The sequence below is a fragment of the Ursus americanus genome, chromosome 12 (genome assembly GCF_024610735.1).
Source record: "Ursus americanus isolate L20-20 chromosome 12, mUrsAme1.1.p, whole genome shotgun sequence".
NCBI classification, from domain to species: domain Eukaryota; kingdom Metazoa; phylum Chordata; class Mammalia; order Carnivora; family Ursidae; genus Ursus; species Ursus americanus.
Window position 1 is genome coordinate 2010024 of NC_142138.1, and position 71179 is coordinate 2081202.

At 45.2% G+C, this 71179-nt stretch overlaps 2 protein-coding genes, 1 long non-coding RNA gene and 1 pseudogene across 3 annotated transcripts; 2 read left to right on the forward strand and 2 right to left on the reverse strand.

Moving 5' to 3' along the window:
• Positions 1–9637: 9637 nt before the first annotated feature.
• LOC123793652 (uncharacterized) lies at positions 9638–14356 on the forward strand. Its single transcript, XR_006780044.2, has 4 exons — positions 9638–9725; positions 11623–11720; positions 12396–12523; positions 13801–14356. It is a non-coding gene; the product is annotated as an uncharacterized LOC123793652 (long non-coding RNA).
• An 18066-nt stretch (positions 14357–32422) lies between these two features.
• Positions 32423–38530, reverse strand: LOC123793625 (L-amino-acid oxidase-like). Its single transcript, XM_045799450.2, has 7 exons — positions 38380–38530; positions 36537–36751; positions 35978–36090; positions 34729–34930; positions 34140–34208; positions 33787–33923; positions 32423–33236 (listed from the first exon to the last, which is right to left on the reverse strand). The coding sequence occupies exons 1-7, from the start codon at positions 38528–38530 to the stop codon at positions 32423–32425; spliced, it is 1701 nt and encodes a 566-aa protein (XP_045655406.2).
• Positions 38531–55916: 17386 nt separating this feature from the next.
• LOC123793651 (olfactory receptor 2A12-like) lies at positions 55917–59085 on the forward strand (annotated as a pseudogene).
• A 3900-nt stretch (positions 59086–62985) lies between these two features.
• Positions 62986–63933, reverse strand: LOC123793650 (putative olfactory receptor 2B3). The gene has a single exon (XM_045799471.2). The coding sequence runs from the start codon at positions 63931–63933 to the stop codon at positions 62986–62988; it is 948 nt and encodes a 315-aa protein (XP_045655427.2).
• Between the last annotated feature and the right edge of the window lie 7246 nt (positions 63934–71179).

The following is a 71179-nucleotide window of genomic DNA, read 5'->3' on the forward strand; positions in this document are numbered from 1 at the left end:
GGATTTAGGGTACTGGGCACAAAGCATGCAGATCTGTTTCCTACATTAATGTCTAGAACAGAGCTTTCACTTAGGACACACACAAAAAACCCCACACACATGCAATCTTAGCCTCTCTCCTTGGCCATCCTAGAACTTGACCAGTGAGTCCAAAGTTAATGGCCATAGTGGCATGGATAATAATTCCGCATGGGCTCAACGACACTGGCTCCCTGTCACTAAGGATGACTTAATGCTTGACCGTCTAGCATCAGAGAATGATGCAGAGCCCGTGATATGGTACTGTTCCTCGGAGAGACCTGCCTGCTACTTACTGGCAGGTTGACCACATTGGATGCCTTACATCTTGGAGGAGGCAGCATTTTCTTCTTGCTAGAATTGATAATTTGATAGATTTTCATTCTCTGACCGCAGCACCGTTATCTGAAGTCTTACAGAGTGCCTGTCCATTGTCATGGCGTATCTCGCATATTGCCTCAAGCCAAGGGACCCATTTTATGGTAAAGAACATTAGAAAGTGAACTGATCGCTACATGAGTGACTGGTTAATATAACCCTAGAAGCAGCCTGCCTGATGTAACGGGAACAACTAAGTGTGAGCTCAGCTAAAGCACCAGCTTGGGGACAGTACCTTACAAGTGTGTGTGTGTGCTTTTCATTTGTTCTATTCTTTTATGCTTGGAAAGCCTATCATATTCTAGAAGTTAGATAACCGTCTACCTACATTCTTTTGACAAATGGTTATTATATTATTTTCATTGGATTTGAATCCATGATTTTGACATATGGTATGAAATGTGAGTCTTAAAACCACATTTTTTTATTTTTATTTTTTAAAGATTTTATTTCAGAAAGAGAGAGAGAGCGCAAGCATGAGTCGGGTAGGGGTAGGTCAGAGGGAGAAACAGATTGTCTACTGAGCAGAGAGCCCCATGCGGGGCTTGATCCCAGGCCCATGGCTTAACTGACTGAGCCACCCAGGCGCCCCAGATTATTTTATCTTTTGTGGACTTACACGTTTTAATGCCTGATGGGGCATCCCCCACACACCCATACGCAAGTGGAAGGGTTTGGAAGATTACCCCTTAAATGCATGGTCCTGAAACTCTCTACGTCCTAGTCCCTACTCTGGAGTTCGCAACAAGCAAAGTGAGCACAGAGTGGACCCTGGGGTATGTGTTTAAGGCCACAGGTTTTCTGAGTCCTCTGGGGAGTGGCAATAACGTATAGGAGTTCTTTGCGGAAATGGGGAAGAAAAAGTGATGAATGGCAGAGGAGAAGGCATCCCCTTATTCACACTCTGGTGTGGACACTGAAGATTTCTTGACTCCAGCTTACTAATGCTGGCAACTTCTTCAAAGAGAGAGAACACACCGGCCCCCTTGTCATATGCTGTCGTTGGAGGGACTGATCCTGCTGGCAGTCTTGGAAGGTGGGTGATGCCTGTAAGTTTAGCTGAAAGATGAACGCCAGCCTCAACTTACACCTGAAAGGCCAGAAAGCAAAGGAGCAGTCATTATTTACCACTGACTGTCCAGAACAAAACCTTGCATGATTTTCACCTTCTGCTGGCTTGCCACTGCGTAGGAGTCCCCAACTCACACACAGACTGCAGTCCATTTAAGAGGAGCGTATCTTAGAGAAGAGGGGCAAAGCTGGACCGTTACAACAGGTGGGTGCTCTCCAGGCTAAGCGGCAATGAAAAAGAGAACCATGACAAAAGACCAACAAGACCTCCCAAGTGATGCAAGTAAACCTCAAAAAAGACTCCAAAACTGCAGGACATGTTTCTGAATTTAGAGACTTGGTAGATTGGTTTAAAAGTATGGTTGGAGCTGAGAAGTGAAATACCATTGTGATTGTTAAAAAAAATCTTATAATCCACAGTAAAAATACAAAAGAAATAGAAATCTTGAGTGGGGGGAAAAAGTAGCTGACTCATGATAGATCTAGGAGGCTGAGCATGTTAATAATAGGAATTATAGAGGGTAAAAAAGGAAAATAGATGGAGAAGTAATAATTAAACATGAGTAGAAAAATGCAGCTTTGTCTAGTTGAATGTAGGCTAAATTTACCATTGAAAAACCCACACTCATTCCAGTTCCTTGGCGTACATGTGACAAACACACATGAGTATATATAATTAAAAGAAAAAAAAAAAAAGAGAGGTGAGCATTCAGATCGAAAGAGCTCAAATAATCCCAGGTATGATTTTTTTTTTTTAAAAAGCAAAAAGTCACACTTCTATGGAACTTTCTAAACTTCAAGGGTAAAGAGAAAAACCTTATAAGCTTCTCTTATAAACAGAATAGGTTACCTATGGAGGGAAAGAGAGAATCTGACTAACGTTGGCTATTTCATTGATAACAACAAAGGATAAAAGATAATGAGCAATATCGACAGAAGGGAAACAGGTTGTGTGATTCAATAATCCTAAATCCAGAAAGGACACAGTTCATCCTATGGCACAAAAGAAAAACATACGAAGATACAGAGAAACTACCACACATGGACTCCACCTGAGAAAAATATTTTATCAAATTGAAAATGGAATTAGTGGGGCGCTGGGTGGCTCAGGGCGTGATCCCGGCGTTCTGGGATCGAGCCCCACATCAGGCTCCTCCGCTGGGAGCCTGCTTCTTCCTCTCCCACTCCCCCTGCTTGTGTTCCCTCTCTCGCTGGCTGTCTCTATCTCTGTCGAATAAATAAATAAATAAATAAATAAATAAATAAATAAATAAATCTTAAAAAAAAAGAAAATGGAATTAGAATAGAGATTCTCAAGATTAGAGAAGCTGGATTGTGCAGAAGATGGGGGTGAGCAACAAATCTGACAACACATTAATGAAAATTAATGGGAATCTATAAAATTATTTGCAAAGTTTTCTTGGAACAGAAAAGACATGTGATTAGGCAAATCCTAATCATAGACTGTATTCTTAGAAATCCTCTTGCTACTTTGTGATTCTGTTCACAATTAGATAAGAATGGGTATAAAGTGTATGTGACCAGATAGGAGGAGGAATGTGGGATAGCAAGACCTGCAAGGAGGACAGATGTCTTTGGAGGGCACCTGGCTGGCTCGGGTGGAAGAGCATGAGACTCTTGATCTTGGGGTCGTAAGTTCAAACCCCACACAGGGTGTAGAGATTACTAAAATAAATAAATAAACGTTAAAAAAAAAGCAGCAAATGTCTTTGTATAAAAGTCATATCTAGAACAACCAGATGGAAGATAAAGCAATAGAGGACTTCACCAACTGGGTGAAACAGGAACAGATAACAACACCCAACCCAACAAGAGTATACGGATTCTTCTCAAGCGCACGTGGGCGTGTTTTCCAGGACAGATCGTATGGTTGGGCCACAAATCGAGTCTCAGTGGATTTTAAAAAGTAGATATCATAAAAAGTATCTTCTCTGACCATGACAGGATGAAATGAGAAAACTGGGAAATTCACAGCTTTGTGGAAATTAAACAACACACACTAAAGGAACCCATGGATCAAAAGAAATCACAGGGAAAATGAGACAATAGAGACAAACAAAAACACAACATAACAAAGCTTACGGGATGCAGCAAAGGCAGGGCGAGGGTGTACTGTATAGCATATAGATGCTTACATTTAAAAACAAGATAGACCTCGGGGCTCCTGGGGGCTCAGTCGTTTAAGCACCTGCCTTCAGCTCGGGTCATGATCCCAGGGTCCTGAGATTGAGCCTGCTTCTCCCTCTCCCTCTGTGCCTTCCGCCTTGCTTGTACTCTTTCTCTGTCTCTCAAATAAATAAACAAAAATCATGGGGCACCTGGGTGGCACAGCGGTTGGGCGTCTGCCTTCGGCTCAGGGCGTGATCCTGGCGTTCTGGGATCGAGCCCCACATCAGGCTCTTCCGCTATGAGCCTGCTTCTTCCTCTCCCACTCCCCCTGCTTGTGTTCCCTCTCTCGCTGGCTGTCTCTATCTCTGTCGAATAAATAAATAATCTTTAAAAAAAATAAACAAAAATCTTAAAAAAAAAAGGCAAGAAAGATCTTAATTTTACAATTTAAGGAACTAGAAAAAAGAATAAACTAAACCCATATAGCTAGCCCAAGGAATAATAAAGATTAGAGTGGAGATAAACAAAATAGGGGACAGAAAAATGACAGAGGAAAAGAAATGAAACCAAAGTTGGTTCTTTGAAAAGATCGACAAAACTGACAGAACTTTTGCTGGGTGGACTAAGAAGAAAAGGGAGAAACTCAAAGGACTAAAATGAGAAGTGAAAGTGGGGACTTTGCCACTGATTCTACAGAAACAAAAAAGATTGTAAAAAGGAGAGAGAAAAAAATGCAGTGTAACACTGATACCTGGAAATGTTTGTATGAGCAATTTAATCCTGACAAGTTAACTGATCTGAGATTATCCGTGTCAATATTTAGTATAAAATGTTTATGTATGTAACCAAGCTTGGGAATTCTACCAAAAGAGGCGTGCCTCCAGGCATTAGAAATATACCTAAAATTGAGGTGCCTGCAAATGTGACTGGTTTTCTTTTTCGGTTTTGTTTTGGTTTTTTGCTACAACTGGAACTAAAAAAAATTTTCTCTTAACTTTCAGTTTTGATTCAGTTTTGGACTTAAATTTCAGGGAAGTTGGAACAGGGTTGCGGCAATAACACGAAGAATCGATTGTTAACACTTTGACCTTTCTTTATACACATGCATAATTTTTCTGAATTTTCAAGAGGAAGTTGTAGACACAATGCCCCTTTACTCCTAAATATTTCCATGTGTCTATCCCCCGGGCAAGAGCATTCTCTTAACAACCTCATTATAATGATCAAACCAGGAAATTAACACTGACACAATACTATTGCCTCATTTATAGGCCTTATTCAGATTTTGCCAATCATTCCGATGGAGTCCTTTTAGAGCAGAAGAAAATCTTTGATCAGACATTGGTTCCGGTTTTCTCTTTAGTTTCCCTTAACAGGAAGAGGTCCTCAGCCTTTTTTCATGACATTGAACTTTTTGAAGGTACAAGTGTAATAACACCTGTTATATCTGCTGTAACAAATTATCACAGACTTGGTGCCTCAGAACAACACGGATTTATCATCGCCAGGGGTGAGAAGTCCATAGTGGGCCTCATGGAACTAAGATCAGGGTGTTAGCAGGACTGTATTCTGTCCGGAGACCCTAGAAGATAATCATTTCCTTGCCTTTTCTAGCTTCTAGAAGTGGCCTGCATTCATTCAAGGCTTCATTCCTCCATTTTCAGAGCCAGCAGTGTTGACTGAGACCTTCTTATGATGTCAGAACCATCTAGCTGGTCCTCGCTTCCTGCCTGCTTCTACTTACAAGGATTCTTGTGAATTCGTTCAGTCCCCCTGGATAATCCAGGATAATCTCTGTATCTCAAAGTCAGCTGTTTAGCAACCTTAATTCCCTTTGCCATGTATTCTAACATAGTCACGTGTCTTGGGGCTTAGGGTTGGACGTCATCTGCCTCCCACAACAGGCCAGCTATTTTCAAGGATGCCCCTTCCTGTTTCGAGAATGTCCCTTGGTTTGTCTGATGGTTCCCCATGATTGGATTAAGCTTTGGCACTTTTGGAAGAAATACCCTGGGTATATTTTAGTCAGTCAGTCTGGTATCTGGAAACCTCGATGAGCACTTGTATTGGTTTTAGTCTCTTGATTATTGTGAATTTTCTGTGTTTGCTCGTATCACTTGCAGGTAGTTACAGTGCATTTTTTCTCTTCACGCTTCGACACTTATTTTTCTCATTGTATTGACCGGGACCTCCAGTACTGTGTTAAGCAGTAACTGGGATAGCAGGCATCCTTTCCTTATTCTTGGTCTTACTGGATGCATCTAATATCCTGTGCTAAGTACAATATTCGCTCTAGGTTTTTATTTATAGATTTCATCAAATTAAGACTAACTTTCTCAGAGATCTTTTCATTAAAAGGTATTGAACTTTGTAGGGTTTATCCCCTCCCCTCTGAAATACATGTGTCTTACCAAGGCATTCAGAGTTCTTGTCAGTTTTTCTCATTAGGTGCTATGAACATGGTATCACCAAAGAGATACTCCGTGGGATGGTCAATCAGTCCAGGACCCTTTGTTTTTTGTTTTTAAAAATTTATTTATTTATTTATTGGAGAGAGAGAGAGAGACAGAGCACGAGCCAGGGGAGAGGCAGAGGGAGAAACAGACTCCCTGCTGAGCAGGGAGCCCGATGACAAAGGGCTCAATCCTGGGACCCCAGGATCATGACCTGAGCTGAAGGCAGAGGCTTAACAAACTGAGCCGCCCAGGTGTCCCTAGTCCAGGACCCTTTCAATGTGATTGTAATGCAGAACAGAAGAATCAATATAGCCCCAGGGAAATGTGAATATGCAAGCATTCTCCATTTTTTTAAAAAAAGAGTTTATTTATTTGACAGAGATAAAGACAGCCAGCGAGAGAGGGAACACAGCAGGGGAGTGGGAGAGGAAGAAGCAGGCTCCTAGCGGAGGAGCCTGATGTGGGGCTTGATCCCTGAATGCTGGGATCACGCCCTGAGCCAAAGGCAGCCGCTTAACGACTGAGCCACCCAGGCGCCCCTTGATTTTTTTTTTTAAAGGTTTTATTTATTTGACAGAGAGAGAGCAAGCCAGAGAGCACAAGCAGGGGGGCAGGCACAGAGGGAGAGGGAGAAGCAGGCTCCCTGCTGAGCAGGGATTCCCAACTCAGGGCTCAACCTCAGTACCCTGCGATCATAGATCTGAGCCGAAGGCAGACGCTTAACTAACTGAGCCATCCAGGCACCCCTAGATTCTTGAAAAAATATGCTATCTCCAAATCTAGCCCAAGGTGGGTGTTCTTCTATACTCCTGAGCCACTATATGCTTACTCATATCTTGGGAATTATTGCAAGAGTTAAATTTAAATGAGACACAAATACTAAAACTTTGTTTAAATCAGAAATCTGGTAGTGTCATTTTAACTTTCTACCTCTATACATGTAAGAGAAGAGAAAAATGCCAATGATCCCCTTCTGAATTAACCAAAAAAAGGTCACAAATATTTATATCTTCCAGAAAATAGAGATGCCAACAATTATTAAGGAAGACACCCAATCAGTAAACGTCTTTTAGAGATTGTGAATTATCCTCATAGGACATACCAGCAATCTGAGAAGATTTATTTTTCAAGATTTTATTTATTTATTTATTTATAAATTTTATTTATTTATTTGAGAGAGCAAGCACAGGAAAGAGAGAGCAACAAGTGGGGAAGGGGCAGAGGGAGAAGCAGACTCCTTGCTGAGCAGGGAGTCTGAAGCGGGGCTCCATCCCAGAACCCCGGGACCATGACCTGAGCTGAAGGCCGACGTTTAACTCACTGGGCCACCCAGGCGCCCCAGCCCCAATGTTTTAAAGGGCTGTCTTGTTAGAGGGACACCTGACTGGCTCAGTCGGAGGGGCATGGGACTCTTGATCTCGGGGTCATGAGTTCAAGCTCCACGTTGGGTATAGAGATGACTTAAATAAATATTAAAAAGACGAAGGGCTATCTTGTTAGAAGTAACATTTACAGGAACAATTGTATGATACAGAAAAGTGTCTGCTTATCTGCAGCTGTGAGGAGGAAAGGAACAGTTTCTCTTCTTCCCTAGCTAAGAGTTCTTTCCCCAGCAGTTAGAAAGACCCACAGTTTGAAGGCTTAAGCACTGAAATTCCATTACTTGGCAATGAAAAAATAAAATCCAAACATCAGAGACACAAAACTTACCTCATGGGATGGAAAAAGCCATATTAATAAATGGAATGTGTGACATGTAATGATTGGCATCTATTAAGTTGATCTACATAAAATTGCTATTTTGTATGTAAAAACGGTCAAAGATCAGCAATTTCATAAGGTCCAACCTAATATACCTCGGGGTACAACTGATGTCCATCTATCCTATTGCATTGTGAGCCCTCGTAAGGCTGGAACTATATCTTTTTTTTTTTTTAAAGATTTTATTTATTTATTCGACAGAGATAGAGACAGCCAGCAAGAGAGGGAACACAAGCAGGGGGAGTGGGAGAGGGAGAAGCAGGCTCCCAGCGGAGGAGCCTGATGTGGGGCTCGATCCCAGAACGCGGGGATCACGCCCTGAGCGAAGGCAGACGCTTAACCGCTGTGCCACCCAGGCGCCCCGGGAACTATATCTTGTTTATCTTTTAAACACCTAGCAAATCTGGCCCATACTAGGTGATCAATACATGTTAGATTTTGGTTCTTTGCTTCTTTCCTTCAACAAATGAATCTGTTGAGGACATCCTTGCTGTGTTGCCATTTATTTCTAAAGTCAAATTGGTTTTCCAGTAAACATGCAAACACAGCCTTTCAGATTCTCTTCTTTGACTCTCTTCCCAGAGTGATCCATTGGCAGAGGTTCAATTGCTACTTTCCAGTCCTGAATCACCATAAAAAATTGCTATCCATTTAAGAAACAGGTGTTTGTTGTATTGCTTTACTAGAACTGAGCTCCTGGGAGTACTGCACTTCTAAATTATTAAACCCCTACTTTATTATTGATGCTCTCTCTTCTGATTCTGACACTCTCCAAATTGTAGGACCTAGTGAAGGCTGCTGTAGACTCTCTCTAGTACTCGGGAGTTGAGGGAGGGCAGGACTCCAGTTCAGAGAGGTGACCAAAGCCGGGAAAGTGCACTGTGCTTGGCTGGATTCGGGAGGGGCTTCTCCTCTGTGTTTTATCATGGGCTGGCTGGGTGACTTTGGGCAAGTGGGCTTATTTCCTCAGCCAATAAAAAATAATGGTCATGTCAATAAAAGCTCCTTGCATGTGAAAATGCTCTAACAAGTGAGAAATTTAGTAATACTAGCAGTAGGACAAAAAGGAATTCGATTTCCATTCAGACCAGACTTCTGCAGTAGATAAAGGAGTTTAAGAGGGAGTCTAAGGGTGCAAAACAATGAAACAGATGCATGCTGTCCCTTTGGCTTTAGCTTTGATGCTAACCATCCCAGCACCCATTTGCTTCTCCATCCTTCAGTTGCCCGTGGGCAAAATGGGGGTGATAAGAGCCTTACAGTACAGCTGGGAAAATCTCCACTAGAGATTTGCGCCCTAATGCTATAAGGCATCTTAGTGTAAGCAAGGAATTAACGCCTTTACTGGGCATCTAGAAGGATCTTAGCTACGCGTCATCCTTGAGCGAATTGTGAAAAGAGTCACAAATCATTTTCTGAAAGGCTTAAAACTTTCGCGGAACTCTAGCTGAGAAAGGAGCATGTGAAGGGTCTTAGTGCTCCGGAAATGGAATAGAAACACGAGGTGATTATAATGAAGTTACTGGAATGCCAGTGATTGGGGCTGGGCAGGATGTTAAGTCCAGTTGCTGCGACAGGTTGACTGCTTGGGCCCTGGGGAGACAGTGCTCCCATGGTCCGGCTCTGGTGCCCGCGGGCCTTGACGGCGGGACCCACATCAAGTCCGGGGGGATGGGGGCCGGTCCACCTCTCGGCATCCCGTCTTCCCCTCGGCGGCTCCGACCTCCGCCAACGCGGCCAGTCTTCCATCCGGGACGGCGGTAAGGACTACAACTCCCAGTTCGCCGCGCGGCTCCTGGGGGCGGGAGCTCGCTGGCCAATCCCCGAGGAGGAGTGAGTCAGGCCGGCAGGTGGCCCGGAGTGCGGCGGGCGCTTCGTGGAGCGGGTGCGGGGGTGCCAAGAAAATTTTCGGTAAGGAGTTGGGGGCATGGTATACGTGACTATATTCTCTAAAGCTATAAACCCTGTATAAATGTAAGATGATGTTATGATTGCTATTTTGAAGATGTTATTCCTTGATTTTCTTTTGCTACCCTGAGGTGACAACTGGGGTCTTTGAGTCATTGTACAAATCACTGATATTTAACCATACGAGTGTTTCTCTTTTCTAGGAAGAATGGAAGTATATGCGTCTTGCTTAAAGGTAGCTTTGTAGGGATATGGTGCCTGAGAATTATGGGAACATGGTCTCTTTTGGTGAGAATTCATTTGCCTAATTAGGAGCTGTAAGAGTTCTTCTTCTTCGTCTTCTTCTTCGTCTTCTTCTTCGTCGTCGTCTTCTTCTTCTTCTTCTTCTTTTTTTAGATTTTACTTATTTATTTGAGAGAGAGAGTGAGCGAGAGAGAGAGAGAGCACAAGCCAGGGGGAGAGGCAGAGGGAGAAGCAGAGGGAGAAGTCGGGAGCCCCTTGCGGAGCTGGATTCCAGGACCCTGCGATCACGACAGGAGTCAAAGGCAGACACTTAAAGGACTGAGCCACCCAGGCGCCCAGGAACTGTAGGAGTTCTTACAAGTAGAACTCCAGGAGACTGGGCTAATCGGTGTTTTGGAGCAGTAGAAAGTGACACAAGAGAGGACATTCTGACCCTGTGTCTGACAGGGGAGTTTTAGTATCTCACAGTACTTGTCATTTGCCTTTCCTCTGCAGGCCTCACTAGAAAGGCAGAAAGAAAACCATCATCTAATAGGCAAATTATTTTTCACTCATCTGTTATCAAGAGCCATCATTTTTCTCGAGCTGCCCTGACTTTATTAAAGTCATTTGTGCCCGGGAGCAGATGATTTCTATCGTGCTTGCTTTTCATAACAAGAATAGGTTAATGCTAGAATATTGTTTAAATTGGACTGGGGTCTTTTAAAAATTGGCTGCGGCACTTATTTAAATTGGGAAATGGTTTCCTTTTATAAGAGAATTATAAACAGTACCCTGATTGATGAATTGGCTGACGGTCCTTCCTGCCTGAGATATCCACCAGCTGAAGCGTGTAACACTAAATGGGAAGAATCAAATGTGCTTCTGAATAAAACCTTTTGGTGCTGGGAAGGCCAGTGCAGAGATCTCAGTCGGAGGTCTGGGAGTTTCTTTAAGTGACTTCTTTGGAGGGCTTGCTTTGGGTAGCCTCTTGCCTCTCTTCACTGGGAGAATTGCAGGGTAGAAATTAATTTCATCTGAAAGGTTGTTTCAAAGCTCTTTTCCTCACAGTACCTTTTCTTTTAGTTTAATGAGTTTGATTCAGTTTGGCTTTTTAAAAAATATTTTATTATTTATTTATTTGTGGGAGAGAGCAAGCCAGCAAGAGAAAGAGGGAGAGCATGGGGGAGGGGCAAGGTGGGGTGCAGGGAAGGGCAGAGGGAGAAGGAGAAGCAGGCTCCCTGCTGAGCTTGACCCTGGGACCCCGGGATCATGACCTGAGCCGAAGGCAGATGCTTAACCCACTGAGCCCCCAGGCTCAACTTGTTCAGCGTGAACATTCTTGAGAGGTATTAATAAATATACTTTGATTGCTTGTATCTGGGTGGGCAAGCATTTGGGATTGCTCCAAAAACATAGTTTTATTTTTATTTACTTATTTGAAAGATTTTCTTTTTAAGTAATCTTTACACTCAACGTGGGGCTTGAACTCACAACCCCGAGATCAAGAGTCGCATGCTTTACTGACTGAGCCAGCCAGGTGCCCCCCAAAACGTGGTTTAAATGAGTTCCAGTTTGGCTTATTTGTTTTTGCTTTTATATTCAATCCTGTTGCCCTAGGGCTTCCTTAGGTTGGGTCAAGAACAACTTGTTGTTTGTTTGTTTGTTTTTCTCACAGATCTGAAGGATACCTCTCCAAATGATATCCATCCATCTTTCCATTCACCCAACAAACATGTATCGAATACCCCCTGTTTAATAGATTACTGTGAACAGGTAACTGTGCTAATGGAATTGCAGCTAGAGTTTTGTTTTTTTTTTAATAAGATTTTTAAAATTTATTCGAGAGAGGGAGAGACAGAGCACAAGCAGGGGCAGAGAGGCAGAGGGAGAGGGAGAAGCAGACTCCCCACTAAGCCAGGAGCCGGACGTGGGGTTCGACACCAAGACCTGGAGATCACGACCCAAGCCAAAGGCATACACTCAACCATCTGAGCCACCCAGGCGCCCTTAGAATTCTTTATAGATGTTACAGAAACATACTTCTCAAATTGGGTGCGATTGAAACTTCAAAGATATGCAGCTGTGTGCCATGGTGCACCTTCCTGGGCAGAAAATATTTAGTTAAGAAAAACAGATTTAGTAAGGTAGATTTCAAACTTTGCACAAAATCCTGAGATTAAAATAAAGATTTTTATGAGAGTTTACTGTTTATAGAAAGGTTCCTTCATCTTTTCTCCAGAGTTCATCTCTTTGTAGGAGTACACGGACATGGACATTTTACAGCTATTTCAGTGGAGAACTTTGAGAAGCACTGAGTAGTGAGGTGGGGCTGGGGAGGTGGCAGAGGGGAGGGACAAAGAGAAAGAAAATGAGAGAGCGAGAGAGAGGGTTGATTTTCCAGATAATCTTGTTTTAACTTCTTACCCCCTTTCAATGTCACATTAACAGGCCTTCAGAACCTCAAACCTAATGCTACTCTTCAGTTGGAATGAGAGGAAACCTCATGGCTCTTGGATTCCCAGGATTCCTCGGAAGAGGAGATGTCAAACAAGACACACCAGTGAGGGCCAGTCAGGGTAATTCCAGGCAAGGAGTGAAGCCTCAAGACTTGAACTCCGTTTATACACATTCAAATGGAAACTAACAGGAATTATGTAATTTCTAGTTCTGTGATCCAGGGATCTTAGGCTGCTTCTATAGTTAAAGTGTGATGAATTTAGTTTTAGGGTTTTTGTTTTGTGTCTTTTTTTTTTCTTTTTTTAAGATTTTATGCACCTATTTGACAGAGTGAGAGAGCACAAGCAGGGGGAGCAGCAGAGGGAGAGGGAGAAGCAGTTTCCCTGCTGAGTAGGGAGCCCGATGTGGGGCTTGGTCCCAGGACCCTGAGATCATGAGTTGAGCCAAAGGCAGGTGCCCAACCAGCTGAGCCCCTCAGGTGCCCTTCGTTTTTTGTATCTTTTGATTGTTGTGCTGTCCTTATCCCATAACAATGGTCTGTAAGATAAGCAAATGATTTTCTATTTGAATGATATGCAAAATGCTTTTTTTTCCCCCTTAGAACTTTATAGGGAAACTTGGCCACATGCAAAGAAGATTGGGCCCCAGCCCTGGCTCCAAGTCCTTGGCCTCACTTCTGATAATCCATAGTATGAAGTATCTTCTCTGTGTTGGGGATGTATCTAGCCTCCTGTCCCCCACTCAGCTCCAGAAGTTGACTTTCTCTGGCTTCTGAAGTTTCTGTAAGAGGCATTTAGGGAAGCTGGTTGAGTGAGACTCGATGTGTGTGTTGCAGTAATAAAAAATGTTTATGTAGACAGTGTGATTTCAGATTTTTTTTTTTTTTTTTTGGCTGCTTAGAGGGGTAAGCAAGTTTGATAACCTCTGGTGTATTCAGTTGACTAAAGTTTGGAGGGATCTGTGTTATTCCATCTGTTTTTTTTAAGTTCTTGGCAGTCTGCGTATCTAAAAATTTCCCTTCCTTATGGTCTTGATTTAGAAAGCAAATATGTCTGAGAAAATGTGTTTAATAATAATTTCAGTTTTTACTTAGTTTTTACATAGCACTGCCTCACATCCTGCTGTTGGTGCTGGGGATATAATGGTGAGAAAAGCAACGTGACGCCTGCTTTCATAGAGCTTAGAGTTTTCTGGAGGAAGATAGACATTAATTGAAGATTTGCGTCAGAAAAAAAGTCCTAATGTCTACGGGAGAATATTTCATCCAAGACTAAGTAGTGCTCATTTGAATTGCTTCACGTGATCTTTTGTCTCAGCTCATCCCTGATCCTTGGGTCTAGCCCCAGAGCTCTGGGAAAGTTATATACAATGAGTCATAACTCTTGTCTTTCCGCAGATGTGGGAATCCCATTTTCAAAAGCTACATTATTCTCCAGGCTGGAACAACGAGGGGGAGAATGCTGAGTCTCGAGAGAAGTGACCTCCTTGAGGAAAATGCACCCAGGTGAGCATTTGGAGAACAAGCAGTGGAGAGAACGGACTAACATTTCCGATTTGTAAGATGTGGTAAGTTGGGCAGTTTTGCCAGTGGCCTTCTGTATGGATATTCAAATTAACTAAAACCTTGCAAAAGGCCTTGGGGTTTCTAATTATGATTTTCATCATGTAGCATGACTTAGGGGAATGGTGTAAATGTTTGCTTCTTGGATATTTTAGAGCAAAATTTTGATGAACTAGGAATAGAGCTCTGAAGCAGAGTGCTACTTAAAAGCATAGGCTCTGGGGCCAGACTCCTGGATTTGAACCTTAGCACTACTGATAAACTCTGTGATCCCAGGCAAGTTGCTTAACTTCTCCGTGCTTTAGTTCATTTATAGAATGAAGACAACAGTGGCATCTATATGCCATAGGGTTATTGTAAGAATTAAATGTTACCCATTTTACTGATTTTTTTTTTTTGCATGCACATTTTTTCCCATGTTTTAGACCTTTGAAAATGGAATATTTCTTTTTTTTTTAATTTTTATTTTTTTAAGATTTTATTTATTTGGGGGGGGGAGAGAGAGAGAGAGAATGAGTGGTGGGGAGGGGAAGAGGGAGAGAAAGAGGGAGAAGCAGACTCCCCACTGAGCAGGGAGCCTGATGCGGGCTCAATCCCAGGGCCCTGAGATCATGACCCGAGCCCAAGGCAGATACTTAAATGACTGAGCCACCTAGGCACCCCAAAAATGGAATATTTCTTGAAGTTGATGACAGACAACTTACAGTCTTTGTTGGCTAGGTGGCAGTAGGGATAAAATCATTATCTGTGTGTTTGCAAATATTAAAAACTTGAACATCAAAACTCACAGAAGGGAGTCAGGGGGTTGGAAGATGATCTTGCAGATAATAGTGGGTGGCCATTTTAACTCCCAGGAAGAAAATGGTCGAGAGGAGGGGTAGGAAGATGATAAATGGAATGTACTCCGCAGCGTTCCTGCAGGGGGAGCCACAGCAACCCAGCACCAAATGGCTTTTAGTTCCTAAAAGACGTGCTGTATCCTAATCCTCATAATTGAAGAGAAGGCAATACATTGTAAATTGTCTGTAAATGTGTGAATGGACAACTCCGAGTCAAAACGTAATTCGTAAGAGTCAGACTCTGAATATAAAGAAGTTTTAGGACTACTTTTACGTATTTATTTTACTTATTCACTTCACCCACTTATTTCCTTTTAATGTAGGCACAGCAGGAATATATACTAAAAATCTAAGAAAGCTCTTTCAATACTTAGTCAATAAAAATTCAATGTGATGAGAAACCATTGTGTTATAGTTTAAATGGCAGGGTTTTTTCTCTCTTAGCGGTGCAGAAAATAATGTTGCATCTTAAAATTCATGATGTCTTAGAGTTGATGAAATGCAGCAATATAAATAGAGCACTTAGAAGCGTTGGTACATAGTAAATACTACATAAATGAGCTATCATCATTACTGCATGATGATTTATTTTTATTTAAATTCAAGTTAGTTACCATATAGTGTATTATTGCTTTCAGGGTAGAATTTACTGATTCATCCGTTGCATATAACACCCAGTGCTCATCACATCAAGTGCCCTCCTTAATGCCCATCCCCCACTTATCCCATCCCCCCACCCACCTCCCCTCTTACTGCATTTTAGTTCTGTTTCTGGAGGACAGGGAAGAGAGCTCCTATTTTGGGGGGGGGCAGTCAGCTAAGTACAGATATGCCTGCTATAATGCCACATACTGACAAATCTCACACTGTGTAAGATCAGGCACCGAAAATGACAATTTATGTGGGAAAAATTACGTATGGACCAGTGCGACATCTGCGTAATAACAACACCCTTGCCCTGTGTGAGTCTCAGGAGAGCCAGTTTGTGTTACAAGAACATGCTTTGGAGTAGGACAGACTGAACCTTTACGTTTCCTCCTGGTAACCTTGCCAAGCAGGTGCTATTCATATTTTAGAGGTAAGAAAGTGAGTTGAGGATCAGAAACTTGCTTTGGGTCATATGGTTGTAAATGATGATGATGGAAGGAATCAAATCTAGGTCCTCCTGGCTCCAGAGCCCATACTTCTTGCACGTGTATCCCAAAGCCCACTTCAGCCAGATTCCCTTCCTTGCACCGTTTTTCCCATCCCAGAATAGTGATACCCTTTGCTGGATGAACTCTTAGCCACGTCTGGTTCTGGGTAGGTTTTGGAATGTGGGAAGTAAGTGGAAGCAAAAGACAGTTGATTTTTCCTTTAAGTATTTTCTTAAGTTGCTTGCTAAGATTGGCTCTCAAATTTCTGTCTGTAGTTAGCAACTGGATTTCCTGAGATTGTAAGGTCAGCGTCTGTCTCTGGGTGAAAAAGTGCCATGAGACCCACTATAATTCAGAGTGTTAGTGTTTTGAAAGAGCTTTCAAAACTTGACTGTCATTTTTAGATAAACTGTCGCCAGATGGCAGCAAAATGCCTTGAGCATGAGATCTGAACGATGTAACGTGTCTGATTGTTTTTACCATTCATTTACAGAAACAGCGAGTCTAAACAAAATTATCACATACTATATGTAAATGTTATTTTCAGAGAAAGCTTTTCAAATAAATGAACTCTTGTAGTGATTTATGTACCGAGGGCAGACTCTATGGCAAGCATTTTGCTAAATATTGTATTTACACGTATTGTTTTATTTTATAATTACAATATCATAATCTCTATTTTATTGACGTGCATTCTGACGCTTTGGTTTTATATATTATTTTTGTATCGGGCCATCTCACTGAATCCTCAGTTTCAAGGCTCATCCTGAATTTTTTTCTATTAATTCTAATAGCTTTCCCAGTGGTTGTCCTGCCTGAGATTTTTCTGGCTATTTAGATTATCCGCAAATACTCTGCAAGTGAAAGAGAGTTTTGCCTCTTATTTTCTAATATTTATACCTCTTGTTTCTTGTTCTCGACTTAGTGATTAGCTAGGACTTCCAGAAAAATACTAAATAAAAGCAGTGATAATATATATCCTCCAAGAATGACATTTGCTATCGTTTTTTGGTACATAGCCGGCTTACCGTATTTCTTCTCTTTTTTCTTTTTCTTTTTTTTTTAAGATTTTATTTATTTATTTGACAGAGAGAGAGACAGCCAGCGAGAGAGGGAACACAGGGAGGGGGAGTGGGAAAGGAAGAAGCAGGCTCCCAGCAGAGGAGCCTGATGCGAGCCTCGATCCCAGGACCCTGGGATCATGCCCTGGGCCAAAAGCAGACGCTTAACGACTGAGCCACCCAGGGGCCCCCCCGGCTTACTGTATTTCTAAATGGTTACTTTTTTTTTTTTTTTTAAGATTATTTATTTATTGGAGAGAGAGAGTGGGGGAGAGGAGCAGACAAGGAGGGAGAGGGACAAGCAGATTGCTGTCAGCAGGAGCCTGGTGTGGGGCTGGATCTCATGACCCTAAGGTCGTGACCTGAGTCAAAATCAATAGTCGGAGGCTTAACTGACTGAGCCACGAAGGTGCGCCCCCCGCAATCTTTTTTAAAAAGTAGGCTCCATACCCAGTGTGGAGCACAATGCCGGGCTTGAATTTATGACCCTGAGATGAAGACCTGAGCTGAGATCAAGAGCTAGACACTTAACCAACTGAGCCACCCAGGTCCACCGCCCTGCCCCCCCCACTTTTCTGATGGCTAAGCATTTTTGAAAGAAATGGGTGTTGAGTTTTATGAAATGCTTTTTTGACAACAATTTTCGTGACCATGGTTTTTCTATTTTCCCGAAGTTGAGCCATTCTTGCATGTCAGTGGTGGCATTAGTGGTGGTGATGAAGATACTGATAATTGACATTTAAGAATTTACTGGGGCGCCTGGGTGGCACAGCGGTTGGGCGTCTGCCTTCGGCTCAGGGCGTGATCCCGGCGTTGTGGGATCGAGCCCCACATCAGGCTCCTCTGCTATGAGCCTGCTTCTTCCTCTCCCACTCCCCCTGCTTGTGTTCCCTCTCTCGCTGGCTGTCTCTATCTCTGTCAAATAAATAAATAAAATCTTTAAAAAAAAAAAAAAAAAAAAAAAAAAAAAAAAAAGAATTTACTATAAACCAGTCAGTGTTCTCAGCACAACTCCACACCACAACCTGTGAGACAGCTAGTGCTGTATTACTGTCACGTTGTTTTACAGATGAGGACGATGAAACACTGAAAGGTGTACTCAGTCATTTCTTGGGCATGACATTTTTCTCTTAGAACTCTACTGGTTTTAATTTTTTTTTTTGCTCTTATTTTATTTAGGAATTTTATAGCTATACGCATGAGTAAAATTGGTCTATTTTTGTGTGCTATCATCCAGTTTTAATATCAGGGTTATGTTTTCCTTGAGGCATGAGTCGTGAAGTGTTCTTTCTCTTTCTGTGCTCTGTTTTCTCTCGTTTCCGTTTCTCTAATTGAGCTGGCTTTTTTTTTTTTTTAAGATTTTATTTGTTTATTTATTCGTCAGAGAGAGGTAGAGCACAAGCAGGGGAGTGGCAGGCAGAAGGAGAAGCAGGCTCCCCACTGAGCAAGGAGCCCCAGTGGGACTTTATCCCAGGACCCTGGGATCATGACCTGAGCCCAAGGCAGATGCTTAACCGACTGAGCCCCCCAGGTGCCCCTAGCTGGCATTTTTAATCATAACAACCATTTGCTGAGAACTTCTGTGGGTTAGTGAGCATGTAAAACACTTCACATACGTTAGTTTATTTATTCCTCTCCATGAAGAAATATATATTATGCCTATTTGGTAGATTTTTTTTTAAAAGGTTAAATTACTAAAATTTAATTATCTAGGTTTATACAGCTAATGTTAGGCAGGTAAGGCTTTGAATCTAGGCTGTTATCATCAGGAAAAACCCCACTTTAAATAAAAAGAAAAGTCTAAATCTTGAGGTTTCATGTGTGCAGAACCCTAAGGTAAGAAATCCTTTAAACACCCTGCCCCTCAAAAAACTGTTAGGGTGCCTCAATCCTAATCTTGATCTTCCCTAGATAATGAAAAAGTACAATCACTGAATTTTCTCTTCATTCTGTCCAGTTTTGAGATCAGAAATGAGAAGGAAGACAATGCAGAAGAGAACATTTTTTTTCAGGTCTAGTGGGTAAGATAGATTGAGATAAGCTTGGTGCTTCTTTCCATGTTTTAACTTTGAAAAAGACTTGGCTAAGAAAAGGGGCCACAGCCAGCCGTGGGAAGGACTGTGTCCTGCCTCCGAAGCCAGCGCGGACTCTCGCTCCAGGGTCCTGTGCCCGTGCAGCAGGGGCTGCGCTCTGAGCTTGGAGCCCAGCAGCTGGGACCGAACAGAACGGGTGCCCAGTGAGTGGTGAGTGGTGAGGGCTGCGATCGCCACCTCCCCCACTGTTGCTAACTCTGCTTCGGGCCGATTTAGAAGTGGCCAGGATGCAGGGCAGGAAACTGGTCCTATTTTTGAGTTAGGACAGGACGTTGAGGATTCCATGTCCCTCCGTGCATGCCGCTGCGACTTCTGGGGCATTTTTAGCTTCTATATGGTATTATCAAAGAAAAGACTTTGAAACTGAACACGAAATAACATCCCCAGAACATCAGCAGGGAAACTCCACCCTGGAAGAGGACAGCTTAAGGTCATTTGCAAACCAGGAGGGGTCCTGTGTAGAGTTGTATAGACGTTCTGAGTGTGGACCGAGTGTCACTCAGAGCTCACACGTTCCTAAGGAAGCATCCGCTGATCGACACAGGAGAGAAATACTCTCATTGCCCAGACTGTGAAAAAAGTTTCAGTGACAGCTCAAATTTAATTAGACAGCAAGGGACTCACACTGGAGAGAAGCCCAGGAAAGTGCCCTGAGTGTGGGTGGTCCTTCAGCCAGAGCTCAGCCTCACCAGCCACCGGGGTCGCACAGGGGGAAGAAGCTCTACAAGTGCTGTGAGTTTGGGAAGACCTTCAGCCAGAGTTCTGTAGACCCACAGGGCCTTTACACTGGGGAGAGGCCCCAAGTGCCTAGAAGGTGGTCGGGGCTTCCGTGGAAGGTCGCTGCTCTCAAGGGAGAAGCCCCGTGGTTGCTGCCAGCGTGGGAAGAGCTTAAGCTGCAATGCATTGCTTTCTGGACATCACAGAGCCCACACAGCGGAGAGAGCTTACAGATGTCCCTCTTGTGGGAAGGACTTCAGCAACAGTCCAATCTTATTACTAACCAGAAAACTTACTCTCAGGAAAAACAGTTAATGTGGCCAGTAGGGAGCAAGACTTTGTAACCACTAGTGACTTCATGGACCAGTTACTGGGCAGGAATCCTGATTGCTCTATGGACAGAGTGTCTCTCTCTGATGTGTCTTAACCTGCGGAAAAAGTCGGCCCTGAATTACGAGATTCAACTCTTTCCAAAGATAGAAGATACTGTAAATCTGAGGTTGTTTTAAATCCTGAGTCTGTTAAAGCCTGTGCGCAACATGTATCAGTTCTCAGTGTCGCATAAATCAGAGGTAGCTCTTGCGAAGAAGCAGTAAGTTAGCGTAGAATACCATTGAACGTTTATGATTGTCTTGAGTTCAGCGACTTGATCTGTGAATTTTGCCTGTGATTCCTGTGACTTTATCCTTGTGGCCAAACACATTGCTGTAGAGTGTTGAAACAGGCACGGTCCATCTAAGGCTGTCTCTGATTTGGAAATCAGGGGTAGTGGCAGGCAGAGGGAGAAGCAGACGCCCTGCTGAGCGAGGAGCCCGATGCGGGACTCGATCCCAGAACACTGGGATCGTGATCTGAGCTGAAGGCAGATGCTTAACTGACTGAGCCACCCAGGCGTCCCTAAATTCTTTATATATTTTAAATACAGATCCTTTGATACATGTATTTCAAGTTATTCTCTCTCCTTTGACTTGCGTTTTACTTTTTTGAAAATATCTTTTGATAAATAGAAGTTTTATGTTCAGTGCTGTCGAATTTATCAACAGTTAATGCTTTTGTTTTCTGCTTTTGAAATCTTTCCTTACCCCAGTGAAATGCAGATATTCTCTTATGTTACCTTCTAAAAGCTTTATAGTTTTGTCTGAAGTTGATTTGATTGTGTATTATGTGCAGTAGGAGGCACGTTATTTCCTTCATACGTACTTACTTGTGTCAGTTGCATTTAGTGCAAAGACCATCCTTCCTCCACTTCTCAGTGGTTATAAGTCATGCATCTTTCTAGGTTTTCTATTTTATTCCGTTAGTCTATTTGCCCGTTTCAATGCCAGTCCCATACAGTCTTAATTACTGTAGCTTTAGATGAAGTCATAATATCCCAATATCCCATAATATCCCAAAATGAGCAAGTCAACTCATCTTACTCCTTTTCTTCAAGGATATGTTGTTGGCTCTTCCTGGCCCCTTGCAATTGCACACACATTTTAGCATCAGCTTGTCGAATTACTTACATACACATGCATTCACGTGCCTGCACTCTTGGAATTTGGATTTGGAGTCCATTAACTACGAATTAATTGGGGAGAAATGCTATCTTCACAAAACTAAATATTTCAATCTATGAACATTTACATATCCCTCCATTTCTTTAGGTCTTTTAAAATTTCTTTCAAAAATGTCTTACTCTTTTCTGTGTAAGGGTCTTACACAATTTTTGTCAGATTTAGCTGTAGATATTTGAAATTCAATTCTAAATTATATCTTTAAAAAATTCTATCTTAAAATTTTTGCTGGAATAGAAATATAACTTGTTTTTGTATATTGACCCATATTCAATGACTTTGATAATGCTAATAATTTTTAGACTTTCATTTCCTCTTGGGGTTTGTAGACAATGATATAATGTCAACATAAACAGTGGATTATCTGTGAATGCTAACAGTTTTGTTTCCTACTTACCAATTCTTATACTTTACATCTGTTTTTCTTATCTTATTGCACTAGCTAGGACAACTAGAAGACTGTAAAGAGAAGTGGTAGTTGTGGGCATCTTTGTCTTATCCCTGATTTTAGGGGGATTATATATAATGTTTCACCATGAAGTTTGATGTTTGCTATAGGTTTTTAGGGGATACCCTTTGGCTTGAGGAAGTTTCCTTTAAACCTTATTTGCTAAGAGATTTTTTTTTTTGTATACATGGGAAATGGATTGCTAATATATCAATGCTCTTTACATCTCTGTTCATAAGCAAGTTTGATCCATAGCTTTTCTTTCTTCAAGTTTCTCTTTCTGATTTTGGTAGCAAAGTAGAATGGCCATCTAATTTGAGAGCATTCCCTTAAAAAAAATTTTTTTTGACTACTTCGTATGAAGTTAGGACCATATGTCACTTGAATATTTGGCAGAAGTTAGCTTTAAAAATTTCAGGGCCTTTTTTTGAAAGAAACAAGTTATTATCAACTATTCATTCTATGTATTTAAAGGTTATAGATTAATGTAGGTTTTAAAAATTCTCTTCAATTGGTTTTGGTAAATTATATTCTTTTTTTTTTTTAAGATTTTATTTTTAAGTAATCTCTACACCCAACATGGGGCTCAAACCCACAACCCTGAGATCAAGAGTTGCACGCTCTACCAACTGAGCCAGACAGATGCCTCTTGGTGAAATATATTCTTCCTTCCTTCCTTCCTTCCTTCCTTCCTTCCTTCCTTCCTTCCTTCCTTCCTTCCTCTCCCTCCCTCCCTCCCTCCCTCCCTCCCTCCCTCCCTTCCTTTCTTTCCTTCTTAAAAGATTTCATCTGAGAGAGAGAGAGAGAGCATGAGCAGGGGAGAGGTGGAGGAAGAGGGAGAAGCAGACACTCTGCTGAGCAGGGAGCCTGATGTGGGGCTCAATCCCAGGACCCCGAGATCATGACCTGTGCTGAGGGCAGATGCTTAACCGACTGAGCCACCCAGGTGCCCCAGTAAATTATATTCTTATGAAATTGCCCATTTCATATTTTTTAATTTATTTTATTTTATTAAAAATTATATTTTTAAATAAACTTGTTCTTTTGATCAATTATCCATAAAGTTATTCATAGTATTCTCTTATGATAAGAAAAACTTCTATTGTATCTCTAATTATTACCCTTTTTTAAAGTCCTATTATTATTTTTCCTCTTCACTGTGATACAGTTCACATAGCACTGGAATTATCTGTTTCCTGAAGGTTTGGTAAAATTATGTGAAAACATCAGGGTTTGGTGCTCTTTGAGGGAGGGTTGGCCTTTTTACATCTTTATTTATTTTTATTATTGTGATTGTTCTGTTTAAACTTTCTTGTCTCTCCTAAGGCCAGTTTTGTTAATTTTCATTTTCTGAGAGAATAATCTGTTCAAGTATCAAATTTACTTGCATATCACTGGGAAAAGTAGTCTAGGTATTATTCTTTTAGTTACTCCATACTAGTGATATCCCATTTTCATTTTTTTTGTTATGCATTTGTGCTTCTTCCTATTTTTTCTTGAATAGGTTAGTTAGTAACTTATATGTTTTATTTTAAAAAGCTCTTGCATGTATTAATATTAATGTCTTATTTTGTAATCAATATATTTATTAATTAGATATTTATTAATATCATTATTAAATCCTTCCTTCTGTTTTCCTTATGTTTATTCTATTGTTTGTTTTTCCTAATGTTTTAAGTTGGATATTGTCTTATGGTCACAAAATGGTTGCTGGAGCTCTAGCCATCTCATCTGAGTTGTAGACAAGGAGAAGGGAAAGAGCAAGGGACAAAAAGGGAGCCCTTTCCCTCAGAGGCATCTCCCTTTAAGGAGCTTTTCTAGATGCTTTATCCAGTAACTTGGTTTATATTTCATTAGCCATGCTTATCTCAAAAGAGGCTGGGAAATGTGGGGTTTTAGCTGGGCACGTTGCCATTTCAGCAGAACAGGGATCTGGGGCGCCTGGCTGGCTCAGTCAGTGAAGCGTGTGACTCTTGGTCTCGGGGTTGTAGTTTTGAGCCCTACATTGGATGTAGAGGTTACTTAAAAATAAAATCTTTAAACAGTGTAGGGATCTATTACTAATGAAGAGGCGGATAATAGAGATGGGTAAGTAATCTGTCACAGGGTTTTAAATCTTTGAAGTTCAGTTAACTCTACTAAGTCTTTATCTTGGTATGAACTGTACAATGTTACTTCTTTTACAGAGACACGGTATATTTTTTTCTCACATCACTTTCGTCTCGACTTATAGGTTATTTTTGTCCAGGAATTTGGTTCTACCTTAAAACTTTTAACAGTAAGAGGGGCGCCTGAGTGGCTCAGTCAGTGGAACATCCAGCTGTTGATTTTGGCTCAGGTCGTGATCTCATGGTAGTGAGATTGAGCTCAGCATGGAGCCCGCTTAAGATTCTCTCTCTCCCTTTTCCTCTGGCTTCCCCCCCACCAAAAACAAGAAAAAACTAAAAAAAAACTTTTAGCAGTAAAACTTGGTCATAGTTACTATTGTCTGAACAATGTTGGTGTTTGTTTAGATTCGCCGCATGCTTACAGTATTATTTGCTCACTATTCCTTTTCCCCATGCAGGTGTTCATTTTATTATTCCTGAGGTACACCCTTCAGAAGATACTTCAGAGAGGTTCTGTTCATTGGAAAGCCTGTCCAGTTTTTGTTGTGTAGAAATGTCTTTATTTTTTAAAAAAATTTTTATAAGGTTTTATCTATCTATCTATCTACCTACCTATTTATTTAGAACATGAGTGGGGGGAGGGGCAGAGGGAGAGGGAGAGAGAGAATCTCAAGCAGACTGTGCAGAGTGGGAGCCTGACGTGGGGCTCAGTCTCACCACCCTGAGATCATGACCTGAGCCAAAATCAAGAGTCAGATGCCCAACCGACTGAGCCCTAGAAATGTCTTAATTTCACCCTTATTATTGAAAGATAGTTTTGCTGGGTCTAGAACTCTCGGCTGACTGTTACTTTCTCTAAAGAACTTTGCAGGTAATATTCCAGTGTATTGTGGTGTTGCTATTGAGAATTCAGCTATCAATTTAATTGACTCCTTGGTGGGTGTTCTTTCTTTTCTGGATGCTTTTAACATGTTTGTTGTGTGTGTGTGTGCTTAGCAGTTTGACCATGATGTGTCCAGGAGTGCACGTGTTTCCTTAGTCAGCTTGGGAATGTGCAAGACTTCCTTCATCTCTTGTTTCAGGTGGTTCATCAATTCTGGAAAATTTTCCGTTATTATTTCTTCAAGTATTGCTTTTTCCCATTCTGGTCTTTCCCGCTATACCAAATTAGTTCTTTACTGGATATTCTCCCTCTATCCTCTGTGGCTGTTAAATTCTTTCTCATCGTTTTCATTTTTTTGTCATCTTTTAGCTTTTTCCTCTAGTTTGCTGGTTGTCTTTCCAAATGAGTCTAGCCTCCTATTAAATCTGTTCCTTGTCTTTCTAATTGCATTTATGGTTTTTGCCTCTGAAATTTTCTTTAGCTATTTTTTAAATCAGACCGGCAAATTCTTTATATTCTCTTTCCCTTGACTGTGTTTGTAATTCCTCTGGGCTTTTCAGTTTCCCTATTTTATTTTATTTATTTTTTTAATGTTTTTTTATTATATTATGTTAGTCACCATACAGTACATCCCTGGTTTCTGATGCAAAGTTCGATGATTCATTAGTTGCGTATAACAACCAGTGCACCATGAAATACGTGCCCTCCTTACTGCCCATCACCAGCCTATCCCATTCCCCCACCCCCCTCCCCTCTGAAGCCCTCAGTTTGTTTCCCAGAGTCCATAGGGGTGCCTGGGTAGCGCAGTTGTTAAGTGTCTGCCTTCGGCTCAGGGCGTGATCCCGGCGTTCTGGGATCGAGTCCCACATCGGGCTCCTCCGCTGGGAGCCTGCTTCTTCCTCTCTCACTCTCCTGCTGTGTTCCCTCTCTCTCTGGCTGTCTCTCAGTTTCCCTATTTTAAAAATAGGGGCTGGGTTCCATGTTCTTGAGGACACTTTCTGTCCGTGAACACTCCCTACCTTCCTCCTTGGGGTGGAGTGTGGCATGCCGGTGGTGATGCACTATTAGGTCAGAGCTCTTCTGTTGAATTACCCTTCTCTTCTGGGTAGCTCAGGATGCCAAGTTTGGTCTAGAAGTCCTACTCTGGTGCCACCACCCATTAGGGACCCAGCATTTCCATTGCACTGGCTACTCCTGAAAAGCTTCTGTCCCAGCTACTTGCTAGGTGCAGAACAGCCTCAGGGGCAATGGCTGACCCTCACTTCTCCACTTCCACGCCCATGGGACACCAAGATGAGACCATTTCTGATGAAAACAATTTCCCAATCTTCCCAGGTATATAGGTGAACATGCTTCCTAAAGTCAATTTGCACCTCCTTGTGCTGTCACTAGAGAGCTTGTTTCCTTCTTCTCTAGTCTTGGAGAGGTGGCAGGGCCAGACCCCTTGTACTGAATAGAAACCCTTCAGACAGCCAGAGGCTCAAGGAAGAAACAGCATTCTGATTCTTTTGAGTTAAATGCTTTTAAAGACAAATACTAGGTCTGGCTCTGGTTTGTACTGGCTCACTTTTTAATTATGGGGGATCTGGGAGATCTTTTGATTTAATTTACCTGTTAGATGAAAACTTTAAATTTGTGTGGACATGCAGGGCACCATAGAGAAATATCTGTTTATGCAACTTAGAACAAAATAACTTTTCTTTTTTTTTAAACAGCTTGTTTGAGATATAATCCACATACCATACATTTCACCCATTTAAAATACATAATTCAGTGGTTTTTAGTATAGTCATCTATTCAACCTCACCGTAGTCAGTTTTCATTTTTATTACCTCAAGAAACCCTGTACCTTTTAGCTCTCACTCCCCCCCCCGCAACCAAGCAACTACTGATTTGCTTTCCATCTCATAAATTTCCCTCCTCTGGACATTACATATAGATGGATCATAATATGTGGTCTCTTGTTACTGGCTTCTTTCACTTAACATGATGTTTTAGGGGTTCGTCCGTGTTCTAGTATGCCAGTATTTAATTCTTTTTGTGTGGCTGCATAACAGTCCATTGTACAACTGCTACACATTTATCCATTTGTCAGTTGATGGACATTTGGGAGGTTTCTACCTTTTGGCTATTTATTTTTTTAATTAAAGAAAAAAAAATTTTTTAATGATTTTTTATTATATTATGTTAGTCACCATACAGTACATCCCCGGTTTCCGATGTAAGGCTCGATGATTCATTAGTTGTGTATAACACCCAGTGCACCATGCAATATGTACCCTCCCTACTACCCATCACCAGTCTATCCCATTCCCCCACCCCCCTCCCCTCTGAAGCCCTCAGTTTGTTTCTCAGAGTCCATAGTCTCTCATGCTTCATTCCCCCTTCTGATTACCCCCCTTTCTTTATCCCTTTCTTCCCCTACCGATCTTCCTAGTTCTTATGTTCCACAGATGAGAGAAACCATATGATAGTTGTCTTTCTCTGCTTGACTTAAGAAAAAAAATTTTTTTAGAGAGAGAGAAAGATCCAGCACAAATTGCGGGGAGGCAGAGGGAGAGAGAATCCTAAGCAGGCTCCATGCTGGGCTTGGAGCCTGACATGGGGCTCGATCTCACAACCCTGAGATCATGACCTGAGCCAAAATTGAGAGTCAGGTGCCCAACCGACTGAGCCACCCAGGCGCCCCTACCTTTTGGCTACTATGAAAAATGCTGCTATAAGCATTCAAGTACTAATTTTTATGTGCATGTATATTTTCATTTCTTACCTAGGAATAGAATTTTGAGTTATATGGAAACTATGTTTGGTCATTTGAGGAATTTCTAGAAAAATAACTTTTCTAGTTCATAATTCCTTCATTTGTAATATGGAGATGATAGTGGTGTCTACTTCATAGAGGGTGTTTGTGGGGGGGGTTAGTTAGAAAATGAATGTATGGCTCAGTATCTGCAAATGGAGACTGAGTAATGAAGGCTATTCTTACTATCATCTGATCTGGACTCTTCCACTTGCATGCTGGGTCCAACTCACTCTTGGGGCCTGAACTCCTTGTCTGTCAAGCAGGAAGACTAATGTTCAGTGATGAATACAGAATGACTTGGAAAAGGAAGGTGTAGAGGGGCTGAGTTGTTGTTCCTGGCAGAGTCCACTCCCTCTTCCTTCTCCACCCCTCCTGCTTCACCCTTTTTCCTGAGGCTGATTAGTGGGTTCTTGACATCCAAGGGGCCCAGCTCCAAGTTCCAGCCCTGCTTCTTCATCAGGAGCTCTGGAATCTGATCCTTGATGTCCTTACAGATTCTACGAAGATGCCTGGGGGCAGGAAGAAAAGATGTCATGCCCGGGGACTCTAAGTGAGGGTTTGCTTCCAAGTGAGCTTCAGCCTGGAATGATCAGAAGTTAGACCTACGAATGGATTATGTGGGTGGTGAATTTGGGGGAGGTATGGGGCATGTTTTCACCTCTTAAAAGTCGTTGGAGTCATTCTCAACTGCTGTTTCTGTTAAGGCTTATGTTACGTGTACTGTTACATGTGCTCACGCTTCTGTGAGTGTCCTCAGATTTTGATATATGAGATAAAAAAAGCTGCTTACTGAAATTTGTAACAGAGATCTGTAGAGAGGCTGTTGGTTTTATGAGCTGTAACTACTCTTTTTTCTCTTTTCAAGAAAACTTGTAGGAAAGGAAATTAGGGAGTGTTACATTCTAGGGATAATGTGTCACCCAGGGAGGTGTTCCATTCTGCCCATGCTCATCTTGGCCTTCATGGAGCTCCTGCCACCTTGTCTTCCTCAGCGTCTGTTGGTCTGGATTTTGCCCATCTCCTTCAGGCCAGTCATTCCTCTCTCCAGCTAGACCAGTAGCTTTGTGCTGTGGAAGGACCTAGACTTCTGAGTCGGGCAGCCCCGGCTGCACATCCTCTCCGCACCGGTCTCTGTCAAACCTTCAGCGAGTCCCTCAGCCCTGCTAAACCGTAGTGTCGTGACCTTTAAATTGGGAATAACTCCTCTCTCGGGCATTAGAGTGCAAGGACTTACTGCACGCGTTCTGTACACGGACTCTCCAGGTGCCTTTTATCCATAATCTCTAATCCCTTCACCTGTGATGTGGTGGGTGCTATCCTTGTCCGGCTGAGGCTTCGAGGGTTCAGTGCATTGCTAATGTAGTAGCAGTGGTCTGTGCCCCATCATCCCTTTGGGCCTTACCTTGATTTCTGCCTATGGCTGCCGGCATTAACACCTGTTTCCTATGCCTGGGGATTCTAGCACAGTAAAGTTTGATGGAAGGCAGTGCCTCACCTCCAGCCTCAAAAGCCAGAGTGTTGTTGGTTGCTTGCTTTCCCTGACCCCCAGCGGGGGAGCGAGCACTGCCCTAGACTCAGCCAATCGATGCTGCCGTCTGGGACTTCGAGTCTGGGGGAAGTGACGCAAAGAAGCAGTGGGCGGTGAGAACGCATCTGACAGCAGCAGGAGCATCCTGTGGCTGGTGTTGGTGGCGGCGGCTGTGCTCCGTGGCCACCATGCCAGCCAGCGGCCAGGCTGCTCCAGTGGCAGGAGCTGGGAGCTTGGCTGTGGCTCAGGCCACCTGGGCTCCTTTGACATCAGTCTACCTTTCTTCCTGTCAATTTTGTAGCTTCTTGATGTTCTTCCTCAAGTTCCTCTTCAGCTTAAGTCACTCAGACTTGGTTTCTGTTGTTTGTAATCAAGAACTCTGTGTAGCAGCTGTGTGTCCCCAACGACAGTCCTCGGGTATTTCTGAACCTTTTCATTTTCTGCCTGATACTCCCATCCAAATGCTGGGAGTCATTTGCCTCTGGTCGGTGCCAGTCTCAGTCTGTGAGTATCGGCTAGGCGTACCAGGGGCATTCACCTGGCTCTGGCGAGCTTCCCGCAGACATCTCCCCTTGTAGTTCTTATGATTATAAGGCACCTTTCAGTAACAACCATCAGGAAACTTTGAAAAAATAAAAATTTGTTTTTTCCAGGCCTGGAAATTACACAGCACACCTGGGGCCACACAGTAAAGTCGCAGGTAAAGGGAACACATGGGCTTGGGGTTCTGTTTTTATTGGGGTCGAGGGTGGGGAACCTAGGGTTTTATAGGTATGCTCTTTTTTGGTAAATTTAAAACATAAGAGCAAGCATTTAAAGCTCAGGAAGATAAAAGACAAGTGGCCCAAATGGTCAGTTATCAAACTCAACCAGGATCTCTAAAACAAAGGAGGTGGTCCGGTTCTTTATCTAGCGTGGCTCTCTGCAGCATCCTTTAGCCCAACCCTGGGGTCTGGAGGAGTTGCCATTTGTGGTGTACATCTGTTGTTTTTATCTGCCCCAAATATTCTTCTTAAGAGGTGGTCCTTTCCACTGGTGGCTGGGGCTGCCGGTCACAAGACCTACTTTCTATGCCAAGGGGTGAGCCCCTGCTCCAGCAGGTGGATGGGTAGTGTGAAAATATTTTTTAAAAAATGCACTGGGAGAGAAGAGCCCTTTCTTTTCCCTTGGATGACAACCTATGAAGATGTAACCTTGGAGTTGCTACTGTGTTCCTTGCTAGAAGAAGGAAGGAAGCTATTAGTTTCCTAGGGCTGCCATAACGAATTACTACACAATTAGATGGCTTAAAACGGCAAAAATTTATTTTCTTGCAGTACTCAAAGAAGTTCAGAATCAAGGTGTCCCTTCTGGGGTCTCTGAGGAAGAAGGTGCTCCATGCCTTTCTCCTGGCCTTCGGAGGAGCCTATCATTTCCATTCCTTGGCTTGTAGATGCAATGCTCCCACTGCCCCCATCCTCACGTGGCTGTCTTCCTTCTGAGTATGTCTCTGTCCAAATTTCCCTCTTCTTATCAGGGTACCAGTTACCGGAATCGGGTCTACCCTACCGCAGTATGACTTCATCTTAACTTAAGACCCTATTTCCAAATAAGGTCACATTCACAGTTTGGGGGGTGGATGTGAATTTTAGGGGACTCATTTAACTCAATACAGAAGCTAAGTTAGCTAAGGGTCAAGAAGTGGAAAGAGAGAGAACCTTAATGATAATTTATTAATTCCTAAACCCAGGCAGCCTGGATGACGCGAGCTTCACCCTGGACTTTCCGCATATGTGAGCTAAAACATTTCATTTCCTTTAAGCTAGTCTGTGTTTGATTTCTAGCACTTGTAACTGAAAAGGTCCTGACTAATACAGGGGTGAGTGGAAAACTGGAATAAAGCCAGCTGGGACTTTAACAATAGACCAAAATGCATTAAGAAAATGTGAATTTTCTCTCTCTATTCCCTTCCTTCCATGCACTACGCCAGTCCAGTCTCAAGACGTACCACTCCCTGCACCAGGCTGGTCTTCACAGTCTTCCAGGGTCACCCTGGTAGGAATGTTCTCCAGGGAAAGGGTTTACCCCTTTATTTACTTCTTCCTTTTGCGTGCTGGAGCACAAATACCCAAGAAATTGGGATATAAAATGAGCCATATTTGGGAACTGATCATTGGAGGTATGGGGACACAGGTAGGGTTGGAGGTTTGATTCAATTGAATGATGCTACTCAGTCTTCGTATCTGGCACTCAGCACATTGCCTGACACATGGTAGATGCAAAATGAGTATTTATTGAGAGGGTGAAGGAAATAGCATATATATAGTGTTTATGGGGGAAAATTAACCGAAGCATACATGATATGATCCCAGCCCTTGGGGCTCTCTGTGTAGATTGGCAGATAATATGCCCTCACAGAGTAATTACATAATAACATAGGAAGATCCACAGTCCAAACATTTGGGACTCTAGGGAGGAAGGGTGGAAGTTTAAGAGAGAGAGAAAGATCCCTGGGGTTTGGGTGTGGCTAAGAGAGGATTGGGTTGGGTCTGGAAGGACAGGGCTCTTCTGTTAAAAAAAAAAAAAAAGAGCAGAGTGGAAGTATGGAGAATCTTTGTGTCCTCTCAGGGGGATGTGTAGGCTGGACAGGCAGAGGTGGGGAGGGAGGTCTGGCTGGTGATGGGGAGGTAAGAGTGAAGAAGAGAAGTCTATGGGCCAGGAGGTGTCTCTCGGAAGCCAAGATCCTGCTCTTGCAAGCTCAAAAAGAACAGAGAAGAACCATTATCTCTCCCATCCATCTAGATTCCATGTTGGGCCAAGATGTGAGGCCCCCGGCTCGGGCACGTGATGATGGGTTTCCGTGCACTGCGGGTTTGTGTGTGGCCAATCTGTGGTTTAACACAGCTGTGGTTTGGGGTTTGTCTGTTCTTTTTGAAGCTTCTAGTTGTATATGATGAAATTAGGGCATTGTTGGAGGCTTTCTCTTCTGCTTGTTACTATTACACAGCAGGAGACAATCCAAGCTCAGGGCTGGTTCCAGTGCTCACCGTCCTCGATTTGTTCCTTACCCTCCATCTATGCTGACCCCGTTGCTTCCCTCCTCAAGGCCTGGCAGGAGAGAGTAGCAGGAAAGGGAATGATTCTTTGTGGACTTGCCAGCTGATTCTTTGGCATTTTTGGATTCTTGCTTGTGGGCCAGGAAGACTAATGGTGACCTCTCTCCAAGGTCTCTGCCTCCAGCTCCCACCTCCCAGCACTTTTCCTGCCAGATTCCCTCAGGGATTTCTCTCTGCGTTAGAAATAGTTCTAGGTGCGAGTGAAGGCCTTCTGGCCTCTGGTGGCCTCCTTATCCACAGCAGCCTGGATATTCCTGGCTGCCTGCAGGCCCGACTTGATGGCAGTGTCTATCCAGCCATGGGGCATGCTAGTGTGCTCGCCGGCAAAGTGGATGCGGCCCTCGGGCTTGAAGAGCTCCTGTGAATAGTCGATAAACTGGTAGGGTGTGAACTCAGCGAAGGCCCCCATGGCGAGGGGGTCCAGTGACCAGCGCTTGGCCACGGAGGAGGGGCAGATGCGCCGCAGCTCGTCCTTGGGTATCTGGTGCACGGCCGCCACATCCTCCAGGACCACATCCTCCATCTGCTCGTGCGTCATGGATGTGAAGAAGAGGGAATCATCGTCCACGGTGTAGGAGGCCAGCAGGATGCTCTTGCCACTGGGGAAGCTGTGGCTGGGGTAGTAGATGTGGCGCGAGGGCCGGTCGGTGATAGAGACCCCACCCCGGATGCCATCGCGCTCCCAGAAGGGCTCCTTACAGGTCAGGATCACCTTGGTGGCACTGGTGTAATGCACCAAGCGGAGTGCTTCCCTCTTGTCCAGGGACAGCGGTGGCTTAAAGGTGATGAGGCGTGTGGCCTTGGCTGAGGCCGTGATGATGACAAAGTCCGAGGTGAGAGTGCGCAGTGCAGAGCCAGGCTTGCCCACCCGGTAGGAAACCTGGACCTTGGGCCCATCCCTCACTACCGTCTCCACGTTGGAGCCCAGGTGGATGGTGCCAGGCTTCAGGGTGGCGCTGAGGGCTTTGGGGAGCTGGTCGAAGCCACCGGTGATCTCGGAAAAGCTGCAGGGGTGACGGGAGGGCAGAGGGTGAGTGTGGGGTCACTGGGCCCCTTGGCTGAGTTGCTGACTGCCTTCCTGGACTGGAAAGCAGGGAAACTAGCTTCCTGCAGCCTGTGCCGGAGGCTTCATATACGTCTCTTAACTAGTCTCTGCGCAAGAGGGATCACTGTTGAATTTTACACTTTGGAAAACTGATACCGGCTGGAGAGGTACTATCCCAGGATGACAGACACAGTCTAGAGATTGAGCTACCATGCAGTCCTGTGTCCCAGGAGGAGTCCCACAGACCTGGGTTTGGAGTCTGGCTCCAGCTTTCACCCATTGTGTGAACTTGGGTAAATTATAGAACTCCTCTGAGCCTCAGCATCCCCACCCGTAAAATGGCTGTGAGTAATAGTACCAACCTTCCAGGTGATTGAATGGGACAGTTTTTGGAAAGTGCTTCCCGTTGTGCCTGGCACACAATGACTACTCATTAATCATAGTTCCATTTCTCTGCTCTGAGGACTGGAGGAAGGGCACATTCCAGCCCTGGTCCCAGTTGGCCTTACTTGTTATTTTTGGAGAAGATGAAGCTATCCCACAGGGACTCTAGGAGGGATTTATAGTATGCAGCATCCTCATTCATCACAGTCCCGATCATCTTTACTGCTCCTTCACTCAGCTCCCCTTCCTTCACCAAGTAAGCCTGTGGGGAAGTGGAAGATCCAGATGGGCGACCCAGCATGTCGGAAGGGGCTTCAGCGGGGGCCAGGGGCAGGTAAGGGGCGGGACTGGACTCCAGGAAGGTGAAGGCTTTGGTGGTGGGAAGAGAAGGTCCTGGTCTTCAGGGGACAACCCCAGGGGGCTAGGCTGAGCACAGACCCCCTCCACCCCTATCCTGGGACTTCTGTGACTGACGTACCTTGGTGGAGTAAGAATCATAAAAGGACAGCAGCTGGCTGCAGTTGAAATTTTTCAAATTTTCTTTGAGCTGTGAAAGGGGTTAGAAAGAGGCAGCAGCTTAGATTAAAGCCATAGAACCAGCGGCAGGACTCCTGCATTCTCTGGATGTCCTTTGAAGAGGGTGGGAACAAGGAGGTGGGGGATGGGAAGACCAGGGGAAGGATGCTTCCAAGAGCTCCTAAATGTTCATTTTTCCTCCCAAGTCTCCCCTTCATTGAAGGACCTTTGGAGACTAAAATTTAAGGGAAGACATTCACTGCAATCCAGGAAGATTGATTCATTACCAAGGATTGGGTTATCTGGTGATTCCCTTTCCTTCCACTGTCACCATCAAGCAGTGGGCCATTAGACCACCAGGGACAGGAGAAGAGATGGGGCTGGGCACCAGGGACAGGGTGGCAACATTCTTAGGGGACATTAGAGGAGAGACCAATCACAAGAGTGCTGGATGGGCAACAGGTCACCTGGGTCTATCCACTAACTTGCCAGGTGACCTTGGGCCAGAACTTTTTCTTTCCCGACCCTGGGAGGGGTGAGGCAGGAGGCACCTTGGCAATGGACTGGTCGAAGAGATTACTAGGGCTTTTGGCCTTCTCCGTTGGGCTCATGGAATAGCCCAGGACCCCTGGATTGTCCTGGACCTCCCTGGAACGATGGCGTTTTCCGTTGATGAGGTACCAGGTGTTGCCATCATACTGTATGAACTTGTTCAGCTTCAGGCCAAGCTTCTTGACATAGGTATGAACCAGCCTGGAGAAGATACAGGTGTGACATGGCACCTCTCCCAGTGACACCTCCTTCCCGCTGACCTCACTATAGAAGCCTTTTCCAGGGAAACCAGTTTCTTCATGTCCCTGGGGGAGCTCAGACTGTTTCCTCAACTCTAACCCTGCTTCCTCGTGTTGTGGTATTCTTTTCCTTCTGTATTTGCCCCAGGGAAGGTCATGAGGACAGAGTTTACCCATCACCCAGGGAAAGCCCTGTAAGAAATCCCCGAGTACAGGACTTAAGTAGAACCAAGGCCTTTAGTTTCAGACAGTATTTGAAATCCCATCTTCCATTTCTAAGGAAGGTGAGGCCAAATCTAAAGACCCCTGGTTTCCTTTTGTCTTTGTTTTTGTTTCTGTTGGCATTTGGAGGGAAGTCTTGGGTTTAGTTTATGCTTATGGCAAAAAAGTAGTCATATTTTTGGAGGTACGTGGGACACCGAGGAAGGATCTCTTTTGTCGTACAAGCCTCAGAACCAGGGACTGGGTTCTGTTCCAGGAGCCAATTAGAGCATAGGGGTTGAGCATATGTTTTGGGGCCAGTTGCCTCCTTGATTTTGAAAAGGAACTCTGTCACTTTTTCCTACGAGAACATTGGGTAAGTCACTTAATATCTCTGAGCCCAGTTTCTTGTTGTAACTGGAAAATAAGAGGATCAGATGAAATAATGCCCATGTGGTGTTCAGCGTGGCAGCCGATAGGACTATTAATTACTATTAGTTTGTAACCTAATGGGGTATAATTGACATATATGAAGCTGTCCATGTTCGAAGTTCACAATTTGATGAATTAAGGTAACTATTATTACTAGTTTGGGACCTAGGACTTTCTGTGGGACCCTGGGCTCTGAGCCTCAGTCTTCCCTGTCAAATGGGAGACCAGTGTTGGTCTCGACTTGCAGGACTGAACCACATGAGACAGTGGATCTGAGAAATTCTGACACTATGGCAGCAGGGTCCCCTCTCTTCCCCCCTTCCCACCACCTAATTCCTCTTGCTTGCCCTTTGCCCATTCCTTCCCTGGGACTTACCTGTGGGACTTTGGGATTCGCATGGGCCCCAGTTCATGGTACCAGCCCTCCTCCTCATTCCTGATTGTGGCAACTCGACCCCCGATGTGTTGGCTGGTTTCCAGGATGGTTACCTGGGGTCCAGAGAACCTGCTGTTTTTCCCAGTGTCATGCTTTCCCTTCTCCCGCCCTGTACACCCATCTGCATCCCACCACAGGCTCCAGTCCGAAATTCCCAGCAGTGGGTTCCCTGAATGTGCAGGATAACCAGATGGGGGTGGGGAGGGTCCTGAGTCATGGAAGTGGGGCAGAATGCTCCATGGTGGTGGGGCACCAAGTGCCTCTTGGCCTTTTCTTGTTAGCGTAACTCTTCCACTTTTGCTTCCATGAGAATACAAGTGCAGTTAGGGTCAAGTCTCGGGGGAGGCTGGAGTTTTGAGGAACCATAACTAAGGGCTAAGAGACCCAGCCAGTTATGAACAGCCGTCTACGAGTTGGCTGTATCTTCTCTCTTTTTCTTTTCCCACCCAAGAAAGCAAACTGGAGGCAAAGCATTGAAACCCCTCCAAGATCCGCTCACCTGGTGGCCAGCATCCTGTAGGGCCTTGGCCGCCACCAGGCCTGACATGCCAGCTCCCACTATTACCACACGCTTGGGCAGCGGGGAGGTGTGGAGTCCCTCCTGCGCCGTGGCAAGGATGGACTCATACTCCGGGTCCTGAAGGCACTTGGCCACATCCTCCAAGAAGCCAAGGCAGCTGGGAGTAGCCAACAGGAGCCCCAGGATCAGGATTCCTGTGGTAGAGAAGGGAATTGGGGGCTGCCTTTCTGGGGCCCAGGCTCTGTGTCCTGCCCTACCCGGGATGAGCTTGGCTGTGTGAATGAGCGGGGGTGGTGAGGTCAGGCAGTACCTGTCAAATGTGTGGTGGTAAACATGTGTGTTTCTGATTGTGTCTGTGCGGGGGCAATTGTGATGTGTGGGGCACGGATGTATGTGTGAACCGTGCTGGTGTTAGCCACGTGATGGTAAATGTGAATGCGTGCGTTCATGTGTGTGCATGTGATTGGAAACTCACGAGTGTGTACAGGGTCCTCTCTGACTGTGACTATGCCTGCTTCTGATGATGAGTGTGTGTGTGAGCCTGTCTGTGATGTAAGTTGCAGTGATTGTGAGTTTGTGATTGCTGCCCTGTAAGACTTTGTGTCATCTGTGATTTCATGGGAGGGGGTGTGTCTGTGGCCTGGTGTGGGCACCTGAGCAAATGTGTGGATGAATCTCTATGGGACAGCGAGGTGGTGTGTGTGGCCTGGGTCTGAAGAGTGAATGGGACATGCATGTATTTGCTGGAGTTCGAGAGCGAATGTGTTTGCTGCGTTCTCGTGTGAGATTCTGTGAGTGTGTTTGAATGTGAGGCTGGGTGGCAGGGCCAGAGGGTGTCTGTGTTCTTTGAGAATGTGTGCATTTGTGAGAGGATGGGTGCGTGAAAGCAAGACTATGTGAGGCACACTTCTCTCCGGGGAGACCTGTGACCAGTTTCTCCGTGGGACCTTGGCAGGCCCACTACTCTTCTCCAGCCTCACAGGATTTTTTCAAATCCCTCCAGCTTTCCTAATGGGCAGCCGAGATGGGAAACCATAGTTAATATGTAACATGCAATAAGTCCAGTGACGTGGTTTTCGTCTCCACAATTAACTGCTCCGATGCACGGAGAAGTTCACCTGGGAGTCTGCGACAAGAGGCTGTATGGTGTCCTCAGTGTCACCTGCTCTGAAGGGGAACAGCCAGGACCTGTGATGCACTGTACCCCCTGGCACTAGCCCTAGGATTTTTGGGCGAGTGAGAACCCCCTTAGTCCAGTCTTTGTCCATGCCGGACACCCGAGGCGCACAGAAGGAAGGGAACTTCAGGGGCCACCCCCTGAAGTGGGGCAGGAGACCCTACTGGGTCCCAGTGCAGACCCTTCCAAATGCCAGGAGAGCCTTCTTCAGGGGTGACTCCTCAGAAAAGAAGAGAGGGTGACCACACACCATGGCAGAGATCCCCAACCCTCACCCCCTCTCCCCACCTTCCAGGCCTACCTCAACCTCCCAAATCCACTCTCCCATCTCCCTGAGCTACCGCCATTCCTGTTTCAGGCCCCATGTCCTTCCCCTTGAATGGGCCCAACCCCCCCGACTCATGATCCACACCTATGCCCATTCTCTTGACTCACTTTCAGCATCTGGACCCATGTGCTGTCCCTGATCTAGCCCTGTCCTGTCTCAGCCCCTAGGCCTTTCCTTTTGCATGGCCCTATGCCCAGACTCCCTCTCCGGCCCATCTTAACCCCCTCCCTCCCTCTAGCTCCTTGCCCCGTTTCAATGTCCAGCACTTCGTCCCTCAGGTGCCTCAGCCTCAGATCTAGAGGACGCACCCCACTTACCCCTCGTCTTGGCCATGGTGCTGCAGCTCCTCCTGAGTCTGGGGCAGCTCTCCCTCTCCTTATGAGGAGTCAGCTCCACCCCAGCAGTGGCTGGCCGCGTCCCACCAGCCTGCCCCCAGGGCTGGGCCAAGCGGGGAAGCCCTGCCCTCATGGCGAAAAGACCATGGTGACTCAGCCCCATCCCTGGCCTCATCTTCCTCCTGTCCCATCTCCCTTCTGAGGGAAAACCCCTTCTCCCAGTCAGTCCCCAGCCCCTGGGTACCAATGGGGGGAGGGGTTGTGGGAGCCGTGGGCCAAACCAAACCTGCTGGAACCATCTCCCAGGAAGTGGGTGAGGACTGGGGCTAAGTGTCTGGGCTGCCTTGGAAGCCCGTGTCCAGACTCCTGGCTCAGGTCAAAGTTCCCTACTGCTCCTACCAGAGAACATCTAGTTCTGCTGCTGTCCCACTGTGAGCCTTGTGTTCCACTGCTAGTGTGTCCAAGGCGGGGATTCTGGCCAGGAGCTCCCATGGAGGACTGTGTCCTTCCTGTCCTTCTCAGCGGCTCCCCTAGCAGGCTGGGCAGACATCTCTGGGCAGCCCATTTGCAGTGGGAGAGTGGTTTTTCTCCCTCTTCGTCTGGGTCCTCCGGGGTTTCCGTAGACACAGGCAGGCTTCTGTGGCACTGGAATTCCTTCTCCTGGGGAATCAGGCCAGCTGGCTGTGGCACCAAGACTAGCTCTTTGTTCTCTCCGTATACAGTGCGAGTGGAGACAGGCTGGCTGGTGAGAGAAATGGACAGGAAACATGCACCAATCTGGCAGCATGGGGCTGGGGAGGAGGGTGGGTAGGAGCTCTCGGTGTTGGGGGCACAGGACTCAGATCCTGGGAACCAGGGGTGGCATAGGGGAAAGGACACCAGCAACGGAATCCAACAGAACTGGGTTCAAATCCTGCTTTATTATGTCATTGCTGTGTCTCAGGACAGAAGGCTTATACCTCTTTGGGCCTGGATTTCTTTATCTGTGAAATGATGCTTCTAGGGCACTTCAGGGTGAAATGAGGTGATGTGTGTGAAGAGCCTGGCATAGCACTTTGCACTCTATAGGCATCTACACTGGCTTCCTGTTTCTCTTGTGGAGATGGGGTCTGATTTGATACCGGATCACACACAATGATAGTATCTTTCAAATGGAGATAATTCCTCCACCACAAGGTGGCTGGAAGAACCAGAGAAAATAACACATGGGGGTTACAGTGTGAACAGCTGTGTTTCAGGCACAGATCAAGTAGACGCTCTCTCTCTGCGTCCTTTTATTTTTTGTAATGGCTTTATTGAGATATAGTTCTCAGACCTTACATTTCTTCCATTGAAAGTGAGCAATTCAATGGTTTTCAGTGTCTTTATAGAGTTGTGCTACTACCACCATGATTAATGTTTTTGAAGATTTTATTTATTTGTTTATTTATTTATTAGACAGAGAGAGAGAGCGAGCACAAGTAGGCAGAGCAGCAGGCAGAGGGAGAGGGAGAAGCAGGCTCCCCCACCATGATCAATTTTAAAACATTTTCATCATTCCAGAAAGAGGTGCTACCTGTTAACCATCACTGCCCATTCTCCTTGCCCACCAGCCCTAGGCAAGTACTCTTCTGCTTTTTGTCTCTGTGGATTTCCCTGTTCTGGCCGTTTCCTATGAATGGCATCATGTGATATGTAGTATTTTGTGACTGGCTCCTTCTGCTTGTTATAATGTATTGAAGATTCACCCATGTTGTAACAGGCGTCAGTACTTCATTCCTTTCTATGATCGAATACTACTCCATGTAATACTGAATACTATTTCATTTATACCATATCCGTTGATCCATTTATCAGTCGATGGCCATTTGGGTTTTTCCCACTTTTTGGTTACTATAATCAATGCTGCTCTAAGCATTCTTTCATAAGATTTTATGTGGACACAGAGTTTCATGTCTCTTAAGCACATAGTCTGGGACGGAATTGCTGGGTTACCTGTTAACTCTATATTTAACCGTTTGAGGAATTGCCAGACTGGCTCACAAAGTGGCCGCACCCCTTTATTTTCCCACCGGCAACAAATGAGAGCTCCGGTTTCTCCCCACCTTTGACAACACTTGGTACTCTCTGTTTTTGATTATAGCCATCCTAGTGGTTGTGAGGTGGTATCTCATTGTGGTTTTGGTTTGTAGTTCCCTCATGACTAGTGATGTTAGACATCTTTTCATGCGCATAATGAACATTCGTCTAGCTTCTTTGGAGAAATGGTATTCAGATCCTTTGGCTGCTTTTACATCTGGTTGTTTGTCTCGTTATTTTTGGGTTGTGAGAGTTCTTTATATACCACAGATACAAGTCTCTTAGCAGATATATGCACATATATTGCTCGTGCTTTGAGTATCATATCTAAAATCCTATTTCTAGATGCAAGGTTATGATGATTTACCCCTCTGTTTTCTCCTAATGGCTTTTTATTTTTCAGTTTTTAAATAAAATAAAAGAAAAGACTTTATTTATTTATTTATTTGCGAGACAGAGTGAGCGAGAGAGTACAGGAGCAGGGGCAGAGGGAGAGGAAGAAGCAGACTCCCCTGTTGAACAGGAAGCCCAACTTGGGGCTCTATCCCAGGACTCTGGGATCATGACCTGAGCTGAAGGCAGATGCTTAACCAGCTGAGCCACCCAGATGCCCCTCTTAATGGCTTTTTATTTTAAGCTCTTATATTTTGGTCATTGGTCCATTTTGAGTTAGTTTTTTTATATGGGGTGAGGTCGGGTTTCAACTTCATTCTTTTGCATGAGACTATCCAGTTGTCCCAGCACCATTTGTTGGCAAGACTAGTCTTGCCCCATTGAATGATTTTGGTACTCTTGTCAAAAAGCAGTTGAGCATGGACATGTGGTTTTATTTCTGAACTCTCATACTGTCTTGAACAGTTTGTAGTAAATTTTTAAATTGGGCAGTGTGTCTTCCTACCTTGCTTTTCTTTTTCAAAATTGTTTTGGTTATTCCAAGTCCCTTGAATTTCCATATGAAGTTTAGAATCAGCTTGTCAATTTCTACAAAGAAGTCAGCTGGGATTCTGGTAGGGATTGCATTGAATCTGTAGATCAATTTGAGAAGTATTGCCATTTTAACAATATTATCTTCTGGTCCATAAATGCAGGATGTTTTTCCATTTATTTAGATAGTCTTTACTTATTTCAACAATGTTTTGCAGTTTTCAGAGCATGATTTTTGTACTTTTGTCTTTAAAGAACTTTTTCTTATTGAGGTGAAGTTCATACAACATAAAATTAACTATTTTAACGTGTACAATTCAGTGGCACATTCACTATGTATTCATCACACATTCACAGTACTGTACAACTGCCACTTTTGTCAAGTTCCAAACATTTTCATCACCCCAAAGGACAACCTTGTACCCATTAAGCAGCCCCTCCCCATTCCTCCCTCCCTGCCTTTCCTGACCGCCAGCAATTTTCCTTCTTTGTGTAAGGATTTGTCTATTCTGGGTATTTCATATAAATGAAATTATACTATATGTGACTTTTTGTGTTTGTCTTCTTTTACTTAAAGTAATGTTTGGGAGGCTCATTGACATGCAGCACGTATCTGTACTTCAGTACTTTTTATAGCTGATCAATATTCGATTGTGTTATGTATACCGTATTTCATCGATCCATTCATCGTTTGATGGACATTTAGGGTGTTTCCACCATTTGACTATTGTGGATAGTGCTGCTATGTACATTTGTTTGCAAGTATTTGAGCTCTTATTTTCACTTATCTTGGCTATTCTAGCAGTTCCCTAGGGCTGCCATAACAGATTCGTGCCAGAGAAACTTACTCTTTCACAGTCGTAGAGGCTACAAGTCCTCAGTCGCAGTTGTTGCCTGGGCCATGCTCTTTGGGCTCTTCCCTTTGTCCTCTAGGGAAGGATTCCTTCTTGCCTCCCCCAGCTTTTGGTGACTCCAGGTGTTCTTATCTTTGGGGCTGCCTACCTCCGATCTCTGCCTTCACATGGTCTTCCTCTTTTATGTCTGAGTGTCTCAAATCTTCCTCTGCCTTCTCTTATAAACCACACCATTGGATTTACATCCCACCCTAAACCAGGATGATCTCATCTCAAAATCTTTGACTTAATTGCACCTGAACAGACTATTTTCCCGAATAAGGTCACATTCACAGGTTCCAGAAGTTAAGACTTGAACATATCTTTTGGAGGGCCACTATTCAGCCCACCACAGTCCACCTTTTGGCCCCCCCAAATTCATGTCTGTCTCATGGCCAAGCATATTTAGCCCCAAATCCCTCAAAGTTTCGATACATGATAGTAACATTTTAATCCAAAATCTCATCTAAATTTTTTTTTTGAGATTTTTATTTATTTATTTATTTGACAGGGAGAGAGAGCACAAGCAGGGGGAGCAGGAGAGGGAGAAGCAGGCTCCCCGCTGGGCAAGGAGCCCGAGGCGGGACTCAATCCCAGGTCCCTGGGATCGTGACCTGAGCTGAAGGTAGACGCTTAATGACTGAGCCACCCAGGCGCCCCTCATCTAAATATTGTCAGCTCAAAGTCCCAAATACGATTTTCTAAATCATCTAGATCAGGTATGGGGAAGACTCTGGGTATGATCCATCCTAGGACAAAATTCCTTTTCATCCGTGGCTATTGGAACCTGAAAAACAAGTTATATGCTTTCAAGATACAATGGTAGACAGACATAGAGTAAACATTCTGCTCAAGGAAGTAGAATGTGGAGGAAGTAAAGTGTCACAGGTGCCAAGCAAGTTTGAGATCCAGTAGGGCCAATTCCATTAGGTTTCCAGGCTGGAGGAGAACCCTGTATGGCTTGATGCTCTGCCTTCCTGCCTCACCGGCCTGTCGCTCTGCCCTCTGCTTCTGCTTTCTTCATCTCCGCCTCTGCCTTTGGAGTCATTCTTTCTTTTCCTGAAGGGTAGCACATGTTTGAAGACAGCAAAGGAGTTCAGCAGAGAGAGAGAACAGGTTCCATGACTGAGCCTAGGTTCACACCACCATTAAGAGGTAGACTCTGCAAAAGAGATTGAGAAGGGGAACTGGAGAGGTAGGAGGGATACAGGAAGTGTGCTTTCCTGGAATCCACGTGAAGAAAGTGTTTGAAGGAAGGAGTGATCAGTTGTATAAACGCTGTCAATGAGAGTGATGACTGAGGATTCATTTAAAAATGGGAGTCTGATTACAGTGGATTCAAAAGAGAAAGAGAGGAGGAATTTGGGACAGTGAGTATATCAACTTTTTTGAGGAAATTTGCTGTAAAGGACAGCAGAAAAATAGGTAGGTAGTTGCAGGATGAAGTGGAGTCACCGGAGGTTTCTTGGTTTGCTTTTGTTTTTGTTTAGTTTTAAATAAACTTAATTGCAAAGACATTATAAAGAGTTCTCATATACCCACACCGTGTTTCCCCTGTTGTCAGCATCTTACGTTATTATGGCGCATTTGTTGCGATTAATGAACCAACATAAATATATCACTATTAACTGAAGTCTATACTTTATTTAAATATCCTTATTCTTTACCCCCCCCCCACCAAATGTCCTGTCTCTTTTCCAAGGTCATCCAGGATACCACACACTTTCATTTGTCCTGTCCCTCAGTCTCCTCCAAATCGTCAAACCAGGTTAGATTAGAACATCAGAAGGGGGAATGAAGCATGAGAGACTATGGACTCTGAGAAACAAACTGAGGGCCTCAGAGGGGAGGGAGGTGGGGGAATGGGATAGACCGGTGATGGGTAGTAAGGAGGGCACGTATTGCATGGTGCACTGGGTGTTATACGCAACTAATGACTCATCGAACTTTACATCGGAAACCGGGGATGTATTGTATGGTGACTAACATAATATAATAAAAAATATTTAAAAAAAGATCAGAACAGTCTTTTCCAGGTTTTGCCTCTAAATAAGTTATGAAAGAAACTGGTTTTCAGAGTTTTGTTGTTTTTAGAATTGAGGAGGAGGGACTTTTGACTTCTCTATTTGTGATTTTTGCACTTATATTCATTTGGGGGTTAGTCAATGAGTTTCTCTTCTTGTGTTGCCCTTGTTTAGTTTTGGTGTCAAGGGTAAATTCACTTCATAAAATGAATTGGGTAGCTCTCCCTCTCTCCATTCCTTGAAACAGAGTGATAGGGATTTGGTTAAACCGTTGCCCTTGGTGACTCTCTTGGCGGAGCAGCGCTAAAGGCGGAGAAGATAATCTGAGGATGGGTTAAACTGGTGATGGGGATTAAAAAGACTCTAGTTTTGAGTGAAGCCCAGGGCAAGATAAGGTCCAGACCGCCCTGCAAACTGCTCTGCCATTTCAGCCATATGGTCCGGCAGATCTCATGGTGCTCGAAGCGTCAGCAGCAGATAGAGATGTTGTTTGGCACCTTTGACAGGCCACTAAAGGTGAATCACAGCACAGACCCTGAAGATTTTGGAGTAAAGCTTTGCTATCCTCTGAGGATAACCAGTCTCCTTTTGAGAAACGGCTTTTGGCTTTGCTATTGGGCTCTCATAGAGACTGAACTCTTGACCATGAGCCACCAAATGACCATGTGACCTAAACTCTCACTGTGAACTTGATCTTGTCTGACTTACCAAGTCGAATGTTGGCATGCACAGTAACAGTACATCATCACATAGAAGTGACTGTGTGAAACTGGACCCCAGCAATCCCTGAAGGTGCAAGTAATTTGCACAAGGAAGTGACCCAAATGCCTGTGGTTTCATGGGGGGTCCCCTGTGATTAACTGATGAGGAAGAGAAAACTCAGGCCCAGAGTACAGATGGGTCTGCATGGTACACAGGCACCACGTGAAAGTGGACAACTGTACTGCTCGAGCTCCTTTCTGGGACATCCCTGAAGGCACATGGTGGAAAGAAATCCTCCTAGGGGGCAGAACATCAAGCAGGGCACTTGGTTGTTCATTTCATCTGGAAGGAAAAGTGGCCAGAGGTAGGAATCTATATTAAATAATGGACTGTAGTCAGTGGGTTGGCTAGATGGCCAGGGACTTGGAAGAAAACTGGTGAGAACAGGTCTGAGGATAATCCTCTTTCAGCTGACAAAGAATGTGATGATATTTGTAGCCCGTGTGAATGCTCGCCAAAGGGTGCCCTCAGCAGAAGAGGATTTTAATAATCAAGTGGATAGAATGATCTGTTCTGTGGATACCAGTCGGCCTCTTTCTCCAGCCACCACTATCATTGCTCAATGGGTTCATGAGCAAAGTGGCCATGGAAGCAAGGATGGAGGATAGGCATGGGCTTAGTGACTTGGACTGTGACTCACCAAGGCTGAGCTGGCTGCAAGTCAGGCTTGATGTATTTTCTTCCTTCCTTTTCTTCTAGAGAGTCGGTTGTTAAACTTTTAACATCACACCACTTGTTAATACCTACACTGTCAGTTAGTGGCTATAGGACATTGTTCATATTACTAAATCTCCATGACTCAGTTTCCTTATCTGCAAAATGATGAAGATAACACCCTCTATTTTATAGGGATGTTTTGAATATTAAATAAGTTACCGTAAGTAAAGCATTTAGAAGAGTACCAGGCACACAGCAAGCAACACCTCGTAAGGTTTGGCTGTTACTACTATCATCGCCATCATCAGTATCACTGTGTTTGCTGCTACGATTATCACTGTCCCTGTAGCTTGTCTGCGTGGCCTTCCGTTGGCTCACACAAGGTTCACAGCCTTGGGGGATACAAACACCCAGGAGTCCAGATGCTGAGGGGATGCATGGTTGGGTCCCTGTGAGTGACTCGTTATTGCTATAGTCAGATAGACAGCTCGTTCAGTTTCCCAGAGAACAGAGCAGGGGAGGAGGCTTGGGGATGATGGAATGGGCCCGTGGCCGAAAGGCAGGCTGTCTGGGTCCTAGTCTCCTCTACTAAGTCATAGAGGCCAATGACTTTCCTTCTCTGGGCTTCGTTTTCCTGGCTGTAAAAGAGGAGTGGGGAGCTGACCTTGAAGGCCCCTTCTGACTCAGCAGTGAAGTGACCAAAACCACTATCAATGCCTCGCTGAGGACCTGGTCTGTGACAAGTGCTCAGCAAGTGTCTGTCCCCATCGTTGTCATCATCTGTAAAACGGGGACCATAACAATTGCCTTATAGGAGTGCTGGGAGGACCTGGTGAAAAAAACACGCGTGCAAGTGCTCTGTAAAGTGCTGCCAGCCTGTCCCAGAGCACCAGTAACATAATCTTGATCATTACAGTCATCACCACCTCCTGCTATCCCTCAGCTCCTTCCCCAGACACAAACCCAGAAACTTTCTGGGGCATCTGTCTTAGCAAAGGAGAGCCAATTCCCACAGGGTCCCTCCCAGAGGCGTTCTCTGCCTGGGGCCAATTAGACAGCCCAGGTGGTTAGCACTGTGGGCCCCAGCCCTCCCCTTCTCGAAAGCCCATCCTCTGCGCCTTGAGGCCTGTGGGCCCCTGGGTCCAGAATCAAGCATCTGGAGTGCAGTCCTCTCTCATGCCAAACCCCTACTGAGGACTGCAACCAGCTCTGGGGACAGCAGACGGGATTTCAGTTAGAGGTCAGGTATAGCCCTCCGTCTGGACTGGAGCACTGAAGCATGTGATATCATGGACACAGCCCTAGCCCGGGAGGCAGGCATCAGGGTTCTGGGGCTGGCTGGTCCATTGTCTAGCTAAATCCCTTGGCTCTTCCTGGCCATGTTTCATTTTCTGGGAAACAGAGGGTAGGACCATGCTGGGCAGTCTTTAAGTAATTCCGTCCTTTGGAAACTCAGGGCGGCCCGAGTTTCATCCTGTTTATGACCCTAGACTGCTTCTGACCTGGGGGCAAGTCGCTGTACCTGCCTGGGCCTCAGTTTTTCTCATCCATCCAGTGGGGAGATAGGCACCTGCATGGACATCTCTTCACAGCTAAAGTGAGGGTACAAGGTAAGTACGAGGAGAGGTAGGGCCTTGGCTCAGAGCAAGGGGTACTTATTGTTTGCGTCATGGTTCTGAGAAAGAGAATTGAACGAGGCACGTTTTTATCGTCCTGAGTTCTGGGCCCAAACTCGGTCCTCCCCTGAATCTCAGAGCTCATCAGGCTGGGCTGGAGGAAGTGGGGGGATATGGTTGGGGTACAGGGGAAGACCCCCACAGGGCAGTCCTCTGAGAGTGTAGCTGAGGCTGAGGAAGAGCTGAGGGTTGGAGAGAGGCTTGGGATCACTGCCCCCCCCCCCCGCCCCTCCCAAGGAACCATGAAGCACCCTCTGTTCTCCTAGCCCCAGAAAGCTCCTTTCAGGGACACGCAGTAAAGCGAGCTTCAGAGAGGCCACGCAGGAGGCCGTGTGTCCTTTCCCGGCTGGGTATGACTCAAGGAAGGGGGAGTGCAAGGAGAGATCAGGAAGTAGACACAGAGATGGGATTAATCTTAAAGTGCTTCTTCTATGCTAAGCACTGGGCTCCAACACACACATACCCACACCCATACCCCACCTCTCGCTTTGCATAGTCACACAGTGCGAGAGGGAAGTCTTCCCCATCTTAGAGAAGTGGAAACGGAGCTTGCCTCAGAACACAGTCATCTGGGGCAGCAGTGGACTCTGCCTCTGGGCTCCTTTGCTTCTCAGCCATGTGACCTTTGGCAGGTTCTTTTCTGCTTGCTCATCTGTCACATCCCTGTCTCCTGAGGCTGAAGTGGTGCCCGTGCAGACTAGGCTTGGAGCGATTTTGGCCTTTGCTTCCAGTGGGGCCTGGGAGGCGTTTTGGCTTCCTGCACAGCCAAATGGCAGAGCTGGCCTGCTACACGGTCTGCATCAGAAGACCTTGACCATGGGTGCCCCTGCTGATGTTTGTGAGGAGGCTGACAAAGGTCCAGATGGAAGGGGAGGAAGGGTCAGGGGCTAATCCAGGCTGTCTGGGAGCCTCTGTTGGGCCGAGAAGGACCGGAGCTGCTGGGCTGTGCCTTTCCTGGATGAGGCCGCTCATCAAGGGCTCTGCTGACTCCTCCCAGTAGCAGAGTGGGATGCCTCCAGCATTAGATCATCCTGAGATGTCTAGGTTCTTAGGACTCAGGACTAGAAGCAGTGGTGTGCTGGTGATTATTCCAGGAATAATCATTCCTGGAGGGGTGAGAGGGGTTCTGATTTGTATCATTTACTGATTTCTATGGTGTTAATAACCCATCATGGCCAATTTCAAGCTAAAAACATGACGTCACTGCACCCAGAGGTGGGAAGAGATGCGCAGAATTACCTCATTAGAGAGTATTTCCATCGTACGGATCCAGTAGGTGCAAACAGCTTCTAGAACATGGAGAACAATAAAATGTAGACTAATTCAGGTAGAAAGCGTTTTGAGCATTTTTTGATCTTGTTTTCATTTTGTAAGCTGATTTTTGCCCCAAATTATTGAGATATGATTGACATATGACATTGCGTAAGTCTAAGGTGTACAAATGTGATGACTTGATACAGGTACATACTGCACAATGTTTCCTACAATAAAGTTAGTTAACACGTCCCCCCTCATGTAATTACCACCTTGTTGATGCCATGAGAACATTACAGCTCTACTCTCCCAGCAGCTCCCGAGCATACAATGCGGTAGTGCCAACCATAGTCACACGCTGTACATTAGGTCCCCGGAACTTACTCATAACTGGAAGTCTGTACCTCTTGACCAAACTCTCCATTTCCCCCACCCCTCAGGCCCTGGCAGCCGTTCTTGTTTCTGAGTTTGATGTTTTTAGGTTCCACAAATAAGTGAGATCACACAGTATTTGTCTTTGTCTGATTTATTTCACTTAGCATAATAACCTCAAGGTCCATTGCCATTTGTGCTAGTGTAATTTACTTAATCGTTGTTTGCATAGATTGACTTTAATAATGTCTTTGTTTAATAACCATCTTATGACATTTCTGAAAATTCAAATGGGCTCTGTGGCCTGTGGCTGATGGCGGGGGGTGGGGTGCTCAGAGCCCAACCTCCTCATTCTAAATAGCTGGGGAATGGAGGCCCAGACAGAAGGCAGGTGCGAGAACCCATAGTCATGGCCGCATGGCTAAGACTCGTGCCTGGGCTTTCCACACGTTATCCCATTTAATTCTCCCAGCCACTGTAGAAGGTTGGGGATATTAAGAAATTATTATCATTTTACAGAGGAGAGAGGAGAGGCAGGCTAACAGCAAGATTAAGAGAACAGGAACTAGAACCTGATAGATCCTGCTTTGAGTTCCAGTTCTGTACTTTTTTTTTTTTTAAGATTTTATTTATTTATTTGACAGAGATAGAGACAGCCAGCAAGAGAGGGAACACAAGCAGGGGGAGTAGGAGAGGGAGAAGCAGGCTCCCAGCGGAGAAGCCTGACATGGGGCTCGATCCCACAACGCCAGATCACGCCCTGAGCCGAAGGCAGACGCTTAACGACTGCGCCCCCCAGGCACCCCCCAGTTCTGTACTTAGAAGATGTGAGCCTTTGGGCAAGTTTCTTACTCCACTGGACCTCAACTTCCTTATATGCAATATGGGGCTGCTCCATTTAGTTTCTAGATACCGTTTGCCAGGACTGGTTCAAGACCTGGTATAGGGTAGGTGCTTCATGGTCAACTCTTTCATTACCATTGGAGAGGCTGAGTAATTGTGCAAGGTATTGTGCTAGTGGGGAATGGGGGGAGGATTGGATTTGTCCCAAGTGGTTCAGGAAGCAATAGAGGTGTGACTCAAAAATGGTCTAATTGACAAGTTGGGGGAACAGATGTTTGGGAAAGAAGAGGAGAATCAGAATGAGGCCTTCATGAAGTTCTCAACATTTCTTCAAGGTGACCAGGTCCAACCCCGTCTCCCCTGGGCTGATCATATCCCCGAGAAGGCTGGAAAAGAAACTAGGCAGGACACTACCCTCCCCGGCCTTCCTCCCCCCCCCCCCCGCCCCGCCCCGCCCCAACCTGGGTGTTGTTTGCTGCTGCTCTGTCCCCAAAGGCCTCTTCCTTGTAGGGTTCCTGTAAACAACATTCAGAGAATACCATTTGGCATCCTCGCCAGGGACAGGGATAGTGGCGGCAGGAGGCAGAGGGATGGCCCTTCTTCAGCTCTCCTAGGAAAGCCTGGTGAGGAGGTAGGTGCATAAAGCCTCAGAAGCTTGGCCCACTGAGGGGAGCCTGGGAAAGCCAAAGCTCCCTTTATCTGTGCCCCAGGACCAGGCAGGCAAGGCCTTCAGGAGCCAGAGCTGGCCTGGCCAGGTGCAGACAGCTGCACAATGGAGAGAAGGCAGGGGTTTCAGCCTCCAACCTCTAAGAAATCTCATGCTTTTCTGGAGACTAGGTTGCCTGGAATCCTGGTGCACTGGACTCAACTGCTCAGGTGTGTTCCCATTAAGTCTCTTTTCCTCAAGTTCAAGTGACAGCCTCTATGTGACTTGTTTCTGTGGCTGTCTGAGGGTGAGATGGTCACTGGGCTTGGGGCCGTGGGCAGGATTCAGGCATGTATAGAGGCTGGAGATCAGAAGTAGCCCAGTCCCCCAGTCCCTGGGTCCTCTCTGGACACCCCCCCCAATGTCCCCCTGGCCCCATTCCCTTATTTCCTAGTGTTCTTTCCTCACCACTTCACACCTCCATCCCCTCTCATTCCTTTCTTCTTCCTAGAACCCCCTTCTTTCTTTCACACATTCATTTAATGAATATTTATTCATAGTTCCTCTGTGTCAAGCCATGATCTAAGGGCTAGAAACAGAGAAATGAATAATAAAATCTGCTGAACTCAAAGATCTCCAAGCCTAGCTGAGAGACATATCCATGAAAGGACAATGATGGTTATCTCGGGAGAAGCCTTCAATGATGGCAGGGGTTGCCATGATGACTAGGACCTAGGTCCATGCCCTTGCAAAGCTGGCTTGGGTGTTGTCTATTAACACGGACACTGCTGGGCTGACCGAATCTTAGAAGATTGTTTTTTTTGAAACTAAACGATGTCCCCCATCCCATGGAAATCAAATGTGACTCTGAGAGAGGCTCTTACAAAGATTTACTCAGTTCTGGAATGGCAATACTTTCCCAAGTCTTCATCCGTGGATTCCCTCTGCTTCTAACGCTATCCCATGACTCCTCATACGCACATGATGGGAGCAGATGGAGGGAGCTTTATTAGGAGAGAGAGCTTGGGGCTGCCGCTTTAGCCCTTTGCCTTGGGAGGATTCTGACCCGGACTTGTCAGGTGGCTGGCTGGACCTCGTAGGCCACGATTCTGTAGTAACTCGTGCCAATCTCAAGACCACTGAAGCACAGACGGGGACCCACTTAGAACCTGTTTGCTGGAAGCGAGTGAGGTTAATAATTAAGAGCTGGCTCTGAAGCCACATTGCCTCCATTCAAACCCCAGGTCCACCACACAAGCCAAGTTATTTGGATTGAATCACTTCTCTCTGTGTGCATTTATTTTTCCCTCTTCAGGGAAAATGGAGGTCATCATACTTACCTCAACGAGCTGTTGTGAAGATGAGGTCGTGTAACAATGCCTGGCACACAGAAATTAGTTAAATATTATCTATCATCACCATCATCATTATTAATATTATTATTATTGAAAGGGAGGTTATAAATTCACCCACATATCCATACTTTATGACAGGTTTTCCAACTCAATTAGTGGGAATTAAGTTAACAGGAGAGGGAGAAAGATGTCCCGAGATACTAGGTCTCAAACCGCATATCAGAACCCTCTAGGGTTGCTAGGATTATAACTTGCTGGTAGGCACAGGGGGCCTTGGAGAAATAGAGGCAGCATCTAATCAAGGTTTGGGAGTGGGGGATGGTGGTGTAGATCAGCGGAGGCTTCCTGGTGGAATGACACCTAAGCTGAGACCTCACGTAGGAATGAGAGTTGGACATGCAACAGAGGGCGTGTGGGTGGCAGGCATGCAGCAGGTGGTGCTCCTCCATGCTGAATACCTCGGCAAAGGCGTGAAGCTGTGACAGAGGTAGACACATACAGGAAATTGGGGATATCCGTATGGTGACTAGATTTGTCTGGAAGGAGAAGGGGTGGGGAGAGGGTTGGGTCCTGAGGCTGAAGAAGTCTGCAGGGGGCAGGTCTTTCAGGAAGGGCTCTGTGCATCTGTCTAAAGTGATGGGGCATGGGAACCCTTAAAGGATTTTCAGGAGGGGAAAAACAGTGCTTCCTATTATATTTATTTTGAAATTGATTTTTAGCCAATTTCATGGTAATCAGAGAATATACTCTAAATGACTTCCATCCTTTGGATTTTTGGATCTTACATTTCTTTTCTTTATTTTTTTAATTTTAAGATTTTATCTATTTATTTGACATCGAGAAAGAGAGCACAAACAGGGGGAGCAGTAGGCGGAGAGAGAGGGAGAAGCAGGCTCCCCACCGAGCAAGAAGCCCGATGTGGGGCTCGATCCCAGGACCCTGGGATCATGACCTGAAGGCCTGAAGGCAGATGCTTAATTGACTGAGCCACCTAGGTGCCCCTGGATCTTACATTTCTGATGCAGCATATGGCCAATTTTGATAAATGTTTCATGAAGCTACATGGGTTTTTTTGGTTAGTATCTGCAAGGTATATTTTCTTCATTTCTTTCTCCCTAGTGTGCCTGTGTCCTTAAGATACGTTCCTCTCCTCCAACCCAGCTTTACTGAGATATAATCGACATAACATTGTGTAAGTTTACAGTGTGCATTGAAAAATTGGAAAATGATTAAGATGCTTTTCTTGTAAGCAATATGTAGGATTTTTTAAAATTCAATTTGAAAATATGTCTTTTGTTAAAATATTTGGTGCTTTTGCATTTAAAGTAATTGCTTATACACAGCTAATGAATCATCGAACTTTACATCAAAAACCAGGGATGTACTGTATGGTGACTAACATAATATAATAAAAAAAAACATTAAAAAAGAAAAAAGAAAAAATGACTAACAGAAAAAAAATAAAGTAATTGCTTAAGTACTTAAGTTCATATTTACCATCTTTCTACTTATTTTCTATTTGGCCTACCTGTTTTCTGTTTGATTTTTTTCCTCTCTCAAAAGAGCGTTATTTTGCATTAGTAAACATTTTTTTGGTCCATTTTCTACTACTTTGGATTGTTAGTAATGCATTATTTATTGTTTTAATGATCTCCTTAGAGATTACTGCATAAATCTTGACTCAGTTTTACCACTTTTCCAATTACACTAAGTATTTAGAAAACTCTGGCTTTATGTACCCTTCCATTTCTTGTGGTATTGTTGTCATGGTCTTTGTCTTTTATTTTTTTTTAATTCCACAAGACTTTATTATTGTTTTACATTCATTTTAAAATTATGTTTACCCACAAATTTATCTTTTCCTTGAGGGACTTGTCCTTCTTTTTTGCATTTTCATGTTTCTATCACTTTCTTTCTGCCTTAAGAACTCCCTTCACATAATCTTACTTTTTGTTTGTCTGAAAAAGTTATTTCACATTTAATTTTTTTTTTTAATTTTTAAAAAACTTTTTTGAAATAATTTCAAACTTATAGAAAGGCTGAAAGAATACTACAAAGAAATCCCCTATGCCCCATGCCCAGATTTATTTACTTTTAATAATTTGTCATGTTAATGTTATAATTTCCAGAATGATTTGAGAGTAATTTGCAGACATCACATTCCTTTACCCCTTAATACTTCAGTGAATGGTTCCTGAGAATAAGGGAATATCCTCTTATATATTAGCTGTCAAATTCAGGAAACTTAACATTGACGCATTTATCTAATCTAATTCATATTCCAATTTTATCAGTTGTCACAGTAATGTTATTTATGCCATTCCTCCCTTCCAGAATTACATATTGTATTGTTAGGCTTTGTTTTCCGTATCCTTCCGTCTACTATTGATTCTCAGTTCCTTCCTTCTTTCCTTCCTTCCTCCCTTCTTCTTCTTCTTCTTCTTCTTCTTCTTCTTCTTCTTCTTCTTCTTCTTCTTCGAGAGACCGCATGCAGGACAGGGGGATGAGTGAGGGGAGAGGCAGAGAGGGAGAAGGAGAGAGAGAGTCTTAAGCAGGCTTCCCACTCAGTGCTAAGCAGGACTCAGGGCTTGATCTCACGACTTTGGGATCATGACCGGAGCCTAAGAGTTGGGCGCTTAACTGCCTGAGCTGCCCAGGCGCCCCGATTCTCAGCCTCTCTTTGTCTTTCATGATAAAAATATTTTTGAAGATTAAAAGCTAGTTATTGTTATAGAATGTCCCTCAATTTAGGTTTCTTTGATGTTTCCTCATGATTAGATTCAGGTTTTGCATTTGGGGCTAAAATAATGCATAGATGTGATATTGTTAGGGTTTCAGATATGGAGGCACGTTGTGTCTATCTGCTCCTTATTGGTGATGTTAACTTTAATCGCTCAGTTAAGCTATTGTCCAGTTTCTCCACTGATAGCTACTACTTCTTACTTTTGTAGCTGATAATACTTTATGGATGGATAGCTTGTAACGATGTCACATTTTATTCCTTATCAAACTCACTCACCATAGAGTTAGCATCCATCCCAGTCAGGATGCTTTCAGAAGACAGAACACATCAGTGAGGCGAACAGGGAAAATTTAATATAAAGAATAATTAACTGGTAAAAGGTGGGTAACTACGAAAAAAGATGAAAGAGACCCACAAGTAGCAAGTGAGAAAAAAAAAAAAAAACAGCTACGACCTTATGGCTGAAAGAGAGGACACATTGAAGGGACTGAGGATTTAGAACCTATCTCTCTCCCTTCCCTGCTCCTGGCACCTGCCCCCCCCCCCAAAAAAAAAAGACTGAATTGAGACTTTCTCAAAGAGGGTGGGGCTACCACAGGGATACCTGTCAGCTGCTGGTGGACACAGTCCAGAGTTTGCATAGAAGTGGCCACTGGGTGGGGAGAGTGTGGCCTGAGGGCGGGACTATAGTTGGTCCACTGAGGTCAGTTGAGGTGAGTGCCACTGGTCCTTCCAAGCACCAGCCCACTGGCTCTCAAGCTGAGGGACTGAAGCCCCAACCTAAGTGCCTCCCCGCGCCCCCTCCGGGTTAGCACATCACAGTGTCCCTCTAGCGCCCTCTATTGACAAAGCCTCACATTGACAACCGGCAAAGGAGAAAGGTTTGCGGAGTGAGAGCTTCTAGACAGAGGATCTCTACGGCAGAGGGGAACTCCACCTCTAAAGGTTTGAGGGCTGGAGCCGACGTGGTGTACATTGTCGCTAGACGTGGGCAACCAATTTATCCACCGAGGGGTGGGGAGTAAGACTGGGGTGACTGCATATGAGCACTTTGCCATTATTTGTTCTTTTAAGGCATTATGTCAGATGCTTCATATATATATTGCCTCTACTCCTCATAAAAACCCTGGGAGACTAGTTACATTTTACAGATGAGGAGACTGAGGCTCAGAGATGTTAAGTAACTTGTTCAAGACAGTAGAGTAATGGGGGTCAGAACTAAAATCCCTGCCTCCAGGGCCAACAGTCTTGCTGGACTACCAGACTTCGGGTGATGTTTACATGAGCGTGATTCTCTTATAGGCCTCACCGTGTGGATGCCTCCAGGGCAGAACCGAAGCTGGGTTTCTGAATTTATTCTGCTTGGCTTCTCCAGTGACCCCACATCCAGCAGAGTCCTCTTCATTGCCTTCCTTTCCCTTTACCTGAGCTCAGTCCTGGGCAGTGCGCTCATCGTCACCCTGATCTGCCTGGATGTGCAGCTCCACACGCCCTGTGCTGCTTCCTCTGCATCCTCTCCCTGCTCGACACGAGTGCGTCACCGCCACCGTGCCCCAGATGTTGGTGCGCCTCCTCGCTCACTCTCAGACCATCTCCTTCGCTGGCTGCTGGCTGCAGATGTATGTGTTTGGTGCCCTGGGCCTAACTGAGTGTATTTTCTTTGTAGTCATGGCTTATGACCGCTATGTGGCCATCTGCCACCCACTGCGTTATACTGTCATCCTCAGCTGGGACCACTGCACACAGCTGACAGCTGGGACCTGGGCCTGTGGTTTCTTCTTCTCTCGGATCCATACTTTCCTCACCTGCCGTACTGTGGACCCAACATGGTCAACCACTACTTCTGTGAAGGCCCCTCAGTACGAAGCTTGGCTTGCATGGATACCCACCTCATTGAGATGGTGGACCTGGTCATCAGTGTGTTCATGGTTGTTTTCCCACTATCCCTCATTCTGGCCTCCTACGTCCGTATTGGCCACACCATTCTCAAGATCAAGTCCACTCAGGGCCGCTGCAAGGCTTTTTGCACCTGTGCTTCCCACCTGACTGTGGTCATGCTCTTCTGTGTTCCAGCCACGCACATCTACATGAGGCCCAGCTCCAGCTATTCTCCTGAGCGAGACAAGCAGATCTCACTCTTTCACAATGTCTTCACTGCCTTCCTCAACCCTGTGGTCTATAGTCTGAGGAGCAAGGACATCAAAGGAGCTTTTCTCAAAGTGATGGGGTGGGGTGGGATGGCCTGGTGAATTGGGAGACAGGAGAGGCCTGAGGTAGAGTGTCCAGTGCTAAGGAAAAGGACAGGATTTGTAATGTATGCAAATAATATTGTGCATTGGAACCAGTACAGCACCCGGTCAGTGGAACAAATGTCGTGCATGAAACCACCATGGCTGTCTTGCTGAACTTGCTACATTGTGGTGCAGTGACAAACAACTCCATAATCTTCATGACTTACAACAGCAGAAGCTCATTTACTGTTCATTTTTCGTGTCAGTTGTAGGTGGACTGTGGCCTTCTGCCATGGACTCTTGGATCCGATCCGAGAAAGGAGGCTCTATCTGGAATATCCCATTCTTATGACAAAGAGAAAGACACATGAAAACTCTTAAAGCTTCTGCTCAGAAGTGACACACATCTCTTTGCTGATATCCTACTGGCCAAAGCAGGTCATATGGTCAAGCACAATAGCAAAAGGGCAGAAAGCATTTTCTTCCCATGGAAAAGTAACACATGTCACATGGCAGTGGGTATGAATATATAATTCTTCTGTAGTGAAAGCAGCAATAACGGGGGTGCTAATATAATCTACCGTAATGGCACTGGAAGAATAGGATACATGTAACCAACATGAAACATCGTAATTGTAAGTGGCATGGTACACGGACACAACAGAAGGCCAAAATGATGTAGGCAACCAAAGTGGTACAAGTAAACAGTGAATATATGTAGCCAACATTGAAAATTAAGCCACTGGTATATAGAACCAAGGCAGCCCTGACTTGGTGCTTAGAACCAATGTGATTTGTGGAGCTAATGTGGTATACTCTGCATTGTGTTACAGAAGGATGCAGAATCTGACGTTAAGTGACCTGGGTTCTAGTACCACCCTCGTAACTTTTTTATGACTTTGGGCAATTCACTTTCTTTCTCTTACTTATTCATCTCTAAAATGATCATCTTAAATGTAATGGTATCCAAGACCTCTGTATCTCACATTCTATGCCACAGTAGGTGGAGTAAATGAAACTCAAATGCAGTGAACTTATGAATCCTCTGTGAACCATAAAACGAGTAAGGAGAGCATAGAAGAATCAAAGTCGCTGCATGTGTGTGGTCCTTTGTAAGCCATAGTGGGCAGCGCACACAGCAGTGCCTCTCATTCTTTCAAGGGGTCTAAACGACATACGAAGCTAAGAATCCGGGCGTGGGGCCCCAGAGTTAGCGTGAACATCCAGCTTTCGTTCAGGCCTCAGTGGTGGCCCAAAGGCCTCAGGGATGAGTCGATTCAGTTCCAGTATTTCTCGAGCACCCATGATGGCCAGCCAGTATCAGGCTTTGGGGAAACCAAAACAGTTATGTGGAGAGATTTGCAGTCATGAAATTACAGTGCCAAACCCAATGCCACAGTGACCCTGAAGGACTGATGACCTCATAGGAATGAGGTTCTCCGATGGGTGCCAGACACAGAGGACCAGACTACCTCTCACCCCACTGCCAACCGCCACTGCATACCCCAGCCCTTTGCAAGCTCTCCAGAACTTGGAGTCAGGGAGAGGAAGATAGAAACCCCAAGAAGATGAATATTATTTCTCCCACCACTGGAATGATAGCTCGAAATGGAAACGAAGCTCAGTTACTGAGAAATGAAGTTACAGTTGTCTCAGGAAACAAGTAGGTTCTGTAATAGAGAAAAATGGAGGGAAACCTACTGACCGAGAGCTGACAGGTTAAGGCCCTGGGAGGGAATTAAGGTTTAGCTGACACCTGAGGATGAGAGGAGTCACCCATGCAAAGAGCCAGGGAAATGGCATTTCAGGCAAGGGGATACTAGGTACAAAGGCCCTAGGTCAGGAAAGGACTTTACATTTTCCGAAGAGCTGGAAGAAGGCTCCTATGGTCACAATAAAGTGAGCAGGAGAGGTATAGATGACATTGAGAAGGAGGCAAAAGACAGTCCTGATGAGCCCAGTAGCAAGTGTTTACTGTATGCTCAGTGCAGTGGGAATGCTTGGGTTCTTTTTGAGGAGCAGTGCAGTTTTAGGGTGATGAACTCCATTGTGGGTGTGGCTTGAGGTGACCAGAAAGGAAGTGGAAGAAGAGGTCATTGGGATGAGAATATCTGGGAACTTACAGGTCAGGAGTGAGAACAAAGAACCTCCCTTTTAGAGAGTGACAGGGGGTGTGGTGTCCCCAGGGAGAATTCCAGGTTGAGGACACTGAGAGCGGCAGTGGCTGAATATGGGGCTGAGATGGCAAAGAGAGGGAGAACTGGGGAAAGGGAGGAGTGGGGACTTGCGTAAATGGGGAGGGGATGAGCAGAGTCTGGGAAGAATGAATGATTAGAGAGTTCTGGGTTTTCGGGGGTGGGAGATTTCATCTCTAGTATTTAGGTGCTAGTATTGTCCTAAGGCATTTACTCAGAGATGAAACAGGGCTGGGCTAGGCAGGGCATTTGGGTGGGTGGGTAGAGCTGCAACAATGGGCTCTAGTGGGGCGCCTGGGTGGCTCAGTCATTAGGTATCTGCCTTCGGCTCAGGGCGTGATTCCAGGGTCCTGGGATCGAGCCCCACATCAGGCTCCTCCACTGGGAGCCTGCTTCTTCCTCTCCCACTCCCCCTGCTTGTGTTCCCTCTTTGGCTGGATGTCTCTCTCTCTGTCAAATAAATAAATAAAAATCTTAAAAAAAGAAAAAATAAAAAACAATGGGCTCTAGTACCTGGCATGGCAAAGTTCCAGACAGCAGTTCCAGAGGGCTTCAGGCAGAAAGTGAAAGGTCCCATGGGTTTTTGAGGTGTTCCTTCCCCATCTGGGGGAGGGAGTAGGGAACTACGGGGTTGGTGGAGGAAACTTGGTAGCTGATGAGAGTTTCCTGCTTCTGGCTTTGTGGGGAAGTGGGCTGCCTCGATAATGGGGGAGAAATCTTCCTGGCTGTTGGAGTTCCTTCCAGAAGGTGGGAAGTCCATCTGGTGGCTCTTCTACAACTAGGCAGTCAGGGACCAGATAGTGGAGAGGTGAGGCTTGTGGCTAAAGTGTGATGAAGTTTTATTAGTTTCCCTATGAGGACAGATTGCTACAGTTTGTAGTTCAGGGTGATAATAGATTTTATCTTACCAATGATGAACAACCTGTATTTTTAAGCATCCGGGGTGAGGAATGGGGTGGAGGAGTGGTAGTGGCACAGTATTTTCAGAAGAATGGCTTGGGAGACCTGGTGAGGGGTTGGATTGAAGACCATCTGGGCATGGTTTGTGAAGGTGCTTGTCTTGGATGGTGCCAATGAATAGGGAGATGCTGAAAGATGTGACAAAGGAAGAAGGAAGATGACTTTATGGCTTGGTGTGTTGGTGAAACAGAGAAATCAAGGAAGGTAGCAAGGTTTTATCTAAGCCAGCTTTACCACCATCTCCGCTTCCCTGCAGTTCACTGATGGGAGCCAGTTGATTGCCCACTGTCATTCCTGGATCCCTGGCCCTGCAGAAAGAAGTCACAGCCCCTGTCCTGTTGGAATTTGGTCTACAAGCCAGCACAGTTCATAGGAGGCAGATATGTATTTAGGGATGGGGTTAGAAATTATTATAGTTAGGGGCACCTGAGTGGCTCAAGTCGGTTAAGCATCTGCCTTCGGATCAGGTCATGGTCCTGGCCTCCTGGGATGGAGCCCTGAATCGGGCCCCCTGCTCAGCGGAGAGCCTGCTTCTGCCTCTGCCTCTGCCACTCCGCCTGCTTGTGTTCCCTCTCTCACTCCCTCTCTCTCTCAAATAAATAAATAAAATCTTTTAAAAAAGAAATTATTGTTAAATAAATTCTCTGTTAATTTGGGTTTCAATGAGGCACGGCTTTTTGTTTTCGTTTTTGTTTGGTTTTTACCCCCTTCCCTGCCAAGTCTCCTTGAATTTTCCCTAGAGGCAACACTCTTGCATACATTTTTTCCTAATCACCTGGAATATTTTGCACCCTGAAGTCTAAATTTCCTGTATCCCCCTCTCTTCCAGAACTCCCCCAGTTCTCTCTAACCCTTAATCCCACAACACTGTTCTCTGACCTAATCAAATCCCCTTGTTCTCCCATTTCCTCCCATATAACACTATTATCTTGACGGAGCCTGGAAAGCATGACCAACTCCCATAATATCTCTACTATCCATCCTTTGCCCATGTGATTTGGGGGCTTGGTGGGTCCTGTCGGTCCCTCTATGTGGTATGTGCTTGCTCTCTCCCAATGCCGAGCGCCTCTCCTCAAGCCCCCTTCCCTATTGCTTTCTGAAATATGTTCAGCAAATGTCCTATAACCAGCTGTGAAATGTGAGGCCAAATATTATTCTTTCAAATTCAAGTGCCAAATATCATTCTTTCAAATTCAAGTTATAGTAATAACTGCCATTAATTAATACCACAATTATTATTACTTCATTTGCTGAGTTCAAAGCACCTTCAGTGATATCTGGTTGGGTTAAATCTGTATTACTTTTGTTGGAACCATTACTGTTTTATTGAGGACTATTCCATAATTCTGAGGCTAAAGAGGCCTGATGTTAATCACAAGGTGGCTTAATAGTTTTGAATTTCCTTTGTGTTCAAAGCGGGAACCCGGCAGTGTTTTTCCATGGCGTCATTTCGCTGAATAACCTGTCGCTTGTACCCATTAGGTGGTTTGGACTTTCGAATTCAAAGCTACATTTGGAACAGGAAAAGCTGGAACAGTTCTGTGGACCGTGGGAATTTAGAGTCGTGACAAAGATAAAATGAATGCCAGGAACTTCTGCCTCTGTTCCTCTTTTTTGTTTTTGTTTTTTTCCTGGTGGTAGAAAGTGTGAAGGGAAACTTGGAGGAGATGTTGTGAAGGTCCGTAGGGGCTCCTTGTGAGAGCTTGCCTTTCTGATTCAGGCTGCGTTGAAGCGTTGCTCGCCTTTCTTGCTACTGGAGTATTGCCTGTCTTTTTTGGTATGAGAGGCACTGGGTGGGCAGTACAATTCCTGAGATTCTGTGGAGCAACTTTTCTGTGCCTCCTCCAAGGTGCTGGGGAGTCTAAGGGGCCACAGATAGGCGTGGAGGGTTCTGGCACTGGTGAGAGAAGCCAGCACCGTCACGATCATTATATCCTCCCATTCCTGTCAGTATCCTCTTGAATCAAGTACTCTAGTAACACCATTATTACTCAGTTTAGATGTGAACAAATGTTTATTTAAAAAGCTCTACCATGTGAGACTCTCAATGAAGGTATCTTTGAGGAGTGCTGGCTGTTTGTAATCAGGGCCTCTTCACTTGGTATCCTGAAAGGGTGTTATAATTTTTCTGTATTCTTGCCAGCTTAGAGTTCACAAGCTTCTTGGTGACAGACCCAGACTTACTAAATCCACAGCAGAATGAAGAATAAACAAATGCCAGCACCTCCGTTTATAATGTTAGTCATCCTTTCCAGGGAGCAGAATGGCCCCCACTTTGGAAGCTGAAACGGTCTCGGTCAGTTGCTTGGTAATCGTGGTATCAGGAAAGAGAAGTAGAGCATAACAAGAAGAATGGCAGTGTTTATGTAAAGCGTGCAATGCACCAAGCGTTGTTTTGAGAACTTTACCTACATTAACTATTCACAGTAATCTTACGAGGTGATGATTTCCTGCAAAATATGCAGCACACTCTGACCCGGTGTGGTATGGTTTGGGTGATGTTTCATCTGTATACCAAGAGACCCCTCGAAATATCTCTTCACCACGGCAGGGACTCTCCACGTACCCTGGGACCCACACTCCCATGGAAGTGCTGGATGAACAATGACCGATTTCTGAACCCTATTTCTAAGGCCACTATTCCTTTTTCCTGACACTGTGTTTCTTTAGATCCGTTCATGCTCCTGATTGAGATAAAATAAAGTCACCGATACGGGTCCTGTCAGTGTTCTTGTCCTGGCCGTCCTAAGTTGACTTAATAGGCACAATCCTCAGGAACTCAGTCATGAGTTGGCACTCTGTCTACAGTTGGGTCTCTTAATGTTTGAAGGTGGCTCAGCTGCGGCAGCCATCAACAAGTCCCACCCAGGCACCTGCTGTACGTATTATCTCCCTTATCAGTCAGTGATTCTTGCCTATCCAGTGGGTAATGGGAGGGAATGGGGTGGAACTTGTGGTTTCAGGTTCGGTTGTGGCCTTCTGTGCTCCAGCGGCCTCACTCAGAGGCCCTGCCCCAGCCTGTTAACTTGAGGAAAGCCCTCTTCACATCTTTGTTTCTAAGACTATAGATGATGGGGTTGAGAAAGGCAGAGATAACATTGTAGAACAGAGCCAATTTCTTGTCCCGCTCTGGGGAGCCATTGGCCCCGGGGTTCATGTACATAAACATGGCAGGTCCACAGAACATGGTGACCACGGTGATGTGGGAGGCACAGGTGGAAAAGGCCTTGAGTCGACCCTGGGTTGAGCGGATCTTCAAGATGGTGGCAAAGATGCAGACATAAGAGGCCAGAATGAAGGAAAGGGGTACCAGGAGAAGGATGAAGCCCAGGATGAAATCTACTTGGTCATTGAAGGATGTGTCTGCACAGGCCAGCTTCAGAACAGCAGGGACCTCACAGAAGAAGTGATTGATCTCATTGGGGCCACAGTAGGGCAGGCGCATCGTGAAGACAGTGTAGACTAGGGAACAGCTGATTCCCCACAATCCACAAAAGACCACCATTGCCCCACACAGCCATGGGGTCATGATAACCTTGTACCTGAGTGGGTGACAAATGGCTACATATCTGTCATAGGCCATGACAGAGAACAGCCAGCCCTCAGTGATGCCCAACACTAGAAAGATGTACATCTGGGCCACACACCCAACATAGGAGATAGTTTTCTTCTGGCAGATCAGATGTACCAACATCTGGGGCACAGTAGTGGTGACATAGCTCATGTCCAACATGGAGAGGACACTGAGGAAGAAGTACATGGGTGTGTGGAGGCGGGAGTCCATGTGGATCAAGGTGACAATGAGCCCATTGCCCACAAGGGTAGAGAGGTAGAGACAGAGGAAGACATTGAAGAGGACTGCATTAATGTAGGAATTCCTGGAGAGGCCCAGAAGGATGAATTCAGACACAGAGCTGTGGTTGTCCGAGGGGAAGTTCTGCATTCTCCTTCAGCTGCAGAAAGAGAAATGGGACTACTAGTGACCCAGCGTAGGATGCACATTCAGGTACCATGACCATTCACGTGCTGACAAGGTCAGTGGTTACTCGGATACTACTTGGAACTAATATGAGGTCAGAGACTGAGGTCTAGCCAGGGCGAGGCTAAATTTGGGGAGGGGAGGGAAACCTTCTTGGAATTTTCTGTTTCTCAGGCCCAAATCTTTTTTTAAGACTGCCAGAATCTCATTTTATCCTATCAGCCCCAGCAAGACCACCTGCCTCCTTGTCCTTCCAGAGCACCATCACATAGGACATTGCTTGGGCTTCTCTCCCCTCCCCTAGTCCTGGCTATAAAGTGCGATGATAATCTGAAGCTCTCCCATCCCTCTTCTCAAAAAACAAACACTCAGAACACTTTCCTTTGGTGCTTTAACCTTCTGATCATTACAGATATATAGAGGGGTGAGTCAGAAATGTGGGAAGTTATATGAACCCAGAAATGTTAAAAGTTTTAAGAAAATTTTACCCATGTCTATGTTTCTTGCATCTTTTGGGTCTCTGGAAGCTTCCTCACATGGGATTTTACTTGAGATGAAGTTGTTCACCACTCTGCCTCATCCTGGTTTTACGCACAAATGAAGGGAAGGGTCTTCCTGATTGATCCTAAAACTATAATAGAGGCAGAATAATAACTGGGGTTTTTTGTTATTATTTCTTGTTTGTTTGCTTGCTTGCTTAAAGGCAGCTTCGGCATCTCTGAATCCCTGCAGCCTGGCGGTAATACCCTCCCAATTGTAATCTATCCCTTGGAGTTCTTTCTTTCTTTCTTGCAATTGAGGTTTATGACTGGAAAGGAGACACATTTAAAGACTGTGCATGGATTGAGTTTTTATCTTAAAAGTTAGGGAGATTATGCTAAGTGAAATAAGTCAAGCAGAGAAAGACAATTATCATATGGTTTCACTCATTTATGGAACATAAGAAATAGGAAGATCTGTAGGAGAAGGAAGGGAAGAAAGAAGGGGGGGTAATCAGAAGGGGGAATGAAGCATGAGAGACTGTGGACTCTGAGAAACAAACTGAGGGCTTCAGAGGGGAGGGGGTGGGGGAATGGGATGGGCCGGTGATGGGTAGTAAGGAGGGCACATATTGCATGGTGCACTGGGTGTTATATGCAAACAATGAATCATGGAACATTACATCAAAAACTAAGGATAAACTGTATGGTGATTAACATAACAAAATAAAATTTATTATAAAATTTTTTTAAATAAATAATTTTTAAGAAAGTTAGGGCTGATTCCTTGATTGTGGTGCCATAGAAGGGGTGTGTTCTAGTGGAGCATGGGATTTGGAATCAGAAGACTGGACTTCAAGTCTTGGTACTTCAACTGTAACCCTATTCAAGTAATTTAATCTCCTTGAATCCCATTTACTTCTCTGTAAATTCTGTGTAATACCTACGAGGAAGAGATCTCGTGAGAAGTAATACATAATAGGTGTGAAGCGCCTAGCACTGTGACTAGCACAGAGCAGGAGCTTAGTAATGTAACTTCCCATCAAATCCCCTTCCTCATGATGTCATTCATCAAATGGTCAACAAATACCGATTGAGCTCCTTCTACCTACCAGGCTCTGTTCTAGGAGCTGAAAGACAAGGACAAACAAGTTATATTCTTAATCCTCAAGGAGCTTACAGTCTGGTTGGAGAAATAGAAGAATAGAGGCACAAACCACATTCCAATGTGTTTAGCGCTATGATGGAAATATGTCCTAGCAGTCAAAGCTCTGTGCTAAGCGCTAAGGATACAGTAATAAAAATCTCTGCCCTCAAAGACCATGCATAGGAAAGAGACTGGCAAACAATGAATGGCAGTCAAATGATAAGTGCTGAGGGAAGTAAGAACAGGGTGTCGCAGGAGCCCATTAAAGAAGCACCTAGGCAGCCTTTGAGAGTTAGACTTCTTTAAGAAGAGGACATACGATGTGAATCTTAAAAGATGAGCTGGAATTAGCTATGCAAAGAACTTAAGGAAGAGTTTTTTTTTTAAAAGATGGGGTAACAGGTGCAAAAGACCATAACTAAGGGAGAACTTTGTGAAAACATGGAGCACAAGCCACAAAGTCTGAGCATAGGCTAGTCTGCACAGGGCAAGGGGGAAAAGATTAGAAAGGGATAAGGAGCATGGAGTTGATCATTTAGGTCATGGCAAGTTGCAGACGAGTGTTAAGCAGAAAAGTAATTCATTGAGATCTAGGTTTTAGAAACATCACTTCTTGGGTGGAAGTTAGGAGAAGACATTGGAGGAAGACCATTTGAGGGGAAGGGAAAAAGGCAGAAGCAATGTAGCATTCTAGACAACAAAGAAAAGAGAGGTTAGAGAGAGGTATAGGAAATGAATCAACAGAACTTGGTATCTGAGAGGTGAGAAAGAGGGAGGAGACAAAGAGGAGCTTGAGGTTTCAGGCTTGGGAACCATTTCAAAACAAAACCTGGGTAGAGGTGGAGGAGGGAGAGATGGCATGGGGCGGGAAGTGGTTGGAAGGTAATGATTAACCCTGTTACAGACATAGAGCTTGAAACATGGGGTAGCCTTGAGGATCTGACCATCAGAGAATAGGACAGATAGCCTTGAAACTCAGGATGGAGATCTAGGCGTAAGATCAAAATTTTGGAGGTAATTAAGGCACAAAATGGATGAGAACTCTCCAGGACGCCACAGAGAAAGAGCAAAGGAGCAAAAGCTGCAACCTGGGGCATGAGAGATCAGAAGTAGAAGAGCCAGGGCGTGAGCAAGAGCATCAGGGAGGCAGGGGAGCTTGGTGCCGCAAACTGAGGGAGCTGGCATATCCAAAAGGGCATATGGTGCCAGACACTACAGAAAGGGCAGGAGGAATACAACTTCAAAAATATAATAAGGTGGAAATTATTCTTGGCTTGAGAATGAGAAATGTTGGTGGAGTGATGAAGACAGAAATCAGATACCAGCAGGTTTTGAGAATGAACTTGGCTGTAAAGTGAAGTAAGGAGGAGATATCCAAGGTTGGGACATAAGGTGGAAGGAGTGTTCTGCTTGTTTTGTTTTTGTTTTTGTTTTTTTAAGATAGAAGGGAGTTCAGAATGTATATGCACTACAGGGGAAGCCAAAAGAGTGGGAGAGGGAAGTGACATTGCAAGGTCTCTGAGGAAGTGGGCAGCTGCAGGACTAAGTGCACAAGTCAGAGAGGCAGCTTTAGGAAGGGCATAAATGGAAGGAAAGGAGGTAAGAATGAGATGGATACAGATCATTTAACTGTGACCACCAGAAAAGTCAAGGTCATCTTCCCATGGACCAATCAGTCTCATGGGTTCTTCCTTCACAGCCTCTCATGTAGATGGTGAGGAAGACAACCTAATCCAGTGGTTGAAAATAGAATTTCAAGACTCAGGTGGATAGCACAGGAAGCTGATGTCAGGAAAAGAAATGTTATAGCGCAAACCTAAAATCCTCTGTGCCTTCCTTGGGTTCAAAAAGCCAACCTTAACAGCTCAGGTGGGACAGCAGTTCATTGGGCAATAACTGAGGACTGAAAGTGGATCAGTGTAAGAAAACTTTCTAAAAAGTCAATGTGAGTGACATCATTGAGAGAGGACGCTGACAGATCACGAAAGGTGTCTTGGAACTGTATCTGCAGTAGCCAGACTTCATGTGGGGCATTTTTCTCACTTCTGGGACCACATTTTAAAGGGAGTGTGGATATGTTGAAACAGGTTATAAAGAAAATTCTGGAAGCCGCATCATATGTGGAAGAGTTGAGGCAATTGGGGATGTTTGCCATGTGGAAGAAAGCTGAAGGCCATTCTGGAAGCTGAGGGCCACCTCTCTGAAAGGTTTTCATGTGGGAGACTTACATAAGACTTGTTCTGGGTGGTCTCAAGCGTACAGTTGGGAGTTACACTGGGGAAGCCAGATACAGTATAATGTAACCAACTTACATTAGTGAGGGCAGTCCACAGAATCAGCTGGCCTGGAAGGTTATGAACTTGCTGACCCCATGAGAGGATCAAATAAAAGGTCAAAATGCTAATGAATCATTGAATATTTTAGCAAAAACTGATGATGTACTATATGTTGGCTAATTGAATTAAAAAAAAAGTACACAGATATATTACCAAAAAAAAAAGTTAAAATGCATTGTGACCAATCTGCTGATGGAACGGGAGTGTCTCTGGTCTACTCTACCTGTACGAGTCAAAGACTTTGCCATCCTCTGTGCTCTCCCTCCAGCTCCCCCTGGACCTGGATGCTTGGACAACTGCGGTACGCTCTCAGTAGGCATCCATCCCCAGTCCTTGCCACAGACTCAGTGACCAGAATATGGTACAGAATTGAGGAAAAGAGGAGTGTAGAGGGGAAGGGGGTAGAAGGGCCAGGAATAGACGAATGGGGGCTCGAAGCCCACTGTGAGGCTCCTCTCTAGCCATCCCAGGGCCTGGCCTAAAGCTGTACCAGAGAGAAATGACAGGATATTAGCATCCTGTTTGAAAGCAGTCACCTCCCTCCCTTTCCCAAATAAGAGCATTGCAAATCTTCCCAGTTCTAACATCTCCCTCCAGCTTCTATCTTCTATAACTTGTCACTCCCACTTTCCTCTCTCCTACCAGGGCCTCGTCCTATATCACCTATGGAAAGCCAACTGCTTTAGCTCCGTAGCAGCAAGACTTCACTTTCTCCCACCTCTCTTCCCCTCAACTGAGGAGCACACCCAAAAGACAAATAAGGAGGGAGAGAAAAAGACAAAGAGACAGATCACGGTACAGAGAGAAATCAATGACCCGGGAGGACAGAGGTCAGGAAGCCGAGCAGATGACCAAGAGGATCTGAGGTAGATGGAAAGGAGGCAGACAGGCATCCAGTGAGACAGGTGGGGACAGGCAGGAAACATTAGGCAAAGATGCCCAGGGATGGGACTGCATGGCTCGGGCCCTGCCTCTGCCCCTTCCCTCCTTACCTGGCACTGGGCTCAGTGTGGGATGAGCTGGGAGCCTGCTGGGTCCCTTTCTCATATTCTGCTCCTGATCCTCAGGGAAGACAAATCAAGTAGCTGCTTAATGAGCCTCTGTGTTGTGGGATCCTCCAGGGCCCGTCGCAGCCCTCCCAGTCTCTGACCACACTTCACCTCCCCAGAAGGCCTACAACAGCCAGGTCCCCTGACCTTCCCAGCTCAGTACCCCTCTGCTCTCTGTGGGCTTTTTCCTACTCCGCCTTGGATTCCAAGGGGACAGATGGGTGGGTGTCAATTACCGTAAGTGCATGGATTGAGAAGTGCAAGAGGTGAGGGTCAGGCAGGCAGGCCAGGGAAGGCTCCCATGGACCATAAGGAATCCACAGGGGTTTTGAGAAAAGGATGTTGGCAGGGAAGGGCTCTGCTCTGCTCTCAGTCCCCGGGACCCTGATGCACTCTCTCCATCATGCCCTGCTGGGTACTGGCCTGTGTTGTGTTCTGGCATCCTGTGGCCCCCAAAGACTGTGGCTCCCTGCAGGGAAGAGAATATACCTCCAACAATTGTGAGATCTTTCACAGAACCTGGCTCAGGATGAAACAATTGATAAATATTCCACATGGGAGCAAAGCCCTGAATAGTTGGAAGGCCTGAGCTCAAATCCTGGTTCTGCCACTTACTAATAGTGTAGTATTGGACAGGATACCGGCCTCCTTGTACCTCAGTTTTTGGACCAGTAAAAATGGGGCAATAACAGTATTGGGTAGCTGTGGGGATTAAATATGATCAGACAGGAAGATGGACAGTGGTAAGATACGCACATCGTTTACGCTTGACATGACTCCCCAGTGTGCGTCAGGTGGTTGGTCTGCTGGTCCTACACACGTATGTTTACACAGTGAGACTCAGACGGATCAGGCCCCACAGCCACCAGCTCTGCTTCTTGCCTGGAGCAGGACGCACAGCGGGTACCTCGTAAGTGCGGTCAGCATCTGTCCCTGGCATAGTTGGGGGAGACAGCCCCTTGGACGACATAAGGTGAGAAGTCTGAAGTAGCCTTCTTTGATTTGAAATCGCTGCCACTGGAGTCAAACACTGGTGCTACTTGGAGATGACAAATGGAGTTGTCTTATTTTCAAACTCCGGTTGGTGGCAGCTGCCTAGAACACTGGATCAAGACAGATGCCGAGCCAGCCCAGGCTCATGGAGAAAGACCGCCATGATTGATCAGTAACATCTGCCGTGAGCACTGGAGGGAGGTTAGTGGGACATATTGTAGGTATTAGTATGGTGTTTCAAAGTCCCCTTCAAGTTTTCATCATTCCTTGTATTGGTATGTGCAATTCAGTTCAGCAAAGTGAGTCCCCCGTCTGACACTGCCTGTGCTCATCCAGGGGAAAACCTCGGCTGGCTTTCACCCTCCTATCTGCAAGCTCCCCCTTTATTTTTGTTGAAGAGAGAGAAAAAGAAGGCAGTAGTTATGTGAAACAGAGCAGGGAGAGGGGAAAATCACCTTGTGGCCCATTTCCCTGCAAGTTGCCACCCATTTGTTTGCTCCCCTCTGGAGGAAGTCTCTTAGGGAGAGTGGCGTGCACTTCCTGTCCCCACTTCCTGTCCTACGTTCTCTCCCAAACACACTGCAGTCAGTTTTCACCATCGTCATGTCACTATGCCTGTTGGTTTAGCAGTGGTGGCCAAGAGGCGATCTCAGCTTCTAATTCAACAGAACCAAGGTTTTCTTCCCTAGCGAAAGGGTTCCCCCTTTGAGCACTAGAACCTCCAAACACACCAAACCCAAAGTTGCAGAGATAGGAAGCAGAAATTTCTCTGGAGTGTTAATTCATGTATTAGAGAAAGGGAGCACTCCCATCGCAGTTGGATCCCAGTGTCCCTTCAGAGGAGAAGATGGTGCCATACAGTGTTTGCTGGTCCAAATCATGAACCGCATTCCTTATGACGGCACTAGAACCTTACAGGATCTTTTCTCCCGTGTGGCATGATAACCGAGCCTTCAGTGCGTAACTCCTTCATCCTATTAGACACAGATATTTCTGGGTGTTTGGGGCAGGCACAATGGGAGGCCATTTAGTTTAGTGAGTGTAAGGCCATTGCCATACACACACACACACACACACACACACACACACGCACATATGTATATGTGGCTGACCCCATGTGGCTGAGTCCACACAGAGTCTCTGTCGTGCTTCCATGGGTGCTGTGTAGGGCGAGCACTCGTGTGGTTAGGGACAGAGGCTGACCAC

Coding starts and splice junctions, on each gene's coding strand:
- LOC123793625 (XM_045799450.2), bottom strand. CDS start 38,530: ATGAGGGCAGGGCTTCCCCGCTTGGCCCAGCCCTGGGGGCAGGCTGGT. Junction 33,924..34,139: donor ATGATTCTTACTCCACCAAG/GTACGTCAGTCA, acceptor ACTTCCCCACAG/GCTTACTTGGTGAAGGAAGG. Junction 33,237..33,786: donor ATCTTCTCCAAAAATAACAA/GTAAGGCCAACT, acceptor TCACCCCTGCAG/CTTTTCCGAGATCACCGGTG.
- LOC123793650 (XM_045799471.2), bottom strand. CDS start 63,933: ATGCAGAACTTCCCCTCGGACAACCACAGCTCTGTGTCTGAATTCATC.